The 72,089-nt window shown below is 33.5% G+C and overlaps 3 protein-coding genes across 4 annotated transcripts; 2 read left to right on the forward strand and 1 right to left on the reverse strand.

Moving 5' to 3' along the window:
• The first annotated feature begins 27,300 nt into the window (after nucleotides 1–27,300).
• On the forward strand, nucleotides 27,301–33,610 carry G18F (autophagy 18 F-like protein). Of its 2 annotated transcripts, XM_016314986.2 has the most exons (8): nucleotides 27,301–28,472; nucleotides 29,932–30,396; nucleotides 30,481–30,900; nucleotides 31,162–31,395; nucleotides 31,486–32,289; nucleotides 32,385–32,551; nucleotides 32,764–33,131; nucleotides 33,243–33,610. In XM_016314986.2, exons 1-7 carry the CDS (start codon nucleotides 28,248–28,250, stop codon nucleotides 33,101–33,103), a joined length of 2,655 nt encoding a protein of 884 aa, XP_016170472.1. In that variant the 5' UTR covers nucleotides 27,301–28,247; the 3' UTR covers nucleotides 33,104–33,131; nucleotides 33,243–33,610. The 2 variants fall into 2 exon arrangements, with proteins under 2 accessions (XP_016170472.1, XP_088352378.1); XM_088496252.1 differs by having other exon boundaries at nucleotides 28,206–28,472; nucleotides 29,932–30,900.
• Nucleotides 33,611–43,154: 9,544 nt separating this feature from the next.
• Nucleotides 43,155–46,836, forward strand: GAUT12 (galacturonosyltransferase 12). Its single transcript, XM_016315267.3, has 6 exons — nucleotides 43,155–43,765; nucleotides 44,513–44,568; nucleotides 44,675–44,830; nucleotides 44,965–45,555; nucleotides 45,703–46,005; nucleotides 46,142–46,836. The coding sequence occupies exons 1-6, from the start codon at nucleotides 43,552–43,554 to the stop codon at nucleotides 46,424–46,426; spliced, it is 1,605 nt and encodes a 534-aa protein (XP_016170753.1). The 5' UTR covers nucleotides 43,155–43,551; the 3' UTR covers nucleotides 46,427–46,836.
• On the reverse strand, nucleotides 44,792–48,297 carry LOC107613321 (plant/protein (DUF1995)). The gene is made up of 3 exons (XM_016315268.3): nucleotides 47,110–48,297; nucleotides 45,883–46,351; nucleotides 44,792–45,771 (listed from the first exon to the last, which is right to left on the reverse strand). The coding sequence occupies exon 1, from the start codon at nucleotides 48,101–48,103 to the stop codon at nucleotides 47,186–47,188; it is 918 nt and encodes a 305-aa protein (XP_016170754.1). The 5' UTR covers nucleotides 48,104–48,297; the 3' UTR covers nucleotides 44,792–45,771; nucleotides 45,883–46,351; nucleotides 47,110–47,185.
• Between the last annotated feature and the right edge of the window lie 23,792 nt (nucleotides 48,298–72,089).

Here is a 72,089-nt window from a genome sequence, read left to right on the forward strand (position 1 = left end):
CATCATCATCATTCTCCTCTTCATCTTCCTCACCAACATTACCACCACAACCACCATCAACACCAACACCACCATCAACACCACCACCACCACCACCACCACCACCAAACAGCAACACCACCACCACCACCATCACTCCACTCCCTCACCGTAAACCCCCCCACCCCTCACCAACACCACCAAACAGCAACAACACCCTCACCGTAACAGCCCCTCTCTTCATGGTCATCATCATCATCAACAGATTTCATCAACAACAACAAATTTCAATCAAAAATTCAGAAATTTAAATTTCACCAACAACAAATTTCATCAACAACAACAAATTTCATCAAAAACCACAGAAGAAGAAGAAAAGAATAAGAAGAAGCAGAAGGCAGAAAGCAAAAGCAGAAAAGCAGGGGCGGCGGGGGGCTGGACGCAGGGGCGACGGCGGGGGGCTGGACGCGGGGCGGCGGCGAGGGGCTGGACGCGGGGCGGCGTGGGGCTTGACGCAGGGGCGGCGGTGGGGGGCTGGACGCGGGGCGGCGACGAGGGGCTGGACGCGGGGCGGCGGCGGGGAGCTGGACGCAGGGGCGGCGGCGGGGGGCTGGACGCGGGGCGGCGGCGTGGGGCTGGACGCGGGGCGGCGGCGTGGGGCTGGACGCAGGGGCGGCGGCGGAGGGCTGGACGCGGGGCGGCTGCGGGTTGGGGGTGATGGAGTGAGGGTTTGGGGGTGGGTGTAGGAGGAAAGGAAATGGGGGGGGGGGGGAGGGGGGAGAGGGAGAGATATGAAGAAATGCTGATGGGTGTGGGTGTGGGTGGGGGTGGGGTTTTTTTTTAATATTATTTTTAATTTTTATTAATAGTTAAGGGTAATTTGGTCCAGAAAAATAGAAAAGGACGATTTTATAACGTTTTGTAACGTTGATGATGATTTTAATAAAAAAAAAAGGTTGAGGACGATTTTGATTTTGACCCCAGACTTTGGGGACGAAAAAAGTACTTATCCCTATTTAACTATATAATATATGTAAAACGTGTGAGATAATAATTTCAATAATTTTAATTTTTAATAAATTTTAATCTTCTCTTCGATAATTTTAATTTTTTTTACGACAAATAATTACTTAATTTATTTTTTAATTTTGCTCTTAATAAAAAATAAATTCACTTAGAAAAAATAATGTGATTAGGAATAAAATAAAAAAATAATTGAATAATTATTTATCGTAAAATTTGATATTATTGAAGAATAAAATTAAAAATAAAGTTTAACTAAATTAAACATTAAACAAATTTGATACATTAGAGATTAAGGGTACAATTTATACTTTATTGTATATATATATATATCATTTTTTTCACAAGTTTATGTACTAGTTATTCTACAAATATTTAATGATGACTAAAAATCTTGTGTAAAATTATAAAAAAATAAATTTATTTAAAATAAAAGTAATGTGATTAAGTGTAATTTACTTACATGTGATTAAAAAATATTTGAATACTATGTAGAGTAAAAAATTGATATGAGTAAAGTATCGGTTTTGTCCCTAACGTTTGCGGTAAATCCTATTTGTGTCCCTAACGTTTAAATCGTCCTATTTGTATCCCTAACGTTTGTAAAAGTGATTCAATGTTATCCTGCCGTCAATTACACATCATGAGCACTTTAATTTGAGTTTTAAAAATCTCTTCTTGAAGTTAGAATACAAATGTCTGGAATAGAATCGATGATCTACTCCGAAAAATAGCTCATCAAATGTTGAAACTAATTCCTACAACATTTACATAATTCATTTTTCTAGGGACATAATTGAATCTAAACATAAATAGTGGGTATAATATTAAAATCGAACACATCTAAGTGAGACCTAATTGAGAATGAATACATCTAAGTGAGAATAATTGAAAAATATAATCTGATTTGTTAGTATAATTGATAGTATGATAACATTGAATCATTTTTATAAACGTTAAGGATACAAATAGGACGATTTAAACGTTAGGGACACAAATAGAACTTACCCCAAACGTTGGAGACAAAAACGATACTTTACTCAATTGATATTATTGAAGGATAAAATTAAAATTTATTTTTATGTATCATTTTTGTCTCCAATGTTTTTGTTCTATTTAAGTTCCTAATATTTTAAAATCGTCTCAATTTTGTCCCGTTGTCAATTTTGTTAATAGATCCCTAACATCAGGACAACATTGAGCCAATTTTGAAATGTTAGGGACTTAAATAGGACGATTAAAACGTTAAGGACAACTTTGGGACTTACTCCAAACATTGGAGACAAAAATAATACTTTACTCTTCATTGTATAACATCTTTTTTTACGTGCCGCTTTTTTTTCATTTAAAGATCGAATATCTAGTCATTGAATTTACGGACTCATTATATATTAAAGTGTTTTTTTGTCAATAAAGTCTAATTAAATTGGTCAAAACTTAACAAAAAGAATAATAATATAAATCAGTCTTTAAAAATTTTAAAAGTGAACATTTTAGTCCCAAAAAATTAATATACAAATCAATTCTCAACATTTTTCTCAGTTAAACATAACATTCCTCTGTCTATTTTTCAGCATGACTTATTAACAAAAAATGCTGAGTTAGCATGTAAACTCGCACGCATAATAGTTAAGTATCCACGTGTGTGAGAAAGACAAAACTGTCTCTAACCTTATTTTAAAAAACGTCACATTAATAGTTCTCCTAAAGGAGGTCTCGTTCTTCCTCCTCGAAGATCTTCATGAAACCCTCCTTATTCATCTACAAGAATCGAAACATCCAAGTTCAGTTCCAATATCCCCCTCCTCGAGAACATCATTTTCAAGGATGCTGAGATTCTTCGCTAATCCAACACAATCCAAGACCTCCAAGCTGAGAATTAGAGGTTGGCCAAAGAACTCCAAAAACTCAAGATCTGAAGCGAGGAAGAGAAGAGAGAGAATGAGTGCAAGACCAAAGCATTGGAAGATGAGATAGCCGAGCTCAAAAAAACTGCCTCGAAACATGCAAATGACCACGACTTCTGTTATTCTCAAACATTCCATAAATTTCTAAACAAGATTGAAGAAAACGGTGTCGTCGGATCAAGGAAGTTGGAACTAGAAGCAACTTCTAGGATGTAGCGGTGTTGCTGCTGTTCTTGAGGATTTTAAACCACTAGGGGAAAGGAAGTCGATAGGGAAAGAGCATGTGTCGAAGAGGAATCCTCCAAGGACGTATAGGTGGCAGCAAGATGGAATGCGGCGAAGTTGACCTAAGCATAACTGTTAGAACCGAACCGGTTATTGAACCAATCTGGCTACTGGTTCATTGGTTTATTAGTTCAACCAATAAGTTATTGGCTGAACCAACAGAATCGGTCTGTAAAATAAAAAATAAAAAATAGTCAAAAGCCTAAAATTAAAATTTAAAATACATATCTTCACTAATATTTTAAAAACAATCAAGTTTCAAGAAATTATAATGAACAAATTATAATCCAGTTATCATTAAATAAGTATATAAAATTATAGTATTTTTTTATAATAAAAATTTTTTAATTTTATTTTTATACTAAAGTAACTATTTTTTATTTAATAACTAACTAATTAGTTTATATTCATTATATGGTTATATACTGTATGTATTTATTAAAAAATAATATTTAACAAATATCATACAATCATTAAAAAAATATTTTAATTAATACAAATATTTGATATTTTTATTTACATGTTTAATAATATTTATATTAATAATTATAAATAATAATATAATTAATTTAAATATAAGTTAGTATAAAATTAAAATAATATTAGCAAAATTATTGTATATTTTTATTATATAATTAATAATTAACATATAAAGTAATAAGGAATAACATAATTTAGTGGCAAAGGGAGCTTGGAATAATAAGGAGGATCTAGGTTCAACCTACATCTTCAACAATTTTAAAATTTTCTCTCAAGTAGTTCGGTTGGACTGATTTTCTACTGGTTTTGATCATTTTTCACTGACTTTGACCGATTCTTATCAGTTCTCATCCTTAAACTGTCATAATACTGGAGGAGAGGAGGTGGTTGCTACGGCAGTGGAAGAGAGGACATGGTTCTGTAACACCCTACCACACAGAGTTTTACACCTAGGATGTAAAACAGAGGTGGTGTGGTATTAAGACCTCTAAAATAAAAATATATAATAATACATAACAAAGGATATGGTATACTAGGATCCTTGAAAAACGGGTTAAGCAAAATTCGTAAAATAAAAAGCGCGCAACACTCAGAGAACAGAGTTACTTGCGTGCTAAGAAATCTAAAGGTTATAGATATGAATAAGCAAAAGAGCTGCAAGAATACAACATAACTAGCTCCTGACTCAGCATGCAAAACCAAGGCTGGCCGGAGAATATTTACATACATATACAAGTATCCCAAAACACCCAAAATACAGAAACAAGGCCCTATATATATATATATATATATATATATATATATATATATATATATATATAAATTGATAACCAAAAGAACCCAAGGGACTACTCCGCTGCGGGAATCCAGACGCTTAGCGAGGAGCCTCTCGACCTGCATCTGAAAACAACAACATAGTATGGGATGAGAACCGGTGGTTCTCAGCAGGGTAAAGGTGTCACGCATATAATATATAAGGTCCTGCGAATTCTAGAGGCAATCCTAGAATGCTAACATACAGTTATAAAACTTAAAACTCTAAGCAGAATTCCCTTACCATGCGTACGCATAGGTGAGAACATCATGTCATGCGTACGCGTGGGCCATGTGTATGCATGGTCATGCATGTTAGTCCATTATGCGTACGCATGGGGCTTCTCGTGCACGCACAATTTAAAATTCCATGCCACGCGTACGCGTACGCGTGGGCGTATGTTTTTCAAAAAAAAAAAAACATCAGATCACCCAGAAAGCTGCATAACCATGAAGTAGTCACCTGCATAATACATATTTCACATCAAAACTTCTGACGTGCATAACTTGATCGTTTTTCTTTCGTTCTTCGAACGGCATATACTTTACGAACCCAATGTTCATTTAAAACAAGTTGGAAACAAATTGAGAGTCTAGAAGCCAAGTTATAACTCGCCGAAATTCGGCCAAAAACCAACTTTTTTTGTAAACTTTCAAAACCTCATTTTCAACCAAAACAAATCTTATGCCATTAATCACCAAACCTGCACTTTCCAACACAATATATCCTTCTTCTTTAACACAATAACCACCATAACAATTATGCCTCATACCAACAATAAAACTCATACATTTTTCAAAAATCTATCATTCAAAACTATAAGTCACAACTTTTAAATTTATTTGCTTATATCCTCAAATCATTCAACAACAATCCATCAATCCTCACCAACCAACCAACAAGCATCAAACCACAATAATTTATCATATCACCAATCATCCAACAAGCACCAAACCAAACATGTTCATCAACAAGATACTAAACATTAAATATACACTTGCATTCCAACTTATCCTATGGTCACCTAGCCTAAGTTTTCACAGAATATTATATATTAAATACGCGAAACCTAAACCATACCTTGGCCGATTTCTGCGTATTTACCCAAGGTAACCCACAAGACAAAGTTGTAAGCCTCAACCGCCAAAAATCCAGCAACTAAAACTCTCACCGAGCTTCCAATTAAGCTTCCAACATCTCCAATTGCCTCATATCCCATATTTACATGCACCTAACATAATTACCACAAGTATATTCCCAAAATTCAATACCCAAAACACCAAATTAATGAATTAACTAGAGTTCTAGGATTCTCACCTTACCAACGGAGAATTGGGACAAGACCCGGCAAGTCCACCAAGTTAATTTGATCCTAAACACCGAAATTGAATAATTTTCAACATAATTGCTCATAAATTTTCAAAATTGGGGGGAAGTGGCTGAGAATAGAATAGTGAGTTACCTACCAAATTGTTCTATGGGTTTTGTAGAGCTCATCGCGGTGAATGCATAATCACAAACGGTTCGTCAATCGGAGCTCCGGATTGAAAGTTACGATGAATTGAAAATTGAAAAGGGGTTAGGTTTTTTTGTGGCTTTGCTTTCTTCAATCTCTCTTCTCGGCGCTGGAAGGAAGCAAATGAATGGGAAATGGCTGAAATAATAATTATATATATTGGGGCCTGGGCCCGATTCGGGCCCGGTCCAACCGGTTTGGCCCGTTTGGCCCAATCTTAGGCCAAATTCTTTAAAATTAGTGTCAAAATTCTCGTTTTAATTAGCTCTACCTAATTTTAATATAAAATTTACATTTTTAATTTTATTTATTAAAATTTAATTTATTGACTAATTATTCGCTAATTTTATAGGGTTTACATCCTACCTACCTAATTAGAAATTTTGCCCTCAAAATTTAGATTCAATTATCTGAGAAGAGATGTGGGTAGTCCTTTGGCATACTCAGAGTTTCTTGAAGCTAACCTCGTTACTCAAAACGTCCATCTCCTTTTATTTAAATTGGCTTAGGCTGTAAGACATGAATTTGTTTTAGAAGCATGTTTTAGAAGTTACAAAATATGGAGTACGTCGAATAGGTTCGAAAGGTACGGCAGAAAACTATTTGGCACGCCATTGACTATCAATACTCTTCGAAAATTGAAATGGGCTAACTTAGCAGGGTTTAACTTATTAGTTTTGATTGTTTATCCCATTCCAGTTTGTGGAAGTAATCTTAATTCGGCTTTTTCGTTGTCTCAGTGCAGAACCTTCAATAGTTGCAACATTCCGATGGGCTTCTGGTGGTCATTCTTTGCTTCCTCATGCTTCAACACGCCATCACATGCATTGCTACTCTATTCTTTATTTCGGGTTACCCAAAAATATCTTCTTTGATTCATGGTACGTCTTATTAAGTTCAGGGCCAATTCGAAAATCCTCTATCGTAAGTTTCGGACAAGTTTCTTGTCTCAACTTCCGATTTCGACACATAACACTCTCTTGGTATCTTCTTGATTCAACAGGCTTCAATACTCTTAGTAGCTCCTTATCACCATTATTGCGCTCCCTAATTCCTCGACTTTACAATCTCTATTTCAGCATTAGGCATATAAATCTCTTCTTAATTCGCTTTTGTTTACCAGACTTCGATATCTTTGGTGGCTCCTTATTTCTCTCGTTACGCGTCCTGTATCTCATCGTTACCATGTTGGAAATTGGCAATGGATTTAGTCTAACACTTCCAACCACACTCTCACTCTCCAACTTAGAACTTTAACTCATCTAACATTTCCTCTTTTGGAATTATCGTCCAAGAATCCGTTAGAAATTTCTTGCTTAGGGCGTCTACTACAACCTCACGATGTCGCATCAGCACGCATCTTAAGTCCTCCAATAACGCATCGTAGTAATTCCATAAATGGTTCATTAGGCTCAAGTGATACAAGCATTGGCATAAAGATCAATCTTCTTTCTATGGCTCGAAGGCTTCCATCGTATCCTGGTATTTCATTCACACGGTGCACCTCATTGCATCTATTTAGTCACGAGCGATACGATCGGCGAGGATTAAGGCTCTAAATTCCCTAGTAATGTTGTTGGTTTATTTTCATGTTCAAAAGTCTTGCTCTAAAGGATTGACACTCTAACAGTTTCATCTAAGAGTTATGCGCGACGTGAAATCCAGTACGAGTTTATTTTTCAAAGAAATGTTATGTTTAAAGAGACGAAAGATGTTCACAAGAAGTCAAAAGAAAGTCTTGCATACAGTTAGCTAGAGTTGTACAGAACTAATGGGATGCACAAGAAGAGAAAACTAGTTGCATCTTAGGGGAGAAGTTCGAATCAACGATTGAATAGAAAGAATAAGGCATGTCGAATTAAATAGGTTCTAGTTGGATTTAAAGGAATGCGAGTTTCCACAAGAAAGCAACTCCACGCACCGCAGGTCTCTAAGATTCAAAGATTATGTGATTATATTAGGATGAGTTCAGGCTTATTCCAAAAGAGACAAGCTTTATACGAGTAAGGAATAAAATCAGAAGAACGATGAATTGGGCTTTTACAGGAAAAGATTCAAGATAGAGTTTTCAATGTAAGCTATAAGAGAAAGGTTAGATTAAGTCGTGAAGATTAGTTGGCGCGCTCTCACAAAGAAACACTTAGTTGGACAATTCTCTCTTCCAGTACTCCCTTCAACCCAGTCCTGAGTTTTACTGATTATAATGATGTCTGCACTTGTGGTGCAATCAATATTGATCCGGCTTTCGGCACTGAGTCTATCGCTACTCACTTTGTCTCTAAGATAGAAATTCTGGTATACCTTCGAGAATTGTCTCGAAAGTTCTCGCGTATAGGGATTTGGTCTCACCTTCACTCGCCTCTTAAACATTCAACAATTAAAAGTTGAGTCCGTTCCATTTCTCATCCTTGCGGCTCACTGTCACTGTCACTACATCACTCTGATTCTTATCCTTCAAGATCCTAGCCACTCTTCTAAGTTAACTAAATATGACTCCGTCACAACAACTAATAGCCTTCGACCAACCATCGACTTGGGCTTTACAATTATCAATGATGAATATCACATATTAATGATATGCAAGGAAGTTCAAAATTCAACTGCTAGTTCATGGTTACCTCGAGTCTGAGAATCGGATTCGGCTGCATCCCGGCGTTTCCTGTGTGGACAGTCTCGAGCTATATGCCCTGGTTTTCCGCACTTGTAACATACACCCAACCCGGCCCCATGCGGCTCGTCTGGAGCAGTCTCTCCATAGCCTTCCTGTAGCATCGCCCACTTCATAGAGTAATCTTCTGCGAATTGGCTTTTCTTAACCAATTCAGTGAAATTTGTTAGCCTTTGCGGATATACATAGTTAAAGATATCTCTCCTAAGTCCTTTCTCATACTGAGCACACATCCACTCTTCATAGTCGGCTGGATTTCCTTAACAAACTTTTGAGAAACGGCACAGGTTGTCGAATTCACGGGTATAGTCAGCAACAGACATATTCTTTTGCTTCAGCTGCGTTAACTCCAATTCCTTTGCAGTGCAAAGTGCATGCAGGAAATATTTCCCGTAAAAATTTCAAGGGACATCCGTTAACTCCACCTGCAAGGTATGACATAACTCATGCCACCAATTCTGAGCATCTCCCTCCAACATGTAGGTCACTATTTCCATTGACTGTACTTTAAGAACGTGCTGAGTGTACAAAAACCTCTCCACGTCTCAAAACCACCAATCAGCCTCCAACACATTGGCATTTCCATTAAACTGAGGTGGACCACTCTTCAGGAAATTAGTAAGGGTCATAGACCTATAGTATTGACTTACATTGCTTGTACCAGCACCCGAGCTTCCATCTCAAGGTCCTTGCATCGCTTGGGTCCTAAGATTTTTCCTCTGGGTACCTCGCTCGGATCCGCGAGACAACATTTGGTCCCTGTTCACACCAAACAATTGATATTAAGGTGATCAGTCTCAATATCTCAAGTTTAGTGCTTTAGAGTCCCAAATGCATGCTCACGAACGTTTATACCACATATATCAATTAGATATCCTAATAACACATAGACACATACACAGAGAATACACAGAAGCATAGTCAGTCCGTCCTCAGGCTCTATAGGAATGAACTGCTCCGATACCATAATATAACACCCTACCACACAGAGCTTTACACCTAGGATGTAAAACAGAGGTGGTATGGTATTACAACCTCTAAAATAAAAATATATAATAATACATAACAAAGAATATGGTATACTAAGAGACTTGAAAAACGGGTTAAGCAAAATTCATAAAATAAAAAGCGCAACACTCAGAGAACGGAGTTACTTGCATGCTAAGAAACCTAAAGGTTATAGATATGAATAAGCGAAAGAGTGAATAGAGAGATAAGAATACAACATAACTAGCTCCTGACTCAGCCTGCGAAGCCAAGGCTGGCCGGAGAATATTTACATACATATACAAGTATCCCAAAACACCCAAAATACAGAAACAAGGCCCTAACTCTCTTGTAACCTCCATGAGGGACAAAATAATCAAGTTTCTTGGAGAGAAAGATAAGTACATATATACATAAACTGATAACCAAAAGAACCCAAGGGACTACTCCACTGCGGGAATCCAGACGCCTAGCAAGGAGCCTCTTGACCTGCATCTGAAAACAACAACATAGTATGGGGTGAGAACCGGAGGTTCTCAGCATGGTAAAGGTGCCACGCATATAATATATAAGGTCATGGGAATGCCAGAGGCAATCCTAGAATGCTAACATACAATTATAAAACTTAAAACTCTAAGCAGAAGCCCAAAAAGGGGCAGGTGATCCTAAGAATTCTAACCTTACTTTTTAAACCTACCATTACACCAAACCGATCCACCCTTCCTCCGCACCTCCATAACCATTGATTCAACAAAGACAAACAACCAAACAATTTCACGCACAAGTAGGAAACAGATAGTGCGAGTAGCAAATATAACAGTTAGCATGATATATATTCAGTTAGGCAATCCCAAGTAATGCATAGCAGACAAAACAAACAAGATGCACATGATGTATGCATGTCCTATGACTGATGAGGCTCATCTGTCGGTTATCTAACCAACCCGACAAGTCCGAAAACCTTAGATTGTTTCTTGTCGCGTATCCCCATGAGTCTATGCATAGATTTTTCATTCATTCATCATTTATACAATCATTCATATATTTATATCTCACTCAATGGGGGATATCTGTTCCCGGAAATTTATACGTGCCCGGTCACCCTTACGACGTAGGGTCAATAGAGTATTGAGTATCGAGTATCAACCTGGAACATGTGGTGGCAAGCCACGGTACTTTTCCTAGGAAAACTCGTTTCTCAGATCAATTGAGTATATAATGCCACAATAATATTCATAACCATTATAAACTTGCAAAAGCATATCATGCATGCCATAATATCATACATACTCCAATAACACCCATTTTCTTACTTGATTCATCAACTTCCTATTTTACTTTACCGCTAAGTTATCCCAATTTTCTATCTCCATCCTAATACTAGACCTCATACTATGACTTGAAACTAAAAGGATGAAAATAGAGGTTTAGAAGTTTAGAATCCGGTTTAAAAATCCAAAATCTGGTTTTGTAGAAAATAGGGCCATGCGTACGCGTGGGAGTATAAAAAGGCAGCTCGCGCGTGCATTCCTTTACCATGCGTATGCATATGTGAGAACATCATGTCACGCGTACGCGTGGTCATGCATGCTGGTCCACTACGCGTATGCATGGGGCTTCTCGCGCACGCACAATTTAAAATTCCATGCCACGCATACGCGTGGGCCACGCGTACGCGTGGGCCACGCGTACGCGTGGGCCACGCGTACGCGTGGACGTACATTTAAAAAAAAACATCAGATCACCCAGAAAAGCTGCATAACCATGAAGTAGTCACCTGCATAATACATATTTCACATCAAAAATTCGGACGTGCATAACTTGATCGTTTTAAATCGTTTTTCTTTCGTTCTTCGAACGACATAAACTTTACGAACCCAATGTTCATTTAAAACAAGTTGGAAACAAATTGAGGGTCTACAAGCCAAGTTATAGCTCACCGAAGTTCGGCCAAAAACCAACTTTTTTGTAAACTTTCAAAACCTCATTTTCAACCAAAACAAATCATATGCCATTAATCACCAAACCTGCACTTTCCAACACAATATGTCCTTCTTTAACACAACAACCACCATAACAATTATGCCTCATACCAACAATAAAACTTATACATTTTCCCAAAATCCATCATTCAAAACTATAAGTCATAACTTTTAAATTTATTTGTTTATATCCTCAAATCATTCAACAACAATCCATCAATCATCACCAACCAACCAACAAGCATCAAACTACAATAATTTATCATATCACCAATCATCCAACAAGCACCAAACCAAACATGTTCATCAACAAGATACTAAACATTAAATATACACCTGCATTCTAACTTATCCTATGGTCACCTAGCCTAAGTTTTTACAGAACATTATGTATTAAATATGTGAAACTTAAACCATACCTTGGTCGATTTCCGTGTATTTACCCAAGATATCCCACAAAGCAAAGTTGTAAGCCTCAACCGCCAAAAATCCAACAACTAGAACTCTCACCGAGCTTCCAATTAAGCTTCCAATATCTCCAATTGCCTCATATCACATATTTACATGCACCTAACATAATTACCACAAGCATATTTCCAAAATTCAATACCCAAACACTAAATTAATGAATTAACTAGAGTTCTAGAATTCTCACCTTACCAACGGGGAATTGGGACAAGACCCGACAAGTCCACCAAGTTAATTTAATCCTAAACACCGAAATTGAATAATTTTCAACATAATTGCTCATAAATTTTTGAAATTGGGGGAAAGTGGCTGAGAAGAGAATAGTGAGTTACCTACCAAATTGTTCCATGGGTTTTGTAGAGATCATCGCGGTGAACGCATGGTTGCAAACGGTTCGTCAATCGGAGCTCCGAATAGAAAATTACGATGAATTGAAAATTGAAAAGGGGTTAGGTTTTTGGTGGCTTTGCTTTCTTCAATCTCTCTTCTCGGCACTGGAAGGAAACAAATGAATGGGAAATGGCTGAAATAATAATTATATATGTTGGGCGCTGGGCCCGGTTCGGACCCAGTCCAATCGGTTTGGCCTGTTCGGCTCAATCTTGGGACAAATTCTTTAAAATTAGTGTCAAAATTCTCGTTTTAATTAGCTCTATCCCATTTTAATATAAAATTATTTTTAATTTCTTTTATTAAAATTTAATTTATTGACTAATTATTCGCTAATTTTACGGGGTTTACAAGTTCTATGAGGGTTGAAGAAATGCAACTTTTACTCTCCCACTTTGCTCCATACCCCATCTCTGATTGTTCCAACCTTGATGCATGTTCTCATTATAGCTTTCATTCCCTACAACATAATTTGAACCAAATTCGGAGTCAAATGGATGAGAATTCATAGTATCAAGAGAAAATAAAAACACAAAAACTAATAAGGAATAATGAAACTAAACTCCTAAAACTAGAAACAACTAACAAAGAAATGAAAAAGCAAATTTATTCACAATATTCACAATAACCAATAATAAGGCACACGTTTGTAATTCCCCGGCAACGGCGCCTTTTGACGAACGGATTTTTTGTGTGGTTTAGAATTTCACAAATGAATTCTCGTTGCAAGTATAGTTTCTAAACCAACAAATAATCCTTTCATGTAAAAATTTGTTTGTCACAAGTAACAAACCCCAATAAAAATAATAATCGAAGTATTCAAACCTCGGGTCGTCTCTCAAGGAATTGCATGGAAGTATGTTACTATTAGTTATGAGATAGTATATTTTTGGGTTTTTGAAAGGTTGAACAAGGGATGTAAATGATAAGAAAATAAACTAATAATTATGAAAAGTCCTAGCAAGGATTGATAATTAGAAGTCCTATCCTCATTATCATCATCAATTGTGACAAGAATCGTCCATTGCTCCACTTAGTCAACCTCTAACTATGAAGAAAAGTCAAGTGGAAATAATCAATTTGATTCCTCAAGTCCTAGAGTCAACTCCTAAGGAAAGACTAGCTTTAGTGGAATTCAAATCAACTAGCAACTTTTAATTGCTAATCAACAAAAGAGTTTGATAACTCAAGAGTCTCTAATTACTCAATCTAAGCTAACAACATAAGAAGCTAATTTAAAATCCAACCAAGCATTTTATCAAACACTTGGAAGGCACAACATAAAAACATAGAAAACTAGCAAGGAATATCAAATCCAAACAACCAATTGCAAATATCAATGACTAACAAATAATAGAAGAAGCAATAAATATGAAATACCTCAAATTGCATTAAATAGAAAATCAAATCTAACATGAGAATTCATAAACTAAATTGGCAAAATAAGGAAATCACAAAGGGAAATAGATAACTAAAGTACTAGAATAATAGAATGTAGAAGATAAACTAAATTAAAACAACATGGAAATCTAAATTAGAGAAGAAATAAACCTAAGACCTAAAACCTAGAGAGAGGAGAGAGCCTTCTTCTCTAGAAAACTACATCTAACCCTAAAATTATGTGAATGAAAGTTGTCTTTGTGATTCCCCCACTCTGCAGCTTCTAATCTGTGTTTACAAGTTTGGAACTGGGCCAGAAACAGCCCAGAAATTGCCCCCAGCATTTTTTGATACGTGCAGCAGGTGGCTCTGTCACGCGTACGCGTCGTTCACAAACTTTTGCGAGGTCACGCGTACGCGTGATCCATGCGTGCACGTCGCTTAACTGCATGGCAACTATGACAAATTGTATATCATTTTGAAGCCCCGGATGTTAGCTTTCCAACGCAACTGGAACCGCCTCATTTGGACCTCTGTAGCTCAAGTTATGGTCGATTTAGTACGAAGAGGTTAGGGTTGACATCTTAACAATTCCTTCAATTTCTTGTATTCCTTCCACTTTTGCATGCTTCCTTTCCATCCTCTAAGCCATTCCTGCCCTATAAACCCTGAAAACACTTAACAAACATATCACGGCATTGAATGGTAATAAGAGGGGATTAAAATTAGCAAATTTAAGGCCAAAGAAGCATGTTTTCAATCATAGCACAAAATTAGGAAGAAAAAATGTAAAACATGCGAATTATATGAATAAGTGTGAGTTTAGTGGATAAAATCCACTCAATTAAGCACAAGATAAACCCTAAAAATGGGGTTTATCAATCTCCTCACACTTAAACATTAGCATGTCCTCATGCTAAGCTCAAGAGAAGCTATAAAGGAGTGAAGAAGAATGGTAAAACTTATGAAATGCAACCTATCTATATGAATGCAACTAAATGCAAAAATGCTTCTACCTACTTGGTTAAAAGTAAACAAATTCTCCAAGACAAACTTAAATCAGATTTTACTAATTCAAATCACACAATAAGAGACAAGTAAACTTGTAAGAAGATAGCTCATGAAAGCTGGGAACACAGAATCAAGCATTGAACCCTCACTGGAAGTGTATATGCACTCTAATCGCTCAAGTGTCTAGGGTTAATTCACTGTAATCTCCTCTAGTCATGCTTTCTAAAACTTTGTTCTTTATCTAACCAATCAACAAATATTTAATGTACAAATGCAAACATCATGAGGGCTTTTTAAGGTTGTAATGGGACTAAAGTAAGGGTGAGGATACATGTATGGCCAAGTGAGTTATACTTTGAATCTTTGACTAACCTAAATTCTCACCTAACACACACATATACTCTATATAATTCTAAAATCATGCCTAGCTACCCAAAATCTTACTTTTATATATTTCACATACTCATGTATCAATTTTTAATTCCATCACATGTGCATTGATCTTTTTATTGAACTTCGCATTGGAGTGATTTTATCTCCTATTCATTTATTTCTTTTCTTTTCTCTCTTTTTTTTTTGAAATAAAAACATAATATATCAATGCATATGATTTTTCTGATTTCACATGAGTAAGCACCCAAATTTCTAATATTTATCAGTAAAAAAACACAACACATTCTCATCAACCTAAGTTCCCACATTTCTCCACATTTAGTTGACACACACTCTCTATCTTAAGCTAACCAAAGATTCAAATGGGATAATTAATTATTTTTCTACTTAAGGCTAGTGATGTGGTAATATAAAGAACAAATGAGGATTAAAAGGCTTAAAGTGGTCAATAAATGTGATTGAAACGGTAGGCTATTTGGGGTAAGTGAGGTAATAACAAATGATGGCCTCAATCATATGTATGCATGCAAATACACTAAACAATGGACATATAGAATGGAACAAACCATAGATTGCAATCATAGAGAAGAAAACACACAATAATAAAAATCATGGTTAAATAATGTATCCATATAATTAAGCTCAAAATCTCACAGGTTGTGTGTTCTTAGCTATAAACCATGTTCCAAATTACAATCTTCAAACAAGTTTAACAAAAAAATTTTAATTTAAATTAGTATAATGCTATAAAAAGGGTCTTGAAGAAGAACTTATCACTCCAACCAAGTAGTGGTAGAAGAACATGCACAAAATCAAACAAACATGCAATCAAACATGCAAATGCAACAACTAATTTAACAAGAAAAATTAAACATTGGTGTTGAAATAGGAAATAACTAACCCACGGAAGTCGGTATCGACCTCCCCACACTTGAAGATTGCACCGTCCTCGGTGCATGCAAAGAAGTGCAAGTGGACGGGCTGCTACAACTGATGCTTTTCTCCAAAGATTGTGCACATGGGCTTGTCTATCGCCCCCTTGAGAAGCTTCCCCTTTCCCTTCTTCGGTGGCCATCCTGAAAGAAGAGAAAAAAGAAGAAAAGTAACCCAGAAATAAAAATAGAAAAACAAATAAAATATGGGTAGGTTAATGCCAAATAATGAGGGTCTCAATTACATGGTAGCTACAACATGCAAGTGAGAAAATAGTATCTCCAAACGACATATCAATAGTGCAAAAATTACAACAATGGGGAGAGAGTGTGGGTAATGCAAGATATTATAAGTGCATATCAATGCAAATGGAATACAAGTGTCATAAAAATTAGCATTGACTTATAATTAATAATACCCAACAATTTAAAACAAGTCATGAAGCACTAAAATAATGCAAGAGATATTCAACAGATGAGCAAGAAAATTCAACACCGAAGAAAAAGTAGTAAATTTAGAAAAGAAAATAAAAACATGCACAAAATTAAAATGCAATGAGTGAAGGTATGCAAATACAATAAGAAAAAATAGAATGAAAGAGAATAAGGATAAGAAGTTAAAGAAATGAAGAAGAAGAAAGTGAGAAAGGAGAAAGAAAGAAGGAGAGAGGAGAGAAGAAAGAAGTAAGAATTGAAAAACAGGGCGCAACGCGTGCGCGCGCATCACGCGTACGCGTGCAAACTGAAATGGCCATACGACGCGTAAGCGTCGCCCACGCGTACGCGTGGGTGCCTGAAGAAGAAAAGTGAGACGCGAGCGTCGGTCACGCGTACGCGTGACAACTCGCGCGATTCCAGCACAATGGCAGCCCAACTTTCTGTTCAATTCGCTCTTTACACCGATTTTCATGCCCACGCATACGCGTTGCTGGCGCTTATGCGTGGATGGTGAAAAATGCAGGGGACGCGTATGCATGGGTCACGTGTACACGTGGGTCTGGCTGTGCGCCTAGCACCCCTCCCGCTCGACTCTCGCGCAACTCTCTGCTCATTTGTGCATACACATACGACGTGTGCGCGTCGATCGCAGAAATTTTTTTTTATTTTTTTAGACAAATAAACCATGAATTAAACGAACTAAACATATCTAAAAACAAAAATAAAAATCTAACTTATTACTAATATAAATAAAAGAGAAATTAGAAAGAATTTACCATGGTGGGGTGTCTCCCACCTAGCACTTTTGGTTTATGTCCTTAAGTTGGACATTTGGTGAGCTCCTTGTCATGGTGACTTGTGCTTGAACTCATCTTGAAACTCCCACCAGTGCTTGGACTTCCAATAAGCTTCAACATCTCCAAATAAATTCACCAAGCCTTGATGAAGTTCCCCACAAGCTTTGAGCTCCCAAAGTTGATCCTCTTGTATGCCTGGATCCCAAATCTTGTTCCTACACCCGTCTGTAACTTGCGCATCATCGCTCTAACCGGGTGGCAAGCAATCCGAATTCTCTATGAAGTACCAAACTTTCCTCTTAGATCCAACCAAATTATCACTAGCCCAACCCTTGCATCTAGCTCTTGAAGTATCAACCTTGATGAACCTTGATTTGCAACTCCAATCACTAAACATCCTTCTCTTACGCTTAATGCCACAAAGCTTCCTAAGTTGGCTGTCCGTTTCAAGAATACCATACTCAAGTGGGACTGTAAAGTGAATAGAGATAAGTCTTACCCACTCAAGTGAAGGACTAGATGGCAACCTAGGTAGAGAAGTCTCCAACGATCTTGACAAAGCAAACTCAACTCACGTCCATCCTTTCTGAAGGACTTCCACTTCCACATCATTCTCAAACTTACTCAGAGAAGATTCTTCATACCCAAGGAGTTCATTTGTGGATGTGGATTCATCACTAGGAAGACTTGATTCATGATCATTATCACTAAGGGAACTTGCTTCTTGTTTTATCCCATCCAAATCTTCAAGGGAATATGCCATGGAGGGTGTGCACTAGCCTCTTTAACATTAATTTCAAGCTTCTTGGAGGAATACTCTACAACTCTGGATTCCCATGGAGGTTCGGCATCTCCTAAGTCTTCAACCACTTCTTCCTCTTCAACTATTACAGCTTCCTCCACTTGTTCCAATACAAAGCCACATTTCTCACTTTCCACCAGAGTTTCTAGTGTCTCCTTCATGCTACGCTCTTCTATTGATTCTCCATATGTAGCCATGAGAGTATTTTGAGTATCGAAACGCAAATAGACTAAATTACCTACTGCCTCAGTCAAGGTAGCTATGAACTCTTGTGTCGTCCTTTGCATCTCTCTTTGCCCTTGAAGAAAAATACTTAGAGTTTCATTCATTGGAGATTAGGGTGGATATGAGGATTCATTGCTTGGGAGGAAGGGTTCATGATATGAGGGTGGTTCATCATAATAAGGGTGTAGTGGTTCAACACTCTCCATCTTTTTCACTTGTTACACAACACACTTCAATCCCTTATTCTCAAGTTGAGATTCTTTAGCCATGAGAGCTTCGTGTGCTTTTCGGTTTCCCACTTGCTCCAATTGATAAAGGGTTGCTTGAAATTGATCCAGTGTTTCCTTGAGACGATCCCTTGACTCTTGTTCCGCTTGGATTGCATAATTAGGATCATATGTCTCTTGGGTTGATGGATATGGACAAGGTGTGTATGGAAGTGGTGGTTCTTGGAAGTAATTGGGTTAGAATTGGGGTGGCTCCATATATGGTTCATAAGGTGATTGATATGAGAGATAAGGGTTAGGATCATATGAGGGTGTTTGGTAGTAGGTGGCTTGTGAGTATGTGGGTTCAAAGCTATATTGAGGAAGGGATTCATAGGCATATGGTGGGCTTGTTGGTAACTACAAGGGGTCCACCATATCCATTGTCTTGGTATGCACCTTGGAATGGCTCTTGCTCATAGTAAGTTGGAAGAGGTTGTTGCCAAGAGGGTTGATCAAATCCTTGTGGCTCCTCCCATCTCTGATTGTTCCAACCTTGATGCATGTTCTCATTATAGCTTCCATTCCCTACAACATAATTTGAACCAAACTCGGAGCCAAAGGGATGAGAATTCATAGTATCAAGAGAAAATAAAAACACAAAAACTAATAAGGAATAATGAAACTAAACTCCTAAAACTAGAAACAACTAACAAAGAAAAGAAAAAGCAAATTTATTCACAATATTCACAATAACCAATAATAAGGCACACGTTTGCAATTCCCCGGCAACGGCGCCATTTTGACGAAGGGATTTTTTGTGTGGTTTAGAATTTCACAAATGAATTCTCGTTGCAAGTATAGTTTCTAAACCAACAAATAATTCTTTCATGCAAAAATTTGTTTGTCACAAGTAACAAACCCCAATAAAAATAATAACCGAAGTATTCAAATCTCGGGTCGTCTCTCAAGAAATTGCAGGGAAGTATGTTACTATTGGTTATGAGATAGTATATTTTTGGGTTTTTGAAAGGTTGAATAAGGAATGTAAATGATAAGAAGATAAACTCATAATTATGAAAAGTCCTAGTAAGTATTGATAATTAGAAGTCCTATCCTCATTATCATCATCAATTGTGACAAGAATCGTCCATTGCTCCACTTAGTCAACCTCTAACTATGAAGGAAAGTCAAGTGGAAATAATCAATTTGATTCCTCAAGTCCTAGTCAACTCCTAAGGAAAGACTAGCTTTAGTGGAATTCAAATCAACTAACAACTTTTAATTGCTAATCAACAAAAGAGTTTGATAATTCAAGAGTCTCCAATTACTCAATCTAAGCTAAGAACATAAAAAGCTAATTTAAAATTCAACCAAGCATTTTATCAAACACTTGGAAGGCACAACATAAAAACATAGAAAACTAGCAAGGAATATCAAATCCAAACAACCAATTGCAAACATCAATGACTAACAAATAATAGAAGAAGCAATAAATATGAAATACCTCAAATTGCATTAAATAGAAAATCAAATCTAACATGAGAATTCATAAACTAAATTGGCAAAATAAGGAAATCACAAAGGGAAATAGATAACTAAAGTACTAGAATAATAGAATGTAGAAGATAAACTAAATTAAAACAACATGGAAATCTAAATTAGAGAAGAAATAAACCTAAGACCTAAAACCTAGAGAGAGGAGAGAGCCTTCTTCTCTAGAAAACTACATCTAACCCTAAAATTATGTGAATGAAAGTTGTCTTTGTGATTCCCCCACTCTGCAGCTTCTAATCTGTATTTACGAGTTTGGAACTGGGCCAGAAACAGCCCAGAAATTGCCCCCAGCATTTTTTGATACGTGCAGCAGGTGGCTCTGTCACGCGTACGCGTCGTTCACGAACTTTCGCGAGGTCACGCGTACGCGTGATCTATGCGTGCACGTTGCCTAACTGCATGGCAACTATGACAAATTGTATATCATTTTGAAGCCCCGGATGTTAGCTTTCCAACGCAACTGGAACCACCTCATTTGGACCTCTGTAGCTCAAGTTATGGTCGATTTAGTATGAAGAGGTTAGGGTTGACAGCTTAACAATTCCTTCAATTTCTTGTATTCCTTCCACTTTTGCATGCTTCCTTTCCATCCTCTAAGCCATTCCTGCCCTATAAACCCTGAAAACACTTAACAAACATATCACGGCATTGAATGGTAATAAGAGGGGGTTAAAATTAGCAAATTTAAGGCCAAAGAAGCATGTTTTCAATCATAGCAAAAAATTAGGAAGAAAAAATATAAAACATGCGAATTATATGAATAAGTGTGAGTTTAATGGATAAAATCCACTCAATTAAGCACAAGATAAACCCTAAAAATGGGGTTTATCACCAAGCTTGCTTATGGAAAGAACGTTTATCTTGTTGGCGCAATCCATCATATACTTCCGTGAGGTTCTTCTTCACTACTTTCACAGTTTTAATGTTTGGAACAATGTTTTTATTTATGAACATTTTTCTTAACTTGTTTTTGTTATGTTATAACAGAACATGTCTATATGGTTGAGAGAGTATTATTAGGACTGTCCAGGTGCATGGACCTTTTATGGATTGATTGGATCACAGTTTGAGATATAACTACTCTTATGGATGGTGAAGGCGGCAAGAATGTTAAGCATTTAATATATGGTTATTTTGGGATCAAGCATGACTTCATAGGATATGTTGTTGTTGTGGTTATTTGAATTGCTTTGCTTTTTGTATTTATCTTTGCTTCTGCAATCAAGACCTTTAACTTCCAAAAGAGATAGACACAATTGAAGAATTCTTCATTATGCTTTCTTTTCTCTTTTCTTTTTTTTTTTCCTTTCAATTTCAGTTTAGACTTGTTATATTTGTATCTATGGTAGTTCATAGCACTTTGCTTTTAAGAGCAATTATTATTTCTCACCTTCTTGTGCAAATTTGGAGATGCTTTCATAAATGTACAAGCATATGAATAAGATTTTGGTTATCTATTATCATTTTAATTTTATAATGAAAGATATAGTGTATTCTAATCAATAGTCATTTTAATCTTCCATGCAAGAAGAAGCTTGATTTTCTTGTTAAGCCTAAATCCACAATATTTTTGTTAATAATTGATTTTCAGATAATTGAATGCATAAGCCAATAAACGTTCATAATCATTTATAATCATTGCATAATCATTCTTCACAGCCATGGCAACATATATACTTTATTTCTTTGCATTTTTCGTACATAATTAATCATTTTTCAACTTTACTTCACCCCTAAGTTACTACATTTTCCTAATTTCATCTCATTACTAGACTTACTATTAGGATATGGGGCTAAAAGAATGGAAATAGAGGTTTAGAGGTTCGAAATTGAGCTTTAAAACACAAAATTTATGTTTGCTGAAACAGGGGCCACGCGTACTCGAGATGCCCAACCCAGAAGAATTGATCGTGTCACGTGCGGGTGGTCGCGTACGCAACCCCTCAAAAACCACTGCTTGTGTGCGCAAGCACCCTGCCCGCGTACGCAAGATGCCAAACCCAGAGAGTTTGGTCGTATCGCGTGCAGTGGTCGCATACGCAAGCTATGCAGAACAGCAAAAATGCTAAATGTTACAGAATTTTCAATTTTGCACTCCAAACTTCCGACGTACATAATTTTTTTGTGTCAAAACATTTTTCATCCGTTCTTCGAACGGTGTAAACTTCACGAACCCAATTTTCATTTTAAACAAGTTTAAAACAATTTGGGGGTCTGGAAGCCAAGTTATGGCTCGCTGAAGTTTGTCCAAAAAATCAAATTTACACAAAATCCTCAAACTTCTATTTTCATTAAAAACCAAACTCAATCCCAACCTCCTATACATATATTTAGCACATCAACATACCATATCATACTAACACAACACTAAAATCTCCACATCATATCACAATCAATCATACCTCCATATTACACAATTTCACACCTGAAATTCTCACTTTAATCAACAAGATTATCAAGAATCCATCATATATGCATAATCAATATCATCAACTTGTCAATCATTATTCAATCACCATTTAGTATTCTATTTCCACCATAACAATGATCACCAACACATGCTCAATCTATATTATCAATCCTTATCACAAGTGCTAAGCATTGAACATACTTAATCCTTCCAGCCTATCATATGGTCCTCTAGCCTGAGTTTTCACAAGACATTATATATTAAATACGAGAAACCTAAACCATACCTTGGCCGATTTCTTCGTATAACCCAAGGCAACCCACTTAGGCAAGAAGCAAGCCCTTAACACCAAAATTTTGCAACCAAGATCCAAACCAAGCTTCCAATTTATATATTTACACACCTAATACACATAATTATATATACATACCAAAAATTCAATATCCAACACACTAAATCAAGGAATTAGCTAAATTTCTAGGATTCTCACCTTACCCAAGCGCCAAAGAAGCAAGACTGAGCAATTTTCTCAAACTAATCGGACCCTATAACATCAAAGAACCAAAATATCAACACCACTCTATTAAATTTTGAAAATTTGGGGAAAGTGATGCTGAGAACGAGAATGAAGGTTCCTTACCAAATTATACACTGGGCTTTATAGAGCTCGTCACTGCGGACGCGTGGCCACAAACAGTACGGCGATCGGAACTCGAAGTGAAAAGTTATGTGGGTTAGAATCAAAACCAAGGGTTAGAGCTCTTCTTCCCTTGCTCTCCCTCCAGGAACGTGTTTCCTTGGTTTAGGGAAGAAATGAGTTAGGGGAAAGTGGGTTGGGCCTTGGGCTCTTTTTGGATCCAGTTTGATCGGTCCGATCCATTTGGCTTAATATTTGGCCAAATTTTTTGAATTTAGTGTTAAAATTCTTATTTTAATTAGCTCTATTTTATTAAACTATAAAATTTATATTTCTAATTTCTTTTATTAAAAATTAATTTATTGACTAATTATTTGCTAATTTTACAGAATTTGCATATATTATTGACCATATAGCCGCTAGCATGGCCACGACTAGCATGGAAAACACCTAGAAAATTATCCTTTTTATTTTATATTTATTGCATCAATTACTAGTCATCTTAAATTCTTAAATAAGCTATTATAAATTGGCAAGTTATCTTTTTAGTCGAAAGTCTTTTTTAGACTAACAAACTCAAATATCTTAAATTCTAATTAAAATATCTCAAGTTCAAAAATTATTTTTTTTTATTTTTTAAATAGACCACATCTAAATCATTCGTACAGAAGAACAATGGCACAACAAAGGAAAGGAATCACATCACAAAAAAAATTATTATAACTAAAAGCTAGGGAAAAAACCAAAATCAACAAATATAGGAGAAAATAGAAAAAAAAGAGGAAGAATAAGAGTGTGGGGAAGGAGAGGCCATTACTATGTTGCAAGGGTGACGCTTGACGATACCTCAACCTTCCAATTATGCATTCTTCTTGGCAAGCCATGTTTGTACCCAGATACTGATGAGTAGGTTGTCTCTATTCCTTATCATCATAAATATCCTATGCTTCTTGATGAAGATAGGAACAATTTGAAAATGATGCTGTTAAAAATGTGATTAAGAATTATGAAAAATATGTGATGTCATCAAATGATGGTTTAGAACAAGGGATTGTATGTGAAGGTTGATGAGTTAGTTCACCCGATGTTCGACTTAATGTCTCTAAGAAAGATGATAAAAAAATAGACGAGGAGAATTCGACAGGGAGAATGCTTGATGATGATGAGGTTATAGGAGATGAAATTGACGATGGAATTGTGATGGAAGAAGAGGTGAGTGGAAAAAGTAACGGGGAGCAAACAATGCCAGTGGGGACATGGGTAAGTAAAGTTACAACTCACTTATGTTTTTTTTTTTTTAAATTTAACGTTAATAGAGACTAAATTTAAAAAACTTATATGATATAAGGATCCAGTGGAAAAGAAAAAAAGTAAATGGACCTAATTGAAAATTCGGTGAAATTATAGAGACTTGTAGAGTAATTAAACTTAAATTTGATGATGATGGACGATGAGGAGAAAAAAAAGAACAAGAATGAAAACGTAAATGTGCGTATATAAATTTGACTTGGTTGAACTTAGTTAAAAAAAATTAGTTGTCTAATATTTCAGTTGAATTTAAATCTTCTAAAATGAGAAAGTTGGTAAACTAATAAAATGAGAGATTAATCAACATTGAATTTGTAATTTCCATAAAATATGTACCCCACTATCGGTGATTAAGTGCTAGTTTGAATTGGCTTATTTGAGTGAAAAAATATTTTTTATAAAAAATAAAATACTTTTATTAAATTTTAAATATGTTTGGATATATCTTTTAAGAAAGTCCTTTTATTAAAAAATATAAATTATTTATTTTTTCTAAAAGTCTACAATGAACTTGTTTGGGTGAACTTTTAAGAAAATATCTTTTTTTGACTTATTTTTTTAAAAAGATCTTATAGAAAAATAAAAACAATTTTATGTTTGGATATCTCATGCAAAAAGATCTTTTTATTTATTAATTGTATTTGGGTATAATAATATAAAAATATTTTTTTTGTTTATTATTATGTAAAAAATATTTTTTTTAAGAAAAAAAGAACTTTTAAAAAAGATATAAATTATAATTTTTTAAAAAAGATATTTTTTATTTTTCTAATACTTTTACTTTTATTATTAGAAATTTATCAAATATGCTAAAAAATTAAAAAAAGATATTTTTTATTGATTTTTTTTATCAACTTAATAGTATACAAACAAACACAATATCTTACTTTAAAGAAAAATAAAAGTAAAAAACATTTTTAATATTTAAAATTTTTTTAAAAAAAATCTATTCAAATATAAAATATCTTTTATTTTTTATAAAAAATATAAAAGATAATACTTTTTTAAAAAATTATTAACCCTAACTTCTCACTTTATTACTTTACTAATTTTTTCGCTTTAAAAAAATTTAATCTTCAATAATTACACCTTATGTTACAAAATTAAGCCATGGGTTAGAAAGGGTTATTCAAAAATTTTATTCAATAAGCAATATTATATTAGCTTTAAGGCCCAGTTTGGATAACCAATTTAATTAAGTTCCTTTTGATAAAATAAATTAAACAATAAATGACTCTGTTAAAAATAACTTATAAATAAATTATTTTGTGTTTGAATTTTTAATTCTAAAGTGCTTATTTTATAGAAATGTGATGAAAAGTAGAAGTATTATGAGAGAAATCATTTTTTTTAACTTCTTTATAAGCTCCTAAATAACTTCTTAGAAAGTTACAATTTGGCTTTGAAAATTGCACTAGACATTAATACTACCACTTTTCATAAGTTAAAAGTTAAAAAAAGTTACTTCTAGAATTTTTCAAACGGGCCCTAAATTGTAATGGTGTATTAATGTTATTAATTACTTTTTTCATAAATTAAAAATATATATTACCAATAAATATGATATTAGTCGAAATAAGAATAAGAAGTATTTTACGTTTAAATAAAGAATAAGAGATTATGCGTTCAAATTTTCTAGAAACAATAAAATCTCATTTTTTTTATAAATTATATATAATAAATAATATTTTTTTAAAAATTATACACCAAATTTTACTCATTATCCGTTATATATGGTAAATAATAATAATTTTATGGAGAATTGTTCCGTAAGGTGGTGGCTATTGAAAACTTATAATTTTTTGACCAATTATTCTATGAATTAAAATATTTGAAAGTCGGAAAAAGATCAATTATCATGCACGATGTTACATATTTGGCATTTGGGTAGTTGGTTAGTGAATAAAAAAGGAATACTCAGTATAAACCATTTTTAGTTTTACTTGTATTTTTAACTTTTTATATTTTAAAATTTTTAGAATTTTATAAGAAAGTAAAAATTTTATTTTTAATTTTTTTAATTTTAAAAATAAAATATTAAAAAAAACCAAAGGATGAAAATACAAAATAAACATTTAAAAGTAGGCAAAAAAATTTGAATTTAATTTTAATAAGTAAAAAATAATTTTATAAATACATTTAATTATGGATTATCACATTAACAAAAGTAATTATTTTTTCTGTTGATTACTTAAATAATTACTTAAAAAAATATAATTAAAAGTTTGTATAAAATATTTTATTGATTTATTAAAAGATAAATTTCCTAATAAATAAAAATTGTTGATGATTCCACAAATACCAGATAAATAGAATATGTTGGGGTGAACTGTAAATTAAAAAAAAATGTTTTTTCATTATTTTCTAAAAATACATTACTTCAAATGAAACGAATTCCAAAAATTATATCTTAATAAATAATAATATTATCGTATTCTTTGAAAATTACCAAATTCAGAGTCATTAAACGCAGCCTAAAACTAGTGTTTGAAAAAACTCTTCAGTGGTTTTTATATGACAATGCAACAAAACTGAGACGCGTAGTCAGAGAAAGATTTAGAGAGAGAAACACAAGTGAAAATGAAACCACCTTAAAATTAATTAACTGGGAAAAGAAAAAACTAAAGAGAGTAAAAAAAAAAGGAAAAATATTAAAAAAAATAAAATAAACACAATAACTTCAAAAGCCAAGCACCATTACCAACAACATAACTTCAAACCAAACCTAACTAAAAAATTTTCAACTTAAAAAAAAAAAGAACGAAAGTTGAAGAAAAAAAATCTTGCCCTTTACACAACACACAGAACACAAGAGACGTGAACCGAGACGCTTTTTTTTTTCTTTTTTCCATTTTCAATTTCCTCAAATTATTTTTTTCTTCATTCCTTCTTCGTTATCCAATTCCTCTAATTCCGAAATCAATCTCTCTCTTTCTCTCTCTAACCTTTTTTTTCTCTCTCTTCTCTGATCGGTTCTTCGGCGATTGTTCGGCAGTTTGTGTTTCCTCTTCAACCTAAAAGGACAAAAACCCTTTTCAGTATTATTCATTTCTCATCATCGTACATAATCCAATAACATGTATATGTGTATATTTTAGGGGAAAAAATCATTTTAGACCAAAAAAGTTATTTTTTTCATCGATTTTTTTGGTAATTGTTTTTTAAATTTCAGTTATATTGTTCATTTGTGATTAGTAGCAAAATCGTTGTGAATATTGGAGTAATTTAATTTGATTGTAGCTTGAAGGAAAAGGCCGAATCATTGTTTTTCCTTTTCCCACCGGTTCCTTCCTTGTCTTCTGTTGTTTTTTTTTTTTTATTTTTTTTTCGTGTGTTGATACGGAAACCAGAAAAAGACAAAAGAGGAAAATTTTGGAGGATTGAAATCGTGTTTTGATTTGGGTTTGTTGTGAATTTGGTGGGTTCAATTGAAAATTTGGAAGCTTTTAGAAAAATTGAAGGAGATGGAGGCACTTATGTGAATTTTCTTTTCCCTTTTTTTGTGCTGTCCATGGTGGAAGAGGGTGAAGATGTGTTGATGGATTAAAGGGGAGGGTGCACATTTTGGGAGGGTTGTGAATGTTTGAAGGTGAATTTGAAGAATCTGTGATTGTTGTGTTTTTGGTGAGTGGCTATATTTCTCTCTCTGGTTATGGGGATGAGGAGTGATTCACAGAAACAACAAGTTCTTCATCAGGGTGTTGGTGGTGGTGGTGCTGCTGCTGTTGGTAGAACCAATGGCTTTATTCCCAGCTCCTTTCGTGCTATCTCTAGCTACCTAAGGATTGTTTCCTCTGGAGCTTCAACTGTCGCCCGCTCGGCCGCATCGGTTGCTTCATCAATTGTTGATAGGGATGATGATGCTGACCATGATCAGGTATGTGTTGGAAGAGTTCTATAGATTTTGAGGATAGTTGCTAGACTGGTCATGGTAATTAATTTATGATGAGTTTAGATTTTGATGATGTTAATTGGTTTGCATTTATTGGTGTCCCTTTATGGTATTACCGAATTGATATATCCAAGAATTAATGTACTTGTATGTAACTTATGTCTGAATATATTGATTTTTAATTGTACCAATTTTGTCAATCTGGCACAACAGTGGGTGGAGGGAGCGATTTAAGTGTTATAAATTGTTAAGTGATTGTGTCAAAAGCTGATTACAGATTACAGTGAAGAGTTCAATTTCATCAGGTTTAAATGGATGGATATTTGGTTAGAACTTAGAAACCCAATTGCATATTTGAATGTAGTTGCTTTACTCTGTTGGCATTTCAGTTCCTTTTAATTAGTAATTTAGCTTTTTAGTACTGTTTTGTGCTTGAATAAGGAGCTATGGTGCATATTTTTAAAGAGAGTTTGTAGTATGTTGTGTGCAACTGCAACTCTTCATTTTGGGCCTGTCCAGGGTGAAGATTTTATTCTGTGGAAATTAGGCTCACTAGTGCACTTGCTGATGAAGTTTTGCTGTTACTATTTTATGAAGTTGTGGGTGAGCATGTGCCTTGTTTATTCGTTGTGTTTATTCTGCAATGATACTTTGTAGGATAGAATTTTGAACATGTTGATGCAGGGACTATTTAAGAGAGTAGTGCAACGGGTTTTTGCAATTTGGATAGACAGTTATCTTAATTTTAAGGACACAGTTATCTTAATTTTAAGGCATCCTTTGTGGTTGTACAGCTTGCCTGTTTTTTTGAACTTTGACCTTGCATGATCACACTAGAACTAAAGATCTTTTGAGATTTGAAATTTCTTGTAGCTCACCAATTTTTTGTACCTCATTCGGGATATCCATATTAATCTTCTTAAACGAACTTAATGTGTCATGATAATGGATTCTGAATTTGACCGATTTACCTAACTCCTTTTCTTTATATTGGGTTGGTTTAGTTAAACTGAATGTAATATGTCGTTGATGTCTTGCATACATATGGTACAATAAAATTACATTCAGATATTTTTGTGTTAACTTTAATTATAAAGTAAGTTTTGCAATTGCCAATCAAGTTAACTTAGCTATTGGAATAGTCAAGCTGTTTGATGAATTTTGTTTGGACTAGTGGATTAGTTGTTGGAAAGGGAATGTAAATTTTAATGGTTTGATCCATCAAGATTCAAGTGAGTGTCTAGAGAACTGCTATCCTTAATTACATCAAAATAATGTTCTTGATGTAACAATTTCTCAGCACAGCTGGATCTGATTTCTTGGATGTGACATCAATAATGTTTATTCCTTTCTTATTAGTGGACAATAATTGATTATTCTATCCTTTCACATTTCCAATCTATTACTAGCAGTGATGTCTGATTTCAATTCTAAATTCGCATAGGTAATCTGGGCGGGATTTGACAAGTTGGAGAGCAAGGGTGGAATCTTGCAGCAGGTACTTCTTCTAGGCTATCGTTCTGGCTTCCAGGTTTGGCATGTTGATGAATCAAACAATGTACGTGACGTGGTTTCCAGACATGATGGTCCTGTTTCTTTTATGCAAATGGTTCCAAATCCAATTGCATCAAAGAGATCAGAAGACAAGTTTGCAAATAGCCGCCCACTGCTGGTAGTTTGTACCGATGGATTCTTTGCCAGTGGTACCAATGTTCAGGATGGGTCAAATGCCCCTTACAATGGGGGGACTTCGAACTCACATGACCAAATGAATGGCAACTATCTGCCAACCACTGTTCAGTTTTATTCTATGAAATCCCATGCTTATGTCCATGTACTGAAATTTAGATCAGTTGTCTATTCGGTAAGGTGCAGTTCTCGAGTAATTGCTGTAGCTCAATCCACTCAGGTATACTTTCTCTTTTATTTTTGTTTATCAATCGCCTTCAATACCTGCTTTCTTGAAATAACTAATGGAGTCATTGTTTCACAGATACACTGTTTTGATGCTACATCTTTAGAAAGGGAATATACGTTACTTACCAATCCTATAGTCATGAGCTGTCCCGGTTCTGGTAGCATAGGCTACGGACCACTTGCAGTGGGTCCAAGATGGCTAGCATATAGTGGAAGCCCGGTTGTAGTCTCTGCCTCTGGGCATGTCAGCCCACAACAGCTGACACATTCTTCAAGCCTTCCTGGTTATTCTTCAAATGGGAGCTTAATTGCGCACTATGCCAGAGAGTCCAGCAAGCAGCTTGCTTCAGGAATTGTGACCCTTGGAGATATTGGGTACAAGAAACTTTCCAGATACTACTCTGATAACAATGGTTCATTACAATCTGTAAATTCTGGCCCAAAGGGCAATGGAATCACTAATGGCCATTCAACAGATGCCGATAACATTGGAATGGTGAATATCATTGTTCTTGATCTTGTCTTTACTCGTATATCATCATGTTCCATGTACTAGTCTGTGCTTTGCTAGCCTATGACTGTACCTTAAAGTATATTGTTATTGAAACCGTATCTGGTGTCTTCAGAAGTCTATTGCAACTTTGCTAGTGCTTTTGAGGCTTACATGTTACTTTACCTAGGGTGGAAGCATCATTATTTTGTCTTTGCAGCTCCATTGCTATATACTAAGGATACTTTTGTTATTTTTTCCTTTCAGGTCATTGTTAGAGATATTGTTACAAAAAACGTCATCACCCAATTCCGGGCCCACAAGAGTCCCATTTCTGCTCTATGTTTTGATCCTAGTGGCACCATATTAGTGACTGCTTCAGTCCAGGGGCATAATATCAATGTTTTTAAGATAGTTCCCGGACATGAAAATTCATCAGTATCTGACGCTGGTCTTTCCTATGTTCATCTATACAGGCTACAACGTGGCTTCACAAATGCGGTCAGTGCATTTTTGTTCCCACTTGGCCTTGGGTTTAAATCATAATCACTCTTCTTTTCATAATCACTCTCCTTGTTGTGGCTTTTTCAGGTTATACAAGATATCAGTTTTAGCAATGATAGCAAGTGGATTATGATTAGTTCCTCAAGGGGCACTAGCCATCTATTTGCCATAAATCCTCAAGGAGGATATGTAGATATTCAATCTTATGATGATAATCCTATGCCCAAAAATAATGGAATGGGAGTTATGACTAATCAAGCAATGCGCAGGTCTCATAGTTCAGTAGTGCCTCAGCAGCAGAGCCTTATCGTCTCTGGGCCTCCAATCACACTTTCTGTAGTAAGCAGAATTAGGAATGGAGCTAATGGCTGGAGAGGAGCGGTAAGTGGTGCTGCTGCAGCTGCAGCTGGGAGGAAGAGTTTGCTCTCTGGTGCTATTGCTTCATCTTTCCGTAATGCCTTATATGTTGACGGGAACCATTCCAAGGCAAAGAATCATCTTTTGGTCTTTTCACCTACTGGGTCCATGATACAATATGCTTTGCGGACAATAAATGGTCAAGATTCGACCATTGTTTCAGGAATAACCCCGGCTTATGAATCCATTCCGCAAACTGAGGCAAGATTAGTAGTGGAAGCTATCCACAAGTGGAATATATGTCAGAGACATAGTCGGAGAGAAGATAATGTTGACATATATGGCGAGAGTGGAATTTCCGATAGCAACAAAATATATCCTGAGGAAGTGAAGGTGGACAACCTCGTCAGCCCTAAAATCAAGAATGGGGTCAAGAAAATGAATCTCTCTCTTGAGGAACAGCATCATTTGTATATTTCAGAAGCTGAATTGCAAATGCATCCTGCTCAGAGACCATTGTGGGCAAACCCAGAGGTATATCATCTTAATTTGGACTGATTTTAAGGTTTGATTTTGCCTTTTGCTTTAACATTTAAAATTTTAAATGCATAATCCTGTTTGTCAACCAGATATATTTTCATTCAATATCAAAAGAATCTGCCATAATGAATGAAGCAGCATCTTCAGGAGGCGAATTTGAGATCGAAAAGCTTCCAAGTCGCATGATTGAATCTAGGTCGAAAGACTTGATTCCAATTTTTGACTATATACAGACCCCGAGAGTGCAACAAACAAGGTTTGATGACAAATTAATTTAATAATTAGTTTAGATAGGTCAAAAGCTTTAGGTATTAAATGTCGGTGTGCTGCTTATTGTAATACTTAACTAGCATATCGTTACCCGAATTTGTACGAAAACTAATGCTTGCTGTTAAGTAGTCTAGTTTGATGAAGGAATTTCACTGGCTTGATTCTTGATGGATAACTAAAATTATGGCCGTCTTGTAGGACTACTGCTACAGATAACAAGACTAATGAACAACTGTCACGTCAAACTTCATCACTGTCTAATAATGGCAGGATTTCACCCGGTGCTGTTTTGGGATCTCCTGAATATGTTACCGATTCTGTTGGCGATGTTGCTGAATTTAAAAGCGAGTCTGAAGGAACCGAGTGGGATGCTCATTTTGCGCTGCCTGAAATGGGGGCCTTTGTAAATAGCAATGACACTGTCAAACCAAATACTCAGCATGAGATTGTAAATAATATAAAGGAGCATCTAAACATGGAGGCCCAGCTCATGTATGTAAATAGTAACACAAGGCCTCTGAATGAAGAATCATTTTAAAGGAAGACAGCGACGAATTTGATTCAAGGTAACATTTTCATTTCTGATGTAGAATCTTCCAACATGAAAATAATATGTTGAACTTGTTGCTATATTTGCTGATGATGTGTTTTGTTGGCTTCCCTTGCAATTCATTTAGGCTTGAAAATATTCTTTGATTTGGCACTGGAGGCTTAATTAACAATGTTGATATATAATATGCTTGAAGAGGTAGAGAAGTTTGAGGAGTAGGGGATTGACTACGATGCAAAAATTGTGGATACTATGTTGTTGCCTTTTCCTTTTCCTTTTTCTCTTCACATTGTAAATAACAGACAGATGTATATCAATAATTAGTTGTAATGTGTAAATAATAGAATCACCTTGTAACTTGCCTTTCTATTTTCATTCTTCTATTCAAGTTACATTGGTTTCCCCTATCACTACACTGTGGCTTTCAATTGTAATTCTTAAGCAACATATAAAGTTGTATATTAATAATAATAATAGAGATAACTTATATGCTAAGTGCTCGTAATTTACACTGATGAATAACTTGTATCACATGAGAAGTATAGAAATCCTCATGATGAGAGTTTATGAGGCCTTAACTCTCCAATTATAATAGCTAGTATAAAACATGTCTGTTAACATTGTTTTATGCATCTGTTTCTAGTTCTAAACACATTTTTTTGTATATTTACTAATGTGTTTGTGTTGTCTTAGGTGTTAAATATTGTTCTAAAGTAATAATTACTCACATTTTAAATGTGTACTACAACTTGCACTCGCTAAGTGGCATATATGATGTGATTATACTTTTAACATGTTTGATTTTCTAATTACAAATTTACTTGCTTGGATAAAACCTCCTTTCCTGTTCAAACCTTAATTTTGGGGTTCCATATGATGAAAATTCAAACTCACACTCCATAAGTGATGATATACAAATGCAAAACATTGATATTTGTAATGCAAATGCTGTCATTTTCAAGAATCACAATTTTTATCACTGTAGATGCTATTTACAATCCTTACTTGGTCAAAAACCTTAACTAGGAATCTACATATTGGTCATGTTCCATATAACCTTGTTACACAATAGACAGCTCAATCAGCCAAGGATGAAGGATCTTGACACTTGGTTTTTCCTCCAATGCAAGTCATTCCCATTCAAGCTTTCCTTGCATGCCAAATTGGCCCTTCTACCTAGTCTTAGGAATATTTTCACTTCACCTCCTAATTGTATTGTTGAAAAGGGATTTAATTATCAGAATTTCCAAACTTGATCACAAGGTAACTACTTAAAATTTTAATTAGATATTCTTAAATTTTAACATTTTAATCAGTTTCTAAGTTCTATTCTCTTTTTTTTCTTTCCGGGAGCTATAAGGGCAAGCCAACAACCTTTAGACTGCGTTTGTTTATAAAGACAGGACACTAAGACAGGGACACAGAACACAAAATCGTGTTTGACAGAGGAGACATAGACAAAGACAATGTGTTTAGAGACACTGAATTAGTGTATTTTGTGTCCATCCTGACACGGAGACACTAATAAGGGACATAACTTATTTTTCATTTTTTCTTTCATTATTCTTGTTAATTTTTTATAATTATATTTTTTATTATTATATTTTTCATCTTAAATTTTTTGAATAAAAAAAAATGAGAATAAATTAATTTTTTTATTATTTGTTCTAGTTTATCACTAAACAGAATACAAAAATATAAAATTTTGTGTCTCTGTTCATTAGTATCTTGTCTTGTCCTGTTCTCAATGTATTGTCCTGTTCTCAAAAACAAACACAACCATATCAACATTAGTATATGAGGCCTAATTGCCTCCATGTTCTATTGCACCCATTTATACTATCTCTATCTGTAATCATTACACCCAAAAAAAATGTTGTGATTGTAATGATTAGACCCACAAAAATGTTAATGAGATCATAATATTACTAGTTTAGGTAACCAACAATACTATAGGGTCCAAAAGGCTATTGTAATTAAAAAAACAAAGATATCTTTTAAAAAAAACAAAGAAATGTAAAATGTTCCTTGACCTACACAGTTATACATGAAGTAGTTGAGCTTTCTTTTGTTTTTTTTTTTTTTTTTTTTTTTTTTTGGTTTAGCACTAATGAGTTAGTAGACGTGCAAATAAAGTATTTGGAATCACAACAAACATGCTGAGCTTCTAGACAGTTTTGTGATTCACATGGTCAACCAAGTTCTAAGAACAGAAACTAATCTATTTTGGACATGTTACCTTCTGTAACATACTATGTTATGGAGTGCGAAATCAGCACAATTTTTGTCAGTCTTTGATTCTGCTGCAGGTGTCAAACATGAGTGTCTTCAAAGGTTTAATTTGAGTATTCAATCTTACAATACAAGGCCATTACCATTATTATTTTTTAATTTGAGTATTCAAATTATATATAGAATATAAAATCTTATAAGGAAACAATATTTAATTATGCTTTAATGCTTTATCTATTTTATAATATGCAAATATGAATTTAATTTATATGCACTATTGGTATAAATTTTATACAATAATAAGATATTAAATTAGTAAATGATTTTAATATGTCTAAAAAGTGAAACATATACCACTATTTAGTTGAATAATAGTATAAAATCATTTAATGGCATCCAAAGATATTAAGTTTTTTTTTTTTTTTTGGTTGATTTCTTACGGTATCTCCTAGTCCGATAGGCTAAAAACTAATCCGCCGCGGTACTGAGTTCTATTTAAGGGTTTGTCGCTGACCAATAGATTGCTGCATGCACAAGGCGAGATTCAAATCCCCGACACTTGTTTAAGCATATTAGTGAGCTAATCACTAAACCAACCCAATTTAGTTATCCAAAGATATTAAGCTAGTAATTCACAATTAAAGAATAATGATGATCCTAAATGTTGTGTACATGGGAATTTTCATTTTCCGGATTTAATTTTTGTCATTATTAATAGTGGCAATCCATCTTATCAATTATAATCACATATTAGTTAGTACATCACCATTGAAGTTGAAATAATGTCAAGAAGCATTTAAGTTTTATGTATCAACATAAGTATTCACATAACATCTATATGAATTGAAAGGGTACTTGAATCCGTTTATAGAGCTTCTGTTACGTATCTGCCATGTCCAATGCCCTTTTCTTTTCACCTAAGCACTGATATTTTCTAATTCAAATTTCAATTCATAACTTTAATTTTAGGTTCCATAAAGATATGTTTGTGCTCTTTTTGTTTTCATCTTTTATGCTTCAATTTATTCCATGTTATCCAGTTTTATGGATATGTATATTAGAACTATATAATCTCAAGATATTGATATGTACGAACATGGAGTTATCAGCAAGTGTTATTTTTGGGTTATTTTTAGGCCAATGAGTTATAACTCAAATGACATAGTCTCCTATCTTTGGTAAAAAAAAAATATTATCATTTTTAGTCAGCAATATTTACATTTATATTTAAAAAAAATTTACACACAAAAAATATATAATTTGTACCTATATTTATTAGAATTTATATAAATAAATTAATAAAAAATTTATTTATTAAAAATAATTTAATATTTATACTGATTAAATAATAACAAAAAATACTAAAAATTACTTACTACTAAGAGTTTCTCATAAATTACATATCAAAAAGTATTTCATCTTTGAATATAACTGATTAACTGAAATTCTTTTTGGATGTGTTTGTTTAGTGTCACAGAATAATAAAGATACAAATATAGATGCACATGATACATATAATTTGATTGATTGTTAAAATACTAATAAAGAAACATAAATACATTTGTTATTAAAATCAATTTTATTTCTATTATTGTTGGTGAATTGGTGATGAATGTAACGAAGGTAGAAAGTTGAATTTTAAAAATAAAAAAAATTATATTTTATATCTAACATTTGTGTTCTAACATTTTAGCAAAATACTAAATACATAAATTTTGCGTGTCATGTGTCAAAATGTCCTTTTAAAATTTGTGTCCCATTAAATTAACAATAAATATATATTATTTATGAACATAGATAGAAATCAAACATGGCTTTTTCCTCCGGCAATGATATTCTTGTGACCTTATGATACAATAATTATTGGATAAACCAAAATTAATTATTTAACATTTTCTTATAATTTTATTTCTTGACACTATTAATAACTAATAGAAATTAATTCCATTAAATCTCTCTTATAATGGTTTTAAACGGACTTTCTAAGTAATCTTGAGATCAATTGTAGTATTATAAATTGTGTTCAGAATTTGTGCACGCACGTTTCCTTTTCATTTTATGTATACCCTTTACTTTAATTTAGATTTAGTTTGTAAAGTCTAAAACGAAAAATGAGAACAATAAACTATGAAACAATGATAAGCTTTCTGTCTTAAAAAAAGAAAATCAGTTATTGTAATATTCTTGCATTAATGGTATCAGTCTAAGTTCCAACAACCACCCACAAAAAGGGAAAAAGAAAAAAACTTAGCTTATTATCATCAACAAAGCATATATATATATAAGTAATTTTAGAGCTTAACATAGGGACATAGGTACAGAAATGGTTGGTCGAACGATAAACAAACTCTCTTTTGAGAATTTCGAATTTGAATTATATAAATTGAATAATTTTTGTGTAAATATAATAATAGAGACATGTAAACTCCCAGAAACTTGAATTTTTACAAAGCTAAATAATAATAATAATAATAAAAATAAACGCATAATTTGAATAAATATGAATCCGAAGACTTTTATCCATGATAATAATTAAACAATGCAAACAATTCCATTAGAGAACCAATTAAGAATGAAGCCAATTCCAACAAATTAATTAAAAAATAAGTTCATTATAAAAAAAATTACTATCTTAATTTTTTAAATTTTAAAATTAAAAATAAAAAAATTTGACTTAATTAATTTATATTATAATTAAATCTGCTAAACTTTTTTTTAAACAAACTATTATTTGTAGTTATATTAAATTAGTTACTATTTAATTATTTGTATATAATAAATAGATATATTTTTATTTATTATTAATATATATTTTATATGAATAATTAATTTAAGAATTATTTTTTAGGATATATATATCATCAATGTATCAGATTTTGATAATCAGACGGCAATTCAAACTATATATAGAGTAATAGAGCGAATTTTTTATAGTTAACAAAATAAAAAAAAATAAAAAAAATAGAGAGAGATAGGTAGGTTCAGGTGGCAGTATAGTTGATGATGACGGTTTTAGACAATCATAGCAAACTATTATGACACTGATGAGTTTTGAAAGTATGCCCCATGCATCATGCATCACCAATTCTGATGCACAACTTGGTAAGCCCATGTCATATACAGTTTTTTTTTCCCTTTTCTTTTCTTTTCTTTTTATTTATGTTTCTTTTCCAACTACGTCTTTCTTAATAGGGGATAAAAATTAATTTTATAATAAAAAGAATAAAATAAAATTTTTAAAAAGAATTAAACTAAAATTTATATATAATTTATAGATAAAATTTAAATTTAGGAGGACAGCTCCTCCCTTTTACTATATGAGATTTTGCTCCTGGATAAAAACAAAAATATTTGATAACTAAAAGAATTAACTAAAAATAGTCATAATTTATTTTATTTAATATTACCGGGATGAAAAATACTTAAGCCCAGCTTTCATCAGAATTATTCATAAAAAATAATACATATTGATGATTTAATTAGCTATGACAATGAGGTAGATAGTGGCGAATTTTCGTATTATTTCATTTATTCGATTTTGTCTTCTATCTTATTTTTTACGTATAGATCTTATTTCGCTATTATATTCTGCATTGAATAGAAATTTGTCTTGTTTGTTTTATACTGAATTGAGAATTACCTGCTTTGATTGAGTAGAGACGAATTGATAATCCGCAGCAAATACGAATTGTATTGTGATTTCTAAATTTAATAAAAGTAAAAATATAGCAACTATTTTTCTTTATTTTATTAAGATCCTTCGTACAATGAGAAATTGTTAGCCTTAGATTAATATATTGGATTGTGGATGGATAATGACAATGCACTTTTTCACTTTATACATTAAAGGCTGGATCCAAACCTTTTTTTTAAATAAAAAAATATTATCGTCATTTTGTTTTTTTTTTTTTTTCATTGTATGTATGATAGCATAAACCAAAATAATAAAAAAAAAAAACTTCAAACGCTGATAATCTAAGGAAAAAAAATTATATATAGGAGATTAAAATAAATATAAAAGGTAAACATACGAACTAATATTTAATCATAAGGAACAAAAATAAAATTTCTAACGCTATAACAAGAATTATAATATAGAGAAAATTGTAAGAAATAGAACCAAAGTTAATTAAGAACTGTAAAATCCAAAAGTATTATTTGAACCAAAATAAATAAAACATATCCCAAACCACTTTCTTGATTTAGAAATGGGCTAAAATTGTTATATACGGATAATTTTAATATAAATACGAATATTTGATTATTTTAATATTTTATACTATTATGATGATAGTATAAAATGTTATTGATATTTTATAAAAAATATTATTTTAATTATCAAAAGATAAAACATCACTAACAGTTTGTAAAAATTTACAATAATATATAATATACAATTTAGGTTATTTTTAAAAAATTTACTAATCATAATCTTATATATATAAATAAATAAATAAAAAGGTACTTAGAAAAGAGGGGCTTTAGGCTTTTTGTACTTTCTTGACCTTAGAATAAGCATAAAGAGTTTCCTATATTTCACTTCAAAGAAATTGTTATGGCTTCATATAACAGCTACCCAATTTTGGCCTATCTATCTTTGTCTATCTACCATAAGAAATCAATGTCCATGACCACCAATGACGTCGATATACTTTTTTTCCATCATTTTTTTTATTCAACACTAATTAAAAGAGGTTTTAGATATGAAAGTGGTACGAATAATATACTTTAACATGGTAATTTTTATGTTTTTTAAAATGGTAAAAGGTACACAAATTGGACCGTTCGAATTGTGTTTAAAAAATTAAAAAAATTTGGAGTACACAACTCGAACGATACAATTTCTGTACTTCTAACAAATCAGACGATCCAATTTCTACTTCTTTAATTAAACGGTTACACATTTAAGAATAACATTCCAACAATTCACATTTCAAAAAAATACCGTTACCATTCTAATATTAAAAACAAAAAGTGCTACATTCTCATCTAATAAAATTGCAAAAAAATAAAAAGTATAAACTTAGGTGAATAGTTATTAGGAAAATGATAATATCATTTCTATTTTTGATGATGTCACTCTTTATATAATTTTTTTTATCATATCTTGTATAAATTTATAGAAAAAAAAGTGTGCCATTATCATTATTTTTCTATTATACTAGATAATTATTTTTGTTTTTAATTTATCAATTTCATTTAATAATTTTATTAGTGTATGTATCCGTATAATGCATAAAAAATATTTTTTTATATTTATGACTTAAATATGCTTTTAATAAAATAAGTCATTCAAAAATATATTTACCTTATATAAAATAACTTCATATATTTTTTTCTTATTTATATTAATACCAAACAATCTATAAAAAAAAGAAATTTATAAAGTACTTATATTTAATAAAAAAAAATATTGTATGCAAGAAACAAATAGCTCAATGTCTAAAAAAATGAACTAAAATATTTTAAAGTGAAATTTAATATGTATTCACTAAATATTGTCAAATTAACAACAATACCACCACCACCAATAATAATAATAATAATAATAATAATAATAATAATAATAATAATAATAATATTGATTTGAGTAGTAGAAAATAATAATATATTATTAAAATAATTAACAAATAATTCTTTAGCTATTTTAATATACAGAAATAAAAAATATACTATATTCAAAATATTGTATAAAAAAGAATCAAGAATTATCTAAAAAGAATATATGATATTCATAGAGATATAAGAAAAATCAAAATAACTATTAAAAAGATATGATATAGAATATTATAATTATTGATAAATTTCACTATAGTTAATTATTAAATGTTAACAAATTTAATTATTTAATAAGTAATATTTTTTCAAAAGTAGCATCAACATGTAGACTGGCACTAAAATGCGACACACCAGTATACTTGTCTTTAAAATTTACACCAATGAATAATAAAATAAACACTATATATAACATTTATAGAAATATAAAAAATAATCATAATAATTTTTAAAAGAATATAAAATAAAATATTAGAATTATTAATTAACTGAAATATAAAAAAGAACAATAATAATTACTAAAAAGATATAAAATAAAATATTAAAATTATTAACAAATCTCAACATAATTAACCACTAAATGTTAATTTGCGTATAATTGATTTATAATATTTTTCTGAAAATAAATTGAGAAGAAAGATGTATCACGTCAGCATATTTAGCGTTAAAAATTTAGAATATAAGCCGTTGTAGAATTAGAATTATTAATTATTGATGATCGGCTCATGAAACATAAAAAAAAATCATAATAATTACTAAAAAGTATAAAATAGAATATTAAAAAAATTGACACATTTTAACATAAATAATAATTAAATATTAATTTATATATGATTAATTATATAATATTTTTCTTATATTATATAGTATTAAAATATGTCATGTCAGCATATTTAATACTAAAATGCAACCTAGTATAAAATAATATAACACCTAAGAATATAATTTATATTAATGGTAAGTTTTAGCTATCAGAAATTTGTTCAAGACCAAAAAATGATAAATAAAACAAAATTATACCTAGCATATACATAAACCCTGCTTTTTAACCTTGAACATTATGCGTACAATTATTATTATTATTAAGTATACATATGAATAAAAAGAAATATTAGGAGGTGTTTTTGTTTTTTCGGGAGGGGGGTGTTTCTACGAATCCTTTTTAAATATTGTTGTTCTTTTGATAGCAGAACAAAACAAAGTTTATGCTTTCTTAATGAAAAACATTATTGTTTGTAATTGTAATAGAATTAGTAACATTTTATTCATGCTCTATTAAATTGAAATGATATATATTTTGGACAATAGTCATAGACTCATAGCATATTTTCCTTTGAATTGGTGAAAATGAATCTTGATAATGATAAGACAGAGAATTTCGTTCCACCAAATAATGCACATTAATAGAGACAAACCAAGAACCATATTATGAATCTACTAGTCAAAGCTGCTTTTACTAATTGCCAATTAACCCTTCAAATATAATAATTTCCCCTAAAGTTCCCTTACCTTGCTATAGAAACGCCACACAAGTCTCTAACTACTTTAAAGTTTAAATCTCAATATGATTCTAAAGGAAACTAAAAAGAAAATTAAAAACGTTTACTGAATTCTCACTCCACCAACCATTCCATTCCATCAACCGCAACATACTAAGACAGAGAAAGAGGGCTAGTCATTTTCCATATAAATAGTACTTTAAAAACTCTTATGTGCTAAAAAGCTTCATGTGATGGCAAACCCAAGCATACAACACCAAACAATAATAAAACAAAATGCTACATATTTATTTTACTGATTTAGTGATTTATTATTAATACTCTCTCCAAATTTATCATACTTTTTACTCTAAATTTTTCACATTAGTTGGAAAATATCAAAATAAAGAAGTTATTATTACAAAATACTATCATTTAATAACCAAATTTATAATATAAATATCACATCTTTTAATCTACTTAACACTATCCAAAGAGTAAAGATAAAAATTAATTTAATTAATATATTAAGATATTATGAACCCAACACAATGTATAGTAAATTTGATTTTGATAAATTGTCAATATAAATCAGTTTTACACGTACATCCAATCACATGGCGCTATATCAATAAAAATAATTACTTTTATATTGATCGCACAAAATGGTCATTCGAAAAAACATACGGATTGAACAACTGTATAAAATATTTTATATTGTAAGTACATCAAAATTAAATTCATAATAAGAAATATATATAAGCTCGTGTTTTGTTCTGCCTCAACTTCCCTCCTTCAAAACCAAGCCAATACATAAAACTTGAACCAAACAGCACCCATTTTTTGTTCCTTCCTCTTAGTCCAATGTCTCTTTCTCCTTAACAACCCCAAGTTCACCTCAAAATTATATAAATATTTATGAAAGAGGCCTCAAACAGCACCATTGACATGCCTGGCCCAAGTGCTAAGCAAGGTTAGGTGCAAGACAGCAACCTTAAACACCATCAAATCCTTTCCTTTTTACAACCATAACCTGACATGGGGTCCTTTGTTCTCCTCCTGAATCATTCATTCATCAAAAGTTGAAGAAGGAGGAGGAAGAACTCATCATATAATAGTTCTTCTTTTTCTGCATTTTTTGGTTTTTTTTGTTGGCACTTTTGGACAACAATGCAGCTTCACATATCACCAAGTTTAAGACATGTAACTGTGCTACCAGGAAAAGGGTTGAAGGAATTCATCAAAGTTAAGATTGCGTCGCGGCGAGTCTCTTATAGGATGCTCTTCTATTCACTCCTGTTCTTCACATTCCTTCTCAGGTTTGTGTTTGTTTTGACATCAGTGGATGGCATTGATGGAGGAGAAACCAAGTGCTCTACCATAGGTACTACTACATTATCACCTTACTCTCTGTTTCTCACGCGCCCGCACGCACGCACATAGATACACACAAAGTACCAAGCATGAACACATGCAGATGCAGTCATGGACAGAGTGAATGTGAAGTTGGATAAGCTTTCAATACTAAATTTATCAAAGCATATTTTTGCTATTATTTTACAAAGCTTTGAATCTTTTGATTATTTTTTAAATAGCTTTTCTATTTGGCTGCATTCCCCTCCTTGAACAAATCATAACCGACTTCTGATTTAATAAAGTTATATTTATATTATAATAGCATTTCTTCTCACATGGAACCTGTATATATTATATAGTATGTCATTTTTTCAAATTTGGATGATGTACTTGGACACTAAATTTTTCTATTTGATCAGTGATTTTATTAATTCACACCTTACCATGTGAGAACTGCAAATCTGTAGTGATATGAGATGCATCACTCATAAAATTCATTTGAGAATTTAAGATATATCTCATATAAAACCACTTTATAGAAGTTATGTTCTTATTAGAAGTACAAAGATTCAAAGTGAACTCTATAATTAGTAAAGTTTAAATTTTGAACTTTTCGGGTTTATTATGAAAAACATGATTATATGCAATCATTGACCTTCTCAAGCAAGTAGAATACCCTTTTTATGCATTACACATGGAAATTATAGTTCTAATAAAGTTGTTTCATTTTGGATTATATATGACATTTTGATTTATTCCAAATCATATTTTGTAGGTTGCTTGGGAAAAAAACTGGGGCCAAAACTTATGGGGAAAAAGACTGAATCAAATGTAAACTCCTAAACTCTTCCAATTATATATATCACAATCTGAATCAAAAGAAAATTATTTGACCTGAATATTTGTTGAGATTGAAAATTATATTTGTTTCTGATAGGTGCCAGAAGTAATATACCAAACATTAGATGCACCCCTTAATAAAGATGAGCTAAAGGGAAGATCTGATATTCCACAGACTTTAGAAGACTTCATGACAGAAGTTAAGAAAGGTGGATTTGATGCCAAGACATTTGCTGTTAAACTCAGAGAAATGGTTCCAATCTCTTACTCTTTCAAATGTTTTTCCAATGTGTTTGGTTTATATAATTTGCAACATATAACTTTTGTTCAAATCAGTATTTGAAACTAGAAAAGCATATTAAATGTAACCAAAGGTGATTTACTTAGGTGACCCTTATGGAACAAAGGACCCGAAATGCAAAAATCCAAGAATATCTATATCGCCATGTAGCATCGAGCAGCATACCAAAACAACTTCACTGCCTTGACTTGAGGCTGGCCAGCGAGCACACCAACAACGCAGCAGCACGGCTTCAGCTACCCTCTGCAGAATTAGTCCCTGCCCTAGTTGACAATTCCTACTTCCACTTTGTCCTTGCCTCAGACAATGTTCTGGCTGCTTCAGTCGTTGCAGCATCGCTTGTCCGCAACTGTTTGCGGCCCCAGAAAGTTGTTCTGCACATAATTACAGATAAAAAGACTTATTATCCCATGCAGGCATGGTTCTCCTTGCACCCTTTATCACCTGCTATAATTGAGGTCAAAGCATTGCATCATTTCGATTGGTTTACAAAGGGTAAGGTGCCTGTGCTGGAAGCAATGGAGAAAGACCAGAAGGTGCGGTCACAGTTTAGAGGAGGATCATCAGCTATAGTAGCAAATACCACTGAGAAGCCACAAGTTATTGCAGCAAAGCTACAAACACTTAGTCCCAAGTATAATTCAGTGATGAACCATATCCGAATACATCTTCCAGAGGTAAGAAGGATAGAATAGGAAGTAAATCTTTCTCTATTCTTTTTTCCTTTTTTCGAATTTTCCCCTCCGGGAAGCTTATAACTGATAAGCCTAATCTGTATTCAACCCTGTGATGCTTATTATTGGCGCAACACATTTTTGTGACAGTTGTTTCCAAGTCTTAACAAGGTGGTCTTCCTCGACGATGACATAGTAATACAAACTGATCTTACGCCTCTGTGGGACATTGACATGAATGGAAAAGTCAATGGAGCAGTAGAAACATGTACTGGAGAAGATAAGTTTGTGATGTCAAAGAGGTTGAAAAGCTATTTGAACTTCTCTCACCCTCTCATATTGAAAAACTTCAATCCCAAGGAGTGCGCCTGGGCTTATGGAATGAACATTTTTGACTTGGAGGCTTGGAGGAAAACCAATATAAGCTTTACATACCACCATTGGGTTGAGCAGGTATATATTTGCAATCTTCCATTCCACCAAAGTAATACTATAGAGTAAATTAAAAGAAACTAGCCAAACTACTTTTGATAGAATTCAAATTTGTCATTTAAATTTGAGATTTCACATTCTTTTTCACTTTATGCAGAATATAAAATCAGACCTGAGCCTGTGGCAGCTAGGCACATTACCTCCTGGGTTGATTGCATTTCATGGCCATGTTCACATTATTGATCCTTTCTGGCATATGCTGGGATTGGGATATCAAGAAGACACAAGTTTTGCTGATGCCGAGAGTGCCGGTGTCATCCATTTCAATGGCAGGGCGAAGCCATGGCTAGACATAGCTTTTCCACAACTGAAGCCATTATGGACTAAATATGTTAACTTTTCGGATAAATTCATCAAGAGCTGTCATATTAAGGCATCATAGCTTATATCTTTGACCAAAAACATGACATTGTTGATGAGTTGAAGAAATGGCATATGCATACAGAGGGAAAAAGAGAAAAATGTGAGAATTCTTCCAAACACAAGGCCTTCTTCCCAGACTAAAGACAACTCAACAATAATACGACACAACGCTTCTTCTTTCACTTTTTCAAGATTTTCTTTTTAACTCACTTTCTTCAGTTGAAAATTCTCAGATTCTTTTCACTTAAATCCATATTGTACGTATGAGTATATCTATAGAAAATATACATATGCATGTATAAAGAGTAAAGACCACAGCTTTTTGTTTTTGGAGGAAACAAACATGTGAGTTCATCATGGTTGGTTAACTTCTGTAAGATAAAGAAATAAATGATCAAAAGTGAACAAGAGAGACAAATGGCAATTAAATCTGATTCTGTTTCTATCAATATACAATGATATATTATATCAAGCTAACAACAGATCTTCTCATCATGTATTTCATATTCAGGAAGTCCTATCTCACTAGCTTGCATTACATGACATAATACCTCATAAGAACATGGATAATTAACTATAATGCAAGCAGAATATCAAGAATTTAAGGGATAACCCTAGTAAGTAATCTGAATTCTCATTCAAAATTGGTGAGTAACTATTACATGCGCATTTCATAACTAAATGAAAATCACAGCAGTGTACCTATATTCACTGAGACACCATATCTCAAACAAACTATCCCAAATTTGAAGACCAATCCTTAATCCTTTCTTCCTCACTACTTTCTTCCTGTCACATTGGATACCAACCCCTTAATGAACTTCGCCGACTTGGTTATCGGCGAATTCATCGCCATCACATTGTACAACACATTCTCAACTTCAACAATGGTTGGCCTGGCCTTGAGTGTTGAAACCAGCTTCATTTCTTCCCCTTCTTCCACAAACACATTCCACTTCTCACCACTCACAACCCCATCTCTCACACACCTAAAAACCACACCTTTTCTCTTGCTCAACAAACCCCTCACCTCTAACCCCATGAAACAATAAATCACTTCAAAGGAATTCACAAACCCAGATAAATCATCATCAAAGTTACCCTCTTCCTCAAATGCCCATTTTGGATTGAACATAACCACAGGCCTAGGGTTAAATGCATCACTCACGGTTCTAACCAGGTCCAACTGTGAAACCTCTGGCACAAAGAACACTGCCACATCAGCAGAATTCAAGATTCTGGGGTCCCTGTTCTGAAGTGAGGGAATGTCAAAGTGTTCAACTTTGGTATCTGATTGGGACTTAAAAGCAGCATTTGCAGCTTCTCTCAATCTAGGGTTAGGCCACAGAACCAAAACCTTAATGGGAGAACCTTTTCTCTTGATGGGTATGTCCCCAAAAACATCAAGGGCGAGTTGGGAAATGGAATCTGGTGAGCCATCAATGAGTGGGATCTCAACCCTGAATTTGGGTTGCTTGAGTTTCTTGAACTTGCCAATTAGTTTTGAGGAGTTGTTGAGGGGCTTCTCCAAGGTTGTTGAAATGGATGTTTTTGCTTGTTGTATGGCCTCATCCTTTGAGTTGGGAGGGTTTGGGGAAGAGAGTGAGGAGTGGATGCATGTTAACGATGATGACGATGGCTTGGAGATTTGGATAGAATGGAAATAATTAGAATTAAGAAAGGATAAAGATGCCATTGCATTGGAAGAGGAAGAGGAAGTGGTTGTCTGAACTCTGAAATCTCAACTCAAGTAAGCAGTATCCAGATAAGATGTTCTGTTCAAAACTTTAAATCACAACCTCAGAACGGTTCGAAATTTCGAAATTTCGAATACTCTATAGACTATAGAGTACAGACTGTGGTGCCGATCAACACTACTTCAACGATTCTGGAATAGGAATTCGACCGGATAACAAACTATAAACGAGTGAATCCAGTAATGGTGAGCGTGGTCCAAATCCAAATCGATCCAAATTGGATTCTATTTTTTATAAATGACTGCATTGGATCGAATTTTGGTTCTACTTTATAATAGATCCAATTTAATATAAATTGTACAATATGTTATAATATTATTTTATTATATTTATAATTATATTTATAATATATTTAATTTATTATATATTTTTATATTATTTATATATTATTATTTAATAAATAGGGTTAACCACAAAAAATTTTCTCGAATTATTTAAATGCTGACAGAAATGTACCTGAATTCTACTATAGACAAAAATACCTTTAAATAATTTAAAAACATAATAACAATATCCAACAGTAAATATATATTTTCAAAAAATGCCTTAGAAATTGAATTTTGATGTGATTTTTTACAAGAATAATTAAAAAAATAAGATATTATTATTCTTAAAATTTGATAATTTTTTTCTAAGTATATATTTTTTTGTGATTTTTTAAAAGTATTATTAGTTGTTAACAAAAAAATTATAAAAAAATATATACACAACGAAAAATCACCAAATTTTAAGGATACTAATATCTCATTTTCTTAATCATGCTTGCAAAAAATTGTACCAAAATTCAATCTCTAATATATTTTTTGAGAAATACATATTTAATGTTAGATAATCTTGCAAAAAAACTAATATTAAATATGTATTTCTTAAAATATACATTAGAGATTGAATTTTGATACAATTTTTTGCAAGCATAATTAAAAAAATGAGATATTATTATTCTTAAAATTTGGTAATTTTTTGTTAAGTATATATTATTTTGTAATTTTTTTAAAGTATTATTGGTTGTTAACAAAAACAATTATAAAAAAATTATATACTTAACAAAAAATCACCAATTTTTATGTATAATAATATATTATTTTTATAATCATGCTTACAAAAAATTGCATCAAAATTAAATCTCTAAGGTATTTTTTGAAAATATATATTTACTGTTGGGTATTGTTGTTGTGTTTTTAAATTATTTGAAGGCATTTTTGTCGATAGTAAAATTCGGGTGTATTTTTGTCAGCGTTTGAATAATTCGGGGGCATTTTTGGTGGTTAACCCTTAATAAATATTTTATGTTTAAAATATGATTTATTTATTTATTTTAATTAATCTATAATTTTACTTATATTGTTATGTTATTGTTAAATTTTTAAAATATTGTTAAAATTTGTTAAGTGACCGTTGGTTATTTAAAATTTGATGTTGAGATTTGTTATATATATTTAATTTTTTTAATTTACAAAATCATAAATCCAATCCAATTCAAATCGCTTGAAATTGGATTGGATCGGATCAGATTTTTTTAAAAAATCATCCAATCCAAACCACACCGCAAGTAAAATTAGTGTTCAGATCGGATGAATTTTTGACGCAAAACTTATCCAAATCACACCGCAAACACCCCTAATAATGATTCCTGAGATTCACGCAATTATTCGATTTGGTCTTTGAAATTCTAATATTTTTATAATGGTCCCTCAAATACAGCTTGGGCACCTTAGCGGTCCCTATTCTCGTTTTCGGTGATGAGTCAGTTTTTGGAGTGCTGATGTGGCTATCTGTTGCCACGTTGAACACTTCCAATGACTAGGTAACGTGACTTAATTCTAATTTATATCCAATTTGATCCCTCATTGAATATATAACCCTAATCCCTAATGTGCAGAATGCTTATTGTTGTGCGTTTCAAATTCAGAAACAATGATAGGAGGTGGTAGCACTAACACGGGGAGCTCCGTCTAATCACGTTTCAATGGCTACTCTGCGAGGATGCAAAATTGAGGGGGACAGCGCGAGTGCCTGAATGGTAGTTGTTGTCCAGTTTTGAGGTGGTCTGGAATAGATTCGAATCTAAACAAACATTTTGTCCCAATTATAATGTGAATGAAAAAGTTAGTAAGTGTCCACATCTAGATCACTCAAACAACTCTCGTTATCTGGTGAATAAATCAACACCTCCTTCTTCATTTTTTTAAATGACTCCCTGGTGAAACATGATAACGAATAGCTCATCTATTTGCAAAGATTTCTACAATAGTTATTCCAAAATCCAAAAATAGTAAAAATGATTGAATTTCTACGCTATTTACAACAATGTAACAACATCACAAACCAAATAAACCACATTATTGTAGCCTATACACTTGGTCCCTATTCTATTTGAAAAATAGAGCATAAAATCCCAATCTAATAGAAAAACTATTAAACTCTAACAACAAAAAAGAACGAACAAAAATAAGATATCCAATAAATCCTCACACTATGATTAAATGAAAGAAATATTACGTTTTTGCCAAAAAATTAAAAAAAATCGAGTTGTACTTTCACTGTCAACGATGATGGAGCCATAATAACCTTCCTGCTAAAGAGCAGATGATATCACTCGATCCTTCAATGGCATTGTGGTTATCGCGATGTATACAACCTTAGAAATTAAGCTCTAAAGTAGCTCTATTGATGGAGAAAGAAAGAAGAAAAAGAAGAGTGGAAGGGGAGAAGACAGACAGGTGTTCATGTTTGATCACACTTCGGTTTTGAGCAAAAGAAACCACCAAATGACATTGTTTTGTCCAATGCTGGGTGCAAACCAAAACGGCGTCATTTTGAGGGAGTCCAGCGTGGTAAAAGACGGCCACATCAGCACTCTGACAGCTGATTCAGTGCCAAAAATAACACAGAGACCACTATGGTGTTTGGAGTTCTATCTGGAGAATCACTATGAAAAAATTAAGATCTCGAGAACCATTTCGAGTAATTACATGAATCCCATAAACCATTATAAGGCTTTACTCAACTATAAACCTTTAATTTGTGTTTTTGTTTTCATTTTGTTTTTAACACTTAGATTTTTATTTTCAATGTATTAACTAACTTATATTCGTGAAAGATGTGTTCTAATTTACTAGAGGGATTTTTTATTTATAAATAAAATAAATAAATATTTTATTTACCAATATACGTATTAGTGAGTGCATTTATATTTTTACACTGTTATTACATATTCAGATACATAGGGTAAAAAAAATAATTAAATATAAAGTTCGGGTACTATATACGCAAAATGTGTTACAAGTTAAAATAAATCTCGGATGCACATAAGATTATTACATCGGTGTAGATATACATATCTAGGCCGGAATAAATTTAAAAAGAAATTTAGTCCAGTGTATCTAAGATATTTACCATCTGAGTTGATTTCATTTTTTATTTCATCCATTTTTTATAAATAATTTAAAACTTTAAAATTACAAACTTTTTAATTTAAAATTTTAATGAATATAATTTAAAGAGTAATACTACATGTACAAGGCTTTTTAGTAACCAAATTTAATTAAGTTGGTCTATTACTAATAAAAGATACTCTAAAAAAAAATACGCATGTACATGTACTCCACTAGATTGCGCTTGTTTATCATGTAAAATAGATACACAAAGACACAGACATATAGACATAGACACATACATAGACACACAATAAAAATCAATTGTGTTTGGCAATTATGATAGACAAAACAAGAATATTATTCTTTGTCTATTTTACCCTCAATTAAAAAACATTATCAGCTTCATTACTTCATATTTTTCCTTCCACCAATGTCAAGAACATTTGTTTTAGAAAAAAAAATTACAGAACCAAGAATCAAAATAATTGTATCTATAATATCCTATAACAAGTTTAAATAAGATTTAATATGAGGTTAAAAACTTAAAATTAAAATAGAAAACAAAGACGAGGATCATTGACGTATTGGGATCTTTGTTCTTCACACAGTGGTAGACAACGAGCAACCTTCTTCGTGCCTATGGTTATGGCGACATCATATCTGTGATGACAAACATTAGAAACGAAGACAAAGATGAAGGAGACGCAGGTGGTGAATGCGATGCCGTTGGAGACGGTGGTTCCAGAAACGAGAGAATGAGAAAGACAAATCCAAAGAAAGAGTCGTCGATCTTGGGAGTAAACACGAAGTGCTTCGCATCCGTAGCAACTAAATGAATCTAGAATAATGGACTAGTGGAGGATGAGATATAACAGATTTGGGAGAGGAGGAGTTGAGACAGAGAAGAAGAGAAGAAATGTGATGATGAAGTTTTATGGTTGTTTTGGAATTTTGAAAAATTAATAGGATAAAGTTGTCGAAAAATATTTTTTAATTTGTGTTCGAAACAAAATATCTGTATCTCAATTTTTTGAAGAGACACAAAATATATATTTTTTTGTAGGTATCTATGGGTGAGCATGTCTCTCTTTAATTTATATCTCATAACAATGTACATGTGTTGGCGTGTCCATGTCTTTGATAGATACGGACATCAATCAAACGATGCCCTAGCGCACAATTAGAGCGTGCATTGCATCTTCTACACTTTCTGCAACACACAAATTTTTGTTGGAGAGCATACAAATTTCCAAGCAAAGCACACAAATTTTCGAAGTATAACACACTAAATTTTGCACATAACACAAACTTATCGATATAGCACACAAATTTTTGTAATAGCACACAAATTTTCAAAACGTAACACACAAATTTTCAAAGTATAGCACACAAAATTTTACACAAACTTATTGATATAGTTAGGAGTGTTTTAGTTTTTTCATATAGAAACTAATTTTAAAACAGTTTATAATATAGTGCACCAGTTTAAACCAGTTCATAAAAATAAAACTAGTTTATATGCTAAAACTAGTTTTTAACATATAAAAAATCATATTTAACCAATCTCTCCTCTCTCCTTCTCTTTTTCTCTCTCCACCTCTCTCCTCCCTCTCTCTTAACCTCTCTTATTTCCCTCGATATCATCATTTATCTTTTCGTAAGCTTCTTTCTTAATTTCCTTTTTTACCTTTATTTTTTACGCTTTGATACAAAGATTTTTTGTTTATTATCCTCCTTTTTATAAAATCTTTCATTCTAATATGGTCATGGATTGATCAAACTGAAATTATACATTTATGAGTATACTGTGACACAAAATTTTAATTATTTATACTAAAAAAATTAGTTAAACTATTTTTTTGAACACTCATAGATATAGTATACAAAATTTTGCATATAATACACAAACTTTTGTACATAACACACAAATTTTTACACAGCATAAAAATTTTAGCTGCGAATATATTTTTTAGTTGGGTGAGTCAATGATCTGGGTATGTAGTCCTCCAAAAATTTATGTGTTGCACATCAAAATTTATGTACTGTGCGTATTCCATTAGTTGAGTGTCAATATTTTGGGCATATGGTCCTTCAAAAATTTGTGTTGTATAGTAAAATTTGTGCTCTGTACACCAAAATTTATGTGTTGTGTATCAAAATTTCTGTACTCTAATCTTCTGAATATTTATAAGAGAAGAAGATGATGAAGACGATGAATACGACGATAATGATAATAAAAGAGGATGAGGGAGAAAAAGAGAAGAAATTAAATAACAATAACAACATCAACAATAATATCATCATCAAGAAAGAAGAAGAAGAAGAGTGGTTGCTGCAGCGATGACGACGACAGTAACGACAACGACAACGATGACGACGATGATGCAGCGACGACGACGTTGAAGAAGGAAGAAAGAATGTAAAAAGAGGAGGAGGAGGAGGAGGAGGAAGAGGAGGAGGAGGAGGATGAGAGACAGAATGGCGCATGAGTGGTTTTTAAATTTTAACAACTTGATTAAATTTGGTTACTCAAAAGATTTGGACACCTAGTATTTTTGTAATTTTAATTAAAAATTTAGTTTAATTCAATATAAATAAACGTACTCGTATGATTAATTATGTTTTGTATATTCGATTTTGAAAAAAAAAGTTAATGACTTAAAGTTTTTAAATTAAAAAATTAACAATTTAAAATTTTAAATGCATCTAAGATATGTGCAAAACTAACTCAAGATTTGATACGTCGACATAATATTTTAGATAGTTTTGTGTTCGCTTGATTTTTATTTTATCCGATTTTATTCAAATATTTTAAAATTTTAAAATTACAAACTTTTTAATTTAAAATTTTGATGAATATAATTTAAATTAACAATTTAGTTTAATTTAATACAAATAAACGTACTTGTAGTATTATACTCGTATGGTCAATTATGTTTATATATTCGATTTAAAAAAAATGATTTAAAGATATTAAATTAAAAATTTAACAAATTTAAATTTTAAATGCATTTACAATATGTGCAAAACTAATTCAGGATTTGTTTTTTTAAGATATGAAATTTTATTAATGAAAAATTGCAATAAAGTAATATTGGTCCATTTCACGACTCTAGCAAGGATAAGGTGGGAATTAACCCAAAGAAAAAAAATAATAGAATAACCTAAAAGGAAATACAAAAGGAAACTAGCAATGAGTTATCTTAAGGTGATATTCTTCGTTCATGCTCTGTGCCTCTTCTCAAATAGCATCCGGTTCAATTCTTTTGCTATCAAAAAGCCATTTGTTCCTAAATATCCAAATCCTCCATAGGACCATCACAGGAAGACTTCGATGCTTCTTATTAGAATACTCTTGTTTTATCTTTAGTTGCATCTCGCTCCACCAATTGCAAAAAATATCATCCCCATCAACTCCATTTGGACGACTGAACAAGAGCCCCATATAATTCCACACTTGGCGTGAGTGATTGCAGGTAAACAAGCAATGGGTCAAAGTTTCATCTTCCATTTCACATCTTAGACATATCGTAGGGACAACTTGAATGCGGGCGTGCAATCAATGTCTCACCGGAAAAGTCATTGCGGAGAGCTTTCCATGTAAAGATCTTAACTTTGCCGAACAGTCAAGATATCAAATTGAGTTCCATAGATTTTTGTCTCCGAAAACTGGTGGAAGACTTTCGAGTGACGGGTGAAAAAGATTGAAGCATACCTCTTGTCCTGACTGTATAGAGTAAGAACCCCTTTTTTTCTTGTACCAAATTAATTTATCTTCTTCTTTAATGCTTATTTGAAGTATTTCTTGTGTAATTTCTGTTGTGAAGTTACTGGCTATTAAAGGTGCATTCCAATTACCTTTTTTAGTGATGAGTTGAGACTTGAGAGACCTAAATTAAGCTTGGATTAAGTTCCTGATTCTGTCTCAATATCAATGGTCATTGTCTTTCAACCCAACAATCTTCCTAGATCTTCACTGTTGATCTCCTCCAAGCCCATGACGATTGTATCCGACATCAGCTTTTAGAAATCAAAGAATGTCTAAAATACTTGCTTCTGAATACTTTAGTCACTAGAAAATTTGGTCTAATCATCAATCTCCATCCTTGTTTTCCTAGCATAGCAAGATTAAAAGCTTTTAGGTCCTTAAATCCCAAGCCTCCTTGGTTTTTTGGTCTACACAGTGTATCTCACTTAATCCAGTAAAGTCTCTCTTCTCCTTGTTTTTGCCCCCACTAAAATTGCATAAGTAGTCTCTGAATTTCGTCTATGAAAGTTTCAGGCAGTTTAAAGCACCGCAAAGTGTATATCGGGATAGTCGTACCCATAGACTTAATTAGAACTTCACGATGACTAACCGAGAGTAATGATCTTTTCCTGTGTTGTAATTTTTTTGTAATTTTATCTTTGACATAAGTGAATTTGCTTTTTTCTATTTCTGGATTGTTGTTGATAAACCCAAATATTTATCTTGAGCGCCAACATTCGGGACTTGAAGAATGGTGCAAATATTTCTTTCTCTGATTGCGGTGTATTCCGACTGAAAAATATAGCAGATTTATTCAAGTTCACCTCTTGTCCACTTATACTGTTGTAGTCATTCAAAACTTGTATTATATTTTGGCATGCCTGTGAATTTTTTTTGCTGAAAATTATAGAGTCATCTGCAAAAAATAAATGTGTGATAGTAGGGCAACTACTGTTTAATCTGAGCCCGACAATATCATTATTCTATTCTCTTCTATGTAGCAAATGAGAGAGTCCCTCTGCGCAAAGAAAGAAAAGATAGGGTGAAAGAGGATCCCCTTGTCGGAGACCTCTTGTAGGTTTAAAAAACCTTTAAATTGACCATCTACAGTAACAGAATAGAAAACAGTAGTTACACACTTCTTCATCCATCCTATCCATCAATCACAAAACTCCAATTGACTCATAACCTTCCATAGGAAGCATCATTCCACGTTATCATATGTGTTGCTCATGTCAAACTTCAAAACCAAATCCCATTCACCAAATTTTTTATTCTTCAGAAAATACATGTACTCGTGCTATTAGGACATTGTCACTAATCAACTGTCCCTTTATGAATGCACTCTGGTTATCACTGATCACCCGATTTATTATAAATTGCATACAATGTATCAAGACCTTTGAGATAATTTTATAGAAGACTGACCTTAAACTGATAGGTCGTACCTGACTAGCAGCTTCAGGTATTTTAGGAATAAGACAAATGAGTGTATGATTGAAAGACCTCAACATTCTTCTGCCAGAGAAAAACTAGTGATTGCTTTTATAACATCTTCTTTAATAGTATTCCAAAAGAATTGATAGAATTTCACCGTAAAACTAGGGGTGTCAAAAATTCCAGGAGGCGGGGATCCCTGCGGGGACCGCTCCGAATGGGGCCCCGATGGTGGGAATTTTTCTCGTGGGGATGGGGATGGGGAGAAAAATTCCCCCGAGACAGGCGCAGGGACCCGAGCGGGGATCCCCGTCCCATCCCCGATAATTCTCCGAATTGTTAAACTTACTTAAATACCCTTACTTTATTTCTAACATAAGGGAGTATTTTAGTAATTTCACCCATTAAAAAACCCTAACCCTATCTTCCCTTCTCACCTTTGTTGCTGCGCCGTCTCTAACTCTCTATTCCCACCCAAGAACCAACTCTCCAGACTCCAGTCACTCACTCATCACTCTCCATTTTGTTCAAACTTCAAAACCCTCACAGCTCGCCACCGGCCACTCTTGCGCCGTCACCCTGGCAGCTTCACCGCGTCGTTCTCTCTCTTCAGGCGCGGCGTCCTTCCCCTCTCCACTTTTGCGTCTGCGTATTTGCTTCCATTCTCGTTACTGTATGTTAACATATTTATGTCTCTGTTGTTTTAACAGAGAACATGGAGATGTTTGTTGGAAGTTGTATGCTGATAATGAAAGAATATTTGATGTTAAAGACTTTATTTTATTGCTTTCTTTATAATGAAAGTTATATTTTAAGATTTTATTTTATGGACTATGATTTGCTATGTTGTATTTCTGGACTTATAATCTTAGATAAGATATATTTTTGTGTTTGTAATAATATTTTTTAGTTTGTTTTTTGCTTTTTTTGATATTTTTTACTATAGTTTTCATATGAATGTTAAACATAGGGAGATGGGGAATGGAGCCCTGCGAAAAATGCGGAAAACGGGGATGGAGACAATTATCCCCCCATGACGGAGAATGGGACGAGGACGGGGATTAATTCTGGGGGCGGGGACGGGGAGCAGGGAGGCATCCCCCGCCCCCGCCCTGCCCCATTGACATCCCTAGGTAAAACCATCATCTCTCGAGACTGATAAGGAATTGATTGAAAAGACTGCCCTCTTAATCTCCTGCTCATTAATTGGTCTTGTAAGGGACAAAGTGTTCTGTCTAGTTACCTTCCTTTTCATTGTTGAGATAAACTAACTCAGGATTTGATATATCGATATAATATTTTGGACATTGTTGTGTTTTCTTGACTTTTATTTTTTTTTATTTTATTCAATTTTATTCAAATAGTTTAAAATTTTAAATTTTAAATTTTTTAATTCAATCTAATATAAATAAATATACTCGTATTATTATATTTATATTTAAAAATTACAAAAAATTAATTAGGCAATATTCCTAGTTATACGTTTATTTGTATTAAATTAAACTAAGATTAATTTTAATTATATCCATCTAAATTTTAAATTCAAAATTTTATAATTTTAAAATTTTAAATTATTTAAATAATATTATATGAAACAAAAAATAAAATAAAATCAGATCGTAATATATCTCAGATATAATAGACTATTTTTTTTTTATCTCGAATGCACAACATTTTAAATATGTCTATATCTATGCAGATGTAACATATTTTTTTTAACTTGTAAATTGTAACGTACTTCGGGTACAGAATACTCGAACTCTATGTTTAATTATTTTTTATCATATGTATCCAAGATGTATAATGTAAATATAAAATCATAAATCTGCTATTCATTACACATTTTAATAAATAAAATATTTAAATAATTTAAATAAAAAATTCACGAGAGCCTATTTTTCACGTCATGGATACAATAATAATTTTAATTTTTTAGTAGATTTATTAATATTTTAAATATTTGTAGATAAAATATCTTAAGATTATAAGTGTAAAAGGAATATAAAATTAGTCTAAAAAAAATTATAAAATAAAAAATTCATTAACTTAATTTTAAATAGAGAACAATATCTTCTTATTTTATATTCTCCCGTTCAATTTCTTTTCAAAATATCTCTGGTTTTCAAAAACTGGATTTTTTCTAAAATAAAATAAAAAAATAATTAATTTTCCAAAAAAGATTTTTTAACATTATTTTTCAGAGTACGATTTTTTTTTTTGCATTAAGGACAAGTTTGTTGCACCGCCGGCGAACTCTATAATTTATATAGAGTTCGCCGCACCTCCCGTCGAACTCTAGGTTGAGTTTCCAAAATAAAAGCATGGGTGCTAGAGAATGGAGCTCAAAACCACAATTTCATTCTCTACCTTTGTTCTCATTCTTCATATTTTTCTCTATAATGACAATGAATCCATTGTTATCCACTCATTATGATGGTAAAATAGTATATGATGAAAAAGGTTCTATCGTTTTTAGATCTGGACAACCGATAATTACCTACATGAAACCAAAAGTCAACAATCTAACAGCATTGAAGAATCTGATATTGTATTCCGTCGGGAAGCAACAGACAAAAATGGTGAAAAAAATTTACTATAGATATCCGACCGAAGTAGATGACAGATTGTTTTATAAAAGGTATATCATAGTTGTCTTGGCTCTATTTATAGTATGTTTATTAGACCACGGTTGTGAAAAATATTTCTATTGTTTTGAATTAGGTATCGGTTACGTGACGACGAAGACGTACGTCTTATAAGGTCGTGGCACATCCGATGGACAAATGCTCATCTGTTGGAATTATTCGTGTTCTTCGTTGAGTTGGGTGGTCGAGGATCATCCACAGATACCATTAATGATAGTCCGTTGAGTGGAGCTATTAGACGAAATATTAGAAGGACGATGGTCGATCTAAATATGCAACCTGAAGGTAGTCAAGAGGGGTCTAATGTTGAAGTTTGTAATGCTGACATGATGGATGATGATGTTGAAAGTCATGAAGGTTATGCTATCAGGGATCCGATGATGAATCAGTATGAAGTTAACCCCCGATGAGGGAGACGATGCTGATGATGAACTAATAGAAATTCCTAATGATGGTGACGAAGAAGAAGAGATGAACAACTATGGTGACACACAAATCGCTCTGACACAGCCTGCCATTTCTTGACCATATGACTGGCCAGATCAACTTCTCCAGGTTGAATCTCGATGCAATGACTTTGGATTGGTCTTTTACCCAGGGAGGCTCCGAAGACGATCCAAGCAATAAGTTTGAGGTTGGACAACAATTTCAGAACAAGAAAGAAGTCATGTTGGCAGTTAAGAGGTATAACATTAGGAGGGGCGCGGAGTATAAAATAATAGAGAGTGACCAGTTGAGATATAATGTACAGTGTATCCAGTTTGGGCCTGGTTGTTCTTGGAGCATTCTCATATCATATCGCCTAAAGTAAGAAAAATGGGAGGTTAGAAGATACACTGATCTTCATACTTGCATGCAAACATCGATGGGAAAAGACCATCGTAGGTTGGATTCGAAGGTGATTGCACAACATATTTTCACAATGGTCAAAGCGGATCCAAATCAGCATCAGGGTTCTGCAAAGAGGTATGGAGAATCACTTCGGTTACAAGGCGTCCTACAGAAATGTTTGGCAGTACAGCCATGCCAGCACAGCTGAGCCCTAGGATAACCTGCCACATATGTCAAGGTCCTCTAGGAGGGGGAGCCAGCTGATGTGCACTCGAGAGTCAGATGCATCTAGGAATAGGATAACCCCGCTCAACTGCATGATATACCCTCTTGTGTACCTTAATTGGCGCTCCTCAGTGGTGTCCTTCTCCAGCTTTCCGCATACCTGATGCGTGAGCATCTTTTCTATCTTTTCCTAGTGAATTTGCATCTAAATTGTTGAGTTTAATAAAGAATTAATTATCTTTTAGTTAATATGGATACTACTTTGAGTCTTTTGCAATTTTGTTTATTTTAGGTAGCATTCGGCTAGATTTGATGGAGTTTCTGCAGCACAAGAAGCAAAGGAGATGGCAGCGATGAGCGACGCGCACGCGTGACTGATGCGTACGCGTGATTTGAAGATTTGCTCAGCGACGCGTGCGCGTGACTCGCGAAAAGGACCATCGACGCGTACGCGTGACTGACGCGTACGCGTGACATGCGCCACGTGTAGAAAACACAGAAAAACACTGGGGGCGATTTCTGGGCTGTTTTGACCCGGTTTCCAGCCCAGAAAACACATATTAGAAGCTACATAATGGACGAAACAAGTGGTCCCCATCCATCCATTGAAGACTTGATTAATTAAATTAATTTTGATTTAAATTCAAATTTGAATTCTAGGAAAAGATATTATTTTAATTTTAAAAATCAGATTTTAAATTTATTAGGATTAGTTATAAAAGGGAGAAACTTTTCTTCCTTTAGGGAGGTCTCGGAAACAGAGAACATTATTCCCATTTACAATTTACAATCCTTATTTTCTCTGAACCATGAGCAACTAATTCTCCATTGTTAAGGTTAGGAGTTCTGTCTATTTGTATGAATTGATTTTATTACTTTTTCTATTTTAATTTATGTATGGATTTATGTTTAAGAATTGTTTTCGCTCTTTATTTTATGAATTTGGGTGGAACGGAAGTATGACCCTCTTTTTATTTGAGTTCCTGTAAAACTTGGAAAAGCTCTTTACTTGAACAACAGCTTGAAAATAATTTCTCCTAAATTTTAATTATCTAGATTTAACGGGATACGTGACATATAATCCTTTTATTGTTTGGTAGTTAGAATTTTTGTGGCATATAAACTGGAATTTGATTATGTAGCTTCAAATTGGAATTAATTGACCAAGGAATTTGCAGTTAATGAATTTTAGAGGAGACTAGAAGGTAGCGTTTGGTGGAGAGACAGAGACTGAAAGACTGAGACTGAGAGACAGAGACTAAGAGACAGAGATTGAAATAAATTTCAGTATTCTGTTTGGTGCAAAATGGGAGACAAGAATTGAAACAAAAATGAAACTCTAATTTAATTTGCACAAAGGGTAAAATTAGAATTAATTAAATGAAATGAGAGTATTTTAGGTATAAAATGTTATTAAAATTTCAGTCTCTATCTCTAAAAATTTTAGCCCCCTGTGTCCCTACTTTTTGGAGGTACTGAAATACTGAAATTTTGAAGACAGAGACAGAAATTTTAGTACCAGTCTCTAAACCAACAAACACGATACTGAGTCTCAGTCTCTGAGTCTCTGTCTCAGTACCTCAAAACAAACGCTACGGAAAGGTCTAAGGAATTAGGGTCTAGTCACGTATAGTTTGCCATAAATTAAATCCTACATAATTAAAATAGTTAGTAAGAAAAGTTAATCTGGAAAAATAGATAAATCTGAAACCTTAACTGTTTTCTCCATATTTTATTCCCAATTTATTTATCTGTCTGTCTTTAATATTTTTAATATTATTTAATGTCTTTTGAACTCCCAAACATTATTTTCTGTTTGTCTAACTAAGCCTATCAAATACTATTGTTGCTTAATCCATCAATCCTCGTGGGATCGACCCTTACTCACGTAAGGTATTACTTGGTACGACCCGATGCACTTGTCGATTAGTTTGTGGGTTAGAAAATTCGCACCAAATTTTTGACGCCGTTGTCGGGGATTGACTGTGATTAACAAGTAACAACTATCAGTTGTTTGATCGCTTAGATTAGATAATTTTTCTTTTAATTAGTTTTATTTTAATATTATTAATTTCTATTTTCTTTTATTTTATTTTTTTTCTTTGTTTTTTTCCTTGCTTTTTCGGTTTGGTTTCCCTGTCCCATTGTTGATTTCACTTCCTTTTATTTTTTTTTCTTTTCAAAACTTTAGGTCATTTCTATTTTTTTTATTTTTCCTTTTTATTTTTATTTTCTTTTATTTTCGTTTTGTTTCTGTTCATTATAAAAATAAAAAATTTCTTATTTTTATTAGTTTTCTTTTATTTCTGTTTTTAATTAAATCATAATTTTTTTCTTTCTCTTAATTTCTTAAATTAAGTTTGGTGTCCCTGTAGTTGTTTTATTCTTCCTAATTATTTTATCTATTGAGTTTAAATTTTCTTTTTGTTCTTTCTTCTCTACTTTCCTGTTTACCACATGGTGCGTTTAATTCTGTTTGGTATTCTGTGCTAAGAAAAAATAATGGAGAGAGATTATATGGGATACTATCCACACCCAAGTAGTGATTTATATCATTATGAATGGGAGAACTACTCAAATTTTAGTTGGCAAGGTCAAAACCAAAGACACTTCAGTGCTCATGTTCCAACTATCAAGAGCCACCACCTCCCTATTCATATCAAGAACCACCATCTCCATATTCATACCAAGAACCACCACCTCTCTATCCATATCAAGAACCATCATCTTTTTACCCATATCAAGAGTCACTATCTCCCTATCCATACCAAGAACCATCATCTTTTTGCTCTTATCAAGAACCATTGCCTCCTTCTTATCCATATCAAGAGCCGCCATCTCCTTATTCATTTCAAATACCATATCTTGAGTTTCTCATGAAAGAATGCATACATGATATAAAGACAAGTGTCAAAAATGTAGAGAAACATGTGTAGTCGATTATCAAGTCACAGGAAGAGGAGCAAGCAAATTCCTTCCCAAGAGATATAATGCAAGATCCTATGAAAGAAAGTGAGAAAATCAATCAACGGAGTTTATACTCCAGTGAATTAGAGAACTTTCCACCCTCACACATGGAAGAAGAGGAAGATACAAAAACAAAGGAGGTTGATGCACCAACAAAAAAAAGAAGATACACAAACAAAAGAGGTTGCAACGGATGAAAACAATTATGGGAATCTACACTCCAATGAAGCAGAGAGTGGCATGGAGGGTGAGTTTATTGAACCACCAATTCAAGAAGTTCTTGATGAAGGGTACACTCTAACCATCACACAATACCCACATGTTGAAATCAAAGAATTGAAGATAACCAAGGAAAGCATTGAAAAGGGGATTGTGACCAAGAAACAGAAGAAAATATCCATGAAAAAGAAAAGGTAAGAAAAAAACAATCCAACCTCTACCCCAACAAGCAAGGTGAATCAAGCTAATCACAATAAAAGGAAACTTGTTAGGAGGACTTTATATCAGGGAGCACTAATTTTCACCTCTCCCTCCTTGGAGACATTTCTTTTAACCAACTGGAAGAAGAGGAAGAAACTTCAACAATCAAGCGTCAAGCTAGTGACATTAAAGAAGCGCTTGTCGGGAGGCAACCCGATAATTTTGTATCCTTAGCTATTTTTCGTAGTAGTGATTTTCTTATTTATTTGATTTATTGAGTTTTTACTGTTTTCTTTCATTTTACGTGTATTTTGATCATGCAGCTATTTTAGAACAGTAACTGAACATTTCAAAAAATTTTTGCCCATCTTCAAATTTAGCGTGAGAAAGTTAAAAAAAAAAAAAATAACCCATGCCCCTAATTCTCTTTCCTTCTGCCCGTAACCCCTGCACCCATCCCTTCCAATTCCCGTGACCAACTCCCTCCCCAATTCCCATGACCACCCCACCTACCCCCTCATTCATATCATTCCCTTCCCATACACGTACCCCCCAACCCCTCTCTTATATATATATATATATATATACCCCCTTCAACGTCCCCCGCACCCTTCTTATATACAGATATACCGTTTTCCTTCCCCCCCCCTCTCTAACACACACATATAACATATATATATATATATATATATATATATATATATATATATATATATATATATATATACTGCTTCAACATCCCCCGCACCCTTCCTATATACAGATATACCGTTTTTCTTCCCCCCTCTCTAACACACACACATATATATATATATACACATTTCCCCCCTCCCCCACTATTTTATATATATATAAATAAATACAATAAATAAATAATTATATATATAAAAAAAATAAATAAATAAAAAAATTTAAATTTTTATTTTTCTTGTCTTTTTTATTTTTGGTTTCTTTTAGATTAATATTTATTTTTACTCTTCCGTATGTTTTTTTATGTCCCTTTCTGTTTTTAGTTCTTCTTTGCTTGAGGACAAGAAAACCTTTATGTTTGGTGTTGACGCTTCATTTATGGGTTTTCTTTTTATGGCATTAAGGGAGGTGAATCATCTTCACAAAGGAGCACAACCTGAAGAATAAAACGACCGCTCGGATAACTAAGGTGGTTGAGTTCCTTTCATTTTTTATTCCTTCCCGCTTTTATTACGTTATGTTCCGGTTTCCTGCTACTTTATTTTGTTTATTGCATGATCCTTATTAGTAGATTTCTAGGTCTAGTTTAGTTTTCTCTTAATTGCTTTAATTCTGAAAAGATGTTTCATGTATTACTCACTGAGTTTGAATTAAAAAAAAAATACAGAAGTGATGTATTGCATGAGAAATTGAGTAAATTTTAAGAGTAGTCTTATTTACTTAGATGTGGTGGCAATACTTTTTGGTTTTCTGAATGAATGCTTGAACAGTGCATATTTTTTATAGTGAAGTTTATGAATGTTAAAATTGTTGGCTCTTGAAAGAATGATGAAAAAAAGAGAAATGTTATTGATAATCTAAAAAATCATGAAATTGATTCTTGAAGCAAGAATAAGCAGTGAAAAACACAAAGCTTGCGAAAAAAAAAGAAGCAAGTAGAAAAAGCCAATAACCCTTTAAACTAAAAGGCAAAGGATAAAAATGATCTAAGACTTTGAGCATTAATGGATAGGAGGGCCCAAAGGAATAAAATTCTGGCCTAAGCGGCTAAATCAAGCTGTCCTTAACCATGTGCTTGTGGCGTGAATGTGTCAAGTGAAAAGCTTGAGACTGAGCTGTTAAAGTCGTGATCCAAAGCAAAAAGAGTGTACTTAAGAACTCTGGGCATCTCTAACTGGGGACTCTAGCAAAGTTGAGTCACAATTGAAAAGGTTTACCAGTTATGTGTCTGTGGCATTTATGTATTCGGTGGTAATATTGGAAAACAAAATGCTTAGGGTCACGGCCAAGACTCATAAAGTAGCTGTGTTTAAGAATCAACATACTGAACTAGGAGAATCAATAACACTATCTAAATTCTGAGTTCCTATGGATGCCAATCATTCTGAACTTCAAAGGATAAAGTGAGATGCCAAAACTATTTAGGGTTGCAGTTGTAAACCCCACTATAAGAAGAGACATGAGCTTAATCGAACTCTCATTTTCATGCAAATTCACATCCTAAGCCTATATTAATTTTGGTTGCTTGAGGACAAGCAACAGTTCAAGTTTGGTGTTGTGATGCGTGAGCATCTTTTCTATCTTTTCCTAGTGAATTTGCATCTAAATTGTTGAGTTTAATAAAGAATTAATTATCTTTTAGTCAATATGGATGCTACTTTGAGTCTTTTGCAATTTTGTTTATTTTAGGTAGCATTCGACTGGATTTGATGGAGTTTCTGCAGCACAAGAAGCAAAGGAGAAGGCAGCGAGGAGCGACGCGCACGCGTGACTGACGCGTGCGCGTGATTTAGAGCTTTCCATGGCGACGCGTACGCGTGACTGACGCGTACGCGTGATTTGAAGATTTGCTCAGCAACGCGTGCGCGTGATTCGCCAAAAGGACCATCGACGCGTACGCGTGACTGACGCGTACGTGTGACATGCGCCACGTGTAGAAAATGCAGAAAAATACTGGGGGCAATTTTCAGGCTGTTTTGACCCAGTTTCCAGCCCAGAAAACACAGATTAGAAGCTGCAGAATAGACGAAATAAGTGGTCCCCATCCATCCATTGAAAACTTGATTAATTAAATTAAGGGTTAAGTTCAATTTTGGTCCCTAACGTAGGGGTCAAAAATTTGTTTCGTCCCCAACTTTTTTTTTGCTACAAAATGGTCCCCAAAGTTTCAGTTTGTTTTAAAATCGTCCGACGGATGAAAATACCCCTCCCTCCTCTCTTCTTCCTCAACACCCATCTTCTTCCTCAACATTAACTCAGAAGAACAAACCCAGAAACCAGAAGCAGATGCACAAACCCAGAAACCCATCTTCTTCCTTAACATTAACCAGAAACCAAAAGCAGATGCACAAACCCAGAAGAACAACAATGGATGTAAGCAGCATCAAAATTCCAAATTCAAGCCAACATCAAAACTCAGAACTCAAAAAAATCAGAAATCATCAAAACTCAGAAAAAATCATCATCTGAAATCAAACAAACAACAATAAAAACAGCAAGAAATAGAAGAACAAGAGTAATAGAAGAACAACAACCCAGAACTCAAAATCATCATCATCTTCAAAACTCAAAACCCAAAATCAGAAAAATGAAAACCCATAATTTAGAACAACAACAACACAGAAACCAGATTGATAATCATAAGCATGCAGAAGCAGCAGAACCAGAAGAAACCACAAGAAACCAAAAACCAGAAACCGGCGAGGAGCAGCGACCCCGGTGGCCGAGCGAAGAGCGGCGGCGTCCGTGAAGACCGGTGGCGGCGGCGGTCTCCCTTCCCTTCCCCCTCTTCTTCCCAAAACCCCCTCCCCCCTCTTCTCCTTTCGCGTTCCCTTCCCCCTTTTCCCGAGGAGCAGAGCGGCGGTGGCAGCGAAGAGTGGCAGCGGTAATGATGAAGACCGGTGGTGGCGAGAAGAAGAAAAAGAAGAAGAAGAAGAAGAAGAAGGTGGTGGTGGTGCGGTGCGGTGCGGTGCCGGAGGGCAGCAAAGCGGCGGACGGCGGTGCGGTGGTGCGGCGGTCTCCCTTCCTTCCCCCCTCCCACCTCCCCCCTCCCCCCCTTTTTCTGGCGCCCCCTGCTTTCTTTCTCTCCCCAGTCCCCACCCCCTTCTCTATCTATCCCTTTCTTTCTTTTTTTTTTATTTATTTATTTTATATTTATTTTATATTTATTTTATTTTATAATTTTTTTAATAAGGGGTAATTTGGTAATAAAAAAATAAAATTGGTAAAAAGGACGATTTTAAAACAAACTGAAACTTTGGGGATCATTTTGTAGCAAAAAAAAAGTTGGGGACGAAACAAATTTTCGACCCCTACGTTAGGGACCAAAATTGAACTTAACCCTTAAATTAATTTTGATTTAAATTCAAATTTTAAATTTATTTGAATTAGTTATAAAAGGGAGAAACTTTTCTTCCTTTGGGGAGGTCCCGGAAACAGAGAACATTATTCCCATTTACAATTTACAATCCTTATTTTCTCTGAACCATGAGCAACTAATCCTCCATTGTTAAGGTTAGGGGTTCTGTCTATTTGTATGAATTGATTTTATTACTTTTTCTATTTTAATTTATGTAAGGATTTATGTTTAAGAATTGTTTTCGCTCTTTATTTTATGAATTTGGGTGGAACGGAAGTATGACCCTCTTTCTATTTGAGTTCCTGTAAAACTTGGAAAAACTCTTTACTTGAATCACAGCTTGAAAATAATTTCTCCTAAATTTTAATTATCTAGATTTAACGGGATACATGACATATAATCCTTTTATTTTTTGGTAGTTAGAATTTTTGTGGCATATAAACTGGAATTTGATTATGTAGCTTCTAATTGGAATTAATTGACCATGAAATTGGCAGTTAATGAATTTTAGAGGAGACTAGAAAGGTTTAAGAAATTAGGGTCTAGTCACATATAGTTTGCCATAAATTAAATCCTACATAATTAAAATAGTTAGTAAGAAAAGTTAATCCGGAAAAATAGATAACTCTGAAACCTTAACTGTTTTCTCCATATTTTATTCCCAATTTATTTATCTGTCTGTCTTTAATATTTTTAATATTATTTAATGTCTTTTGAACTCCCAAACATTATTTTCTGTTTGTCTAACTAAGCCTATCAAATACTATTGTTGCTTAATCCATCAATCCTCGTGGGATCGACCCTTACTCACGTAAGGTATTACTTGGTACGACCCGGTGCACTTGCCGGTTAGTTTGTGGGTTAAAAAATCTGCACCAATACCGTGTTGTGGAACTATATTAGCTTCACAGTCTACTTGGTCTGTGACTGTCTGTCATCTAGGCCAGGAACAACACCTAGTAGCTGCTGGCAGAAGTTTTCAACGGACCGTCCCTGATGGTGCTGCTCCCAACCACCTATGCATCCACTAATAGGATTACCGTCGATCTTGAGTCCTAGCTAATAGGCCACGTCCTGAAGGGTGATAGTCATCTCCCTACATGGTAGATGAAACATGTGGGACTCATGCCTCCATCTCTCTATCAACGTTGAGACTAATGGCCAGTCGTGCTCGAACTCAACTATATACGCTACATACTCAAACCTGCCGCGTCTGAGATATAGCTTAATTTACTCCGATGGCCGTCTCATCAAATTCCGTCTGGTGCGCAAGATGCGAGGCGCCTACCAAAAAAAAAAGACAGTGAACACATAAAATAACAAATTCACTGTTTATTAATTACAATAAAATAAACACCACTGATAAAAGTATACCACTCGATCAAGTCTGCCAGTAATGTGCTCAGCCTGATCCAATATGTAAAGCGTATCATCGTAGCCTAATAACTGCTACTCCATCTAACCAAACTCTAGTAAAATAAAATAACATATGCTGAACTCAGTTTCTATCACATTAACTAAATTCTTAAAAAACATATTTAACCTTACTAATTGTCTATCTTACTTCTTAATCAGTTTATAAACTTACTAATTTTAACCCAACTACATGAGGCCGTCAACTAGCACCCTAAACAACTCTAATCAATAACTAACTGAACCTTAAATTTTACTAATCATGTTTCTTTCTAATCTAACCTAACCTAACTAATTGTTCCAATAATTACCTTCTAGTTCACAACTTAAACTCACTATTATGACTAAACTAACTAAGAATTGACTAATAACTTATACTAATTAACATGTTATAAACAATAAACAGCAATTGTACTTGAAAACAATAACATAAAAAACCTAGCTAACATGTTATATACTCTAACGAATATGTAAACAATGCACAGTAACTCTAAATAACATTTAGATAGTAACTCTAACTAACATGTAAAGAGTAAACAGTAATTCTAACTAACATGTAAACAGTAAATCTGTAACTCTAACTAACATGCAACCACTAAACAGTAACTTTAACTAACATGTAAATAGTAACTCTAACTAATCTTAAAATAGTAACTCTAACTAACATATTATTTACTAACCTGAAACTGACGATGTCGTCGATAACGAACTTCACGAATGTCGAAAGATAGAAAATTTCGTACAAAAGAATCTGACTATCACAAGCGAATGAGGAACAAAGTGAATTTGGAGGAGTGATTTGGAAGGAAAACGACAAATGAGAATGGCCCCACGTTTATATTGTTGAAGTGTGGTTGGTGAAGCACTGAGAGCACAAAATAGAGAAAGAGAATTAGGAGAAGAAATGGAATTGATGAAATACTCAATTACAGTGAAAGATCTCAAACTGTACAAGTGGGGGGTAGAGTCCCTTATATACCAGTGAAGAGTAGCTAAACTATTCTAACTAACTAATCTGTATAATTTAGTCATACCAATTGTGCAGGCATGAGAGCCATACTTATCTACATAAGCTGCATAGTAAGTTAAGGTGAGTGGTAGTTTTCTTATAAAGTAACACCCTCCCTCAAGTTGGGAGTATAGATGTCCAACAATCCTAACTTGCGATGAAAGGTGGAGAAGGTTGCTGGAGGCAGAGGCTTAGTGAGTAGGTCAACAAATTGATCAGTGGTAGAAATCGGCAACAAATAGATGTATCCCTCCATGAACTTATCTCTAACCACATGGCAATCGACTTCAATATGCTTGGTCCTTTCATGGAACACAGGATTCGAAACGATATGAATGGCCGGTTGACTATCACAGAAAATCCTAATCGGCTTCGTCAGTGGCGTTCCCAGATCCTTCATGAGATACCCCAACCAAATAGCTTCCTTGGTTGCTGTAGCCAATGCACGATACTCGACTTCTGATGAACTATATGAAACAGTACATTGCTTTTTGCTCTTCCAAGAAATAAAAAATGAGCCAAGATAGAAACAGTAGGCTGAAGTAGAACGCCTGGTATCCGGACACGTAGCCCAGTCCAAATCTGAGAAGCCAATGATGCACAGGTCAGAGGAGGTAGGGAAGAAGAGGCCCTGTGCTGGAGTAGACTTTAGGTACCTCAAAATCCTATGAGCTGCATGAAGATGAATGTTGGTAGGCTTGTCAAGAAACTGACTAAGTCTACTTATTGCAAAACTAATGTCTGGACGAGTATTTGTCAAGTATAGCAGCTTCCCAACTAATTTGCGACATCCTGTAGCATCTGGAGTAATGTGCCACTATCATGTCCCAACTTGGCATTGTAATCCATGGGGTGGAGATTGGCTTGCAATCAATAAACCCAAAATCTGTGAGCATATCAACTACATATTTTCTTTGATATTGTGCAATTCCCTTGTTTGCCACCTCAAATCCAAGGAAAAATTTTAGGTCCCCACCTTTATGCGAAACCGATCATCCAGCACTCTTTTGATGTTGTTAATTTCACTCATATCATTTCCAGCCAACATTAGCTCATCCACATAGACCAAGATTGCTGTGAAACCATGATTGGAATGCTTGGTGAATAAGCTGTAATTGGATCGGCATTGTTTGTATCCAAGTTCAATCAGGACTGACTTGAGTTTATTGTTCCACTGCCTGCTAGCTTGCTTCAGGCCATACAATGACTTTTTCAATTTGCAAACTTGACCCTTATCAACACAGAGCCCTGGTGGAGGTGTCACATAGAATTTGTTATCTAGGTTTCCATGAAGGAATGCGGTGTTCACATCTATTTGTTTCAAAAACCAGTTATTAGTTGCTGCCAAAGCAAGAACAATGCGAAGACTTGTTAGCTTGAGAACCAGACTGAAGGTGTCTCGATAGTCAATGCCAGGGACTTGAGTATATCCCTTTGCCACTAGGCGTGCTTTATGTCTCTCAACACTACCATCAGGGTTGTATTTGACCTTAAAAACCCACCTGCACCCTATGACCTTCTTACCGACTGGTAGAGTAGTGAGCTTCCAGGTTTTGCTTTCATTTAAAGAATCAAGTTCAGATTGGATAGCCTTTTGCCAACAAGATTGAGAGATTGCCTCTTCATAGTGCTTGGGTTCAGTGTTTGTGGACAATGCAATCGAAAATACTCTATGTGATGGTGAAAGTTTGTCATATGACAGAAATTTTGATAGGGGATACTTACACTGAGACTGTGTGAAATGGCCAAGATTGGAAGTGACATTTAGGCACTGATAGTCTTGAAGATATGAAGGGCGACTCCTG

Source organism: Arachis ipaensis, chromosome B8 (assembly GCF_059453495.1).
Source record: "Arachis ipaensis isolate K30076 ecotype BB chromosome B8, ASM5945349v1, whole genome shotgun sequence".
NCBI lineage: Eukaryota > Viridiplantae > Streptophyta > Magnoliopsida > Fabales > Fabaceae > Arachis > Arachis ipaensis.

What these genes read in the sequence shown, in the direction of transcription:
- G18F (XM_088496252.1), top strand. Translation starts at nt 28,248, where the DNA reads ATGGGGATGAGGAGTGATTCACAGAAACAACAAGTTCTTCATCAGGGT. An exon ending in ATGATGCTGACCATGATCAG is followed by an intron (nt 28,473 to 29,931) that starts GTATGTGTTGGA and finishes AAATTCGCATAG; the next exon opens with GTAATCTGGGCGGGATTTGA. An exon ending in AACGTGGCTTCACAAATGCG is followed by an intron (nt 31,396 to 31,485) that starts GTCAGTGCATTT and finishes TGGCTTTTTCAG; the next exon opens with GTTATACAAGATATCAGTTT.
- GAUT12 (XM_016315267.3), top strand. Translation starts at nt 43,552, where the DNA reads ATGCAGCTTCACATATCACCAAGTTTAAGACATGTAACTGTGCTACCA. An exon ending in AACCAAGTGCTCTACCATAG is followed by an intron (nt 43,766 to 44,512) that starts GTACTACTACAT and finishes CATATTTTGTAG; the next exon opens with GTTGCTTGGGAAAAAAACTG. An exon ending in TCCGAATACATCTTCCAGAG is followed by an intron (nt 45,556 to 45,702) that starts GTAAGAAGGATA and finishes TTTTTGTGACAG; the next exon opens with TTGTTTCCAAGTCTTAACAA.
- LOC107613321 (XM_016315268.3), bottom strand. Translation starts at nt 48,103, where the DNA reads ATGGCATCTTTATCCTTTCTTAATTCTAATTATTTCCATTCTATCCAA.